General features: G+C 42.4%; 2 protein-coding genes across 3 annotated transcripts; both read left to right on the top strand.

Annotated features, from left to right (window-relative positions):
• The first annotated feature begins 32570 nt into the window (after nucleotides 1–32570).
• Nucleotides 32571–38438, top strand: LIPT2 (lipoyl(octanoyl) transferase 2). The gene is made up of 2 exons (XM_043998604.1): nucleotides 32571–33362; nucleotides 35834–38438. Exons 1-2 carry the CDS (start codon nucleotides 32912–32914, stop codon nucleotides 36064–36066), a joined length of 684 nt encoding a protein of 227 aa, XP_043854539.1. The 5' UTR covers nucleotides 32571–32911; the 3' UTR covers nucleotides 36067–38438.
• A 12944-nt stretch (nucleotides 38439–51382) lies between these two features.
• On the top strand, nucleotides 51383–61791 carry KCNE3 (potassium voltage-gated channel subfamily E regulatory subunit 3). 2 transcript variants are annotated; one of them, XM_043998606.1, is made up of 2 exons: nucleotides 51383–51777; nucleotides 59511–61791. In XM_043998606.1, exon 2 carries the CDS (start codon nucleotides 59550–59552, stop codon nucleotides 59859–59861), a length of 312 nt encoding a protein of 103 aa, XP_043854541.1. In that variant the 5' UTR covers nucleotides 51383–51777; nucleotides 59511–59549; the 3' UTR covers nucleotides 59862–61791. The 2 variants fall into 2 exon arrangements, with proteins under 2 accessions (XP_043854541.1, XP_043854540.1); XM_043998605.1 differs by having other exon boundaries at nucleotides 59507–61791.
• Nucleotides 61792–72089: the final 10298 nt, after the last annotated feature.

The raw sequence follows: 72089 nt of genomic DNA, 5'->3' as shown, positions 1-72089 counted from the left end.
AATAGACAGTAAGAGGGACAGCTAGGTGGCGCAGTAGATAGAGCACTGGCCTTGGAGTCAGGAGGATCTGAGTTCAAATCCGACCTCAGACACTTTACACTTACTAGCTGTGTGACCCTGGGCAAGTCACTTAACCCCAATTGTCTTACCAAAAAAAAAGGATAGACAGTCAGGCCTTCAGGTGCAGTCTCATGGTCACACATGCATGATGAAATCCCTTCTTGCCTTCATGGGAAGTCTGAGACAGAGACAGAGAGAGACACAGTGAGAGGAACATCAGAGTAAGAGATAAAGTTGCCACACCCTTTAAAGTCTACTGAATAGATGGCTCTGACTCACTCAGTGGCCAATCCTTTTTGGATGCAGCTCCCCTCGAAGACCATGGGATTGTTGTGGCATCCCAAAGTCCTTCAGGACTAAGTACATGGATCTATCCCCAAAAGTGGCCTAGGGAAGTTCAACTCAGCTCCATGCATGGTCTGTGAAATGTGCTGTATCCTCATTACACAAGGTATGAGTAAAGTTGGATTCAGGTTCATATCAAAATTAACTGGCCAGGGGTCAGCTAGGTGGCACAGTAGATAAAGCACTAGCCCTGGATTCAGGAGGACCTGAGTTCAAATCCAGCCTCAGACGCTTGACACTAGCTGTGTGACCCTGGGCAAGTCACTTAACCCTCATTGCCCCACAAAAACCAAAACAAAACAAAACAAAACAAAACAAAATTAACTGGTCAGTAGATTGGCCGATCCCAATAGGTATTCTACAAGCCAACATTTTGGTGAGATAGGCTGTCTTGGTTTCATTATGGTCATTCTGAGTACTTAAAAGTCTTTCCCTAAGCAGCCAAACAGGACAATGATGCAAAGAGGCCTATATTTGCTCATTTTAACTCACTCAAGGTAAAATTTGAGGTTTAAGGGGACACCAAAGGGAAGAGGAAAAAGAACACATAGGGGGGAAGGCAAGGCAACAAGAGAAGCATCTAGCTAGGGTGTGATGATCTATGAGCCAGCCAGAAGAAGAAAAAGGGTTCAAGGATGGTCATACTTCTTTTACTGTGACCAAGAAATTTGATTTCTTCCAAATCATGAACTTCTTACACAGGGTCACTTTTTTGTTGCCTGATGTAATCCGCTATTGCTGTCACTGATCTCTGACCCCTGTATTCTCTCTTCATCATCACACCATTCTGGAACAGTTTTAGGGTAGGGCATTTGCTTATCCTGCATCTTTGGGCGATTTCTGAGTGCTGATCACAATCTACTTGAGCAAACACCACTTGATTCTTATTTGGATATTCTTCCTTAATGACATTGGAGGCTTCCTCAAAGATTGGATGCAACATCTGACTGAATTGACACCAGTCAGCATAAAAATTAACTAAAGCAACATCTGCATTGTTGAAAATTTCATCTATATTTCCAGTATCAAGACTTACTCTTTCAGCTGTTATTGGAGTAGAAATCCAAGTTATCAAAAGCAGTAGAGAGCATCGGAGGTCAGGGGAGGGCAAGACGATGGAAGCTCTTATTGTAGTGAAAGGGTCTCGCAGGAAGAGGCAGAGGCGGTGGCCAAGCTGGGGGGGGGGGGATGAGGAAGAGAATGAGAAGGTGGTGGGACGGTGGAGGTGGCTGCTCCTCAGGCGACTGCACTGCCTCGTCCTCTCAACCCGGGGCTACAGCTGGATGGTCATATTTCTTAGCCTAGCTCCAGGTTTCAAGTTATACCTTCAAATCTTCAAAGATGATGGCTGGTGTCTCCTCTCCTCCGCCAAGGCAGCACATTAATCCCTATGGAAGAGATGAGAGTTTATACCTCCAGCACTGTAACAGTGTCCTGACTCCATGTGTCCCGGGCTCTCACATCCCTCCTCATCCATGTACTTGTGTTAAGGCTAAAATTCTGTTATAGTTCATCAGTTGAATCATCCCCTATTGAAAATCAGTGGCACAGACAAAGCTTATGCTAGAGAACTCCACATTTTCTACCATAGAAAGCATTATGACAGCATTAGAAAAATCAGTGACAATTCAGAAACCCCTGCCACTTTGGCATGCAGAGAATTGGGGAACCAGTTAAAACAATGTGGCACACTCCAAATTCTAGCAGCTTAAATACCTTAAAATTTAACAAGCATTTCCTTCTACAGGCAAACCACTGAAGCACATGGCCTGGTTTTCTGGCCCACCTCAATCTCCCCCACCCTTTCCCCTACCTGTACCTATCCTTTAATCCTTTTTGGTTTTTGTTTTGGCTTTAGCACAAAAGAGTGCTTAGCAAATCTTTCACTTTTTGGTTTTGGTTTTGGCTTTGGCTTTTCTTTGTTTTTTTACTTTTGTTTCTTTTGCTTTTTTTTTAACTCAATTTTGTAAACTAAGTGACTTTTCAAAGACATTTTAAGTATATGCTGTGGGTGGGACCATTGGGCCTCAGAAGCTACCAGAATTCTTTCTTTTTTCTCTTTCTTTTTGAGAGAACCATGAGTTCTAATGAGTTTTTTTTCTCTTTTATGGGATTGTTTAAAAAAAAAAAGAGGGTTATTGAACCCTATTGATTGATCTATCAATGAACATATTGAATATTGAATCTTGCTGATTGAAGCCTTATTCCTTTTTGATAAATTGATCACCACTTTAAGTATCTGCTACTGTTATACTAGAGAATTCATGTTTATACATGATGTGGTTTACTTGCTAAAAGAAGATTATGTAATAATGTCTAATATAATCAGCTATTTACATTCATTTATCATTTATATGTCATTATACTCTGGGTATGGTTTGGAATTATTGTATATATATATTGTATATATATATTGTATATATCACTAGTATATCCTCAGTTATGCAGCATAGCACGCATCTTTACCATCATACTGTCTTTGGTGAAATTAATATGAGATTTAGGAAGTATGGAAATTTATCATTTCAGAGACTAACTTACTGTGAACTTTGATGCAGGCCCTGGAGAGAATATATGTGCAGCAAAGGAGAGACAGGTATACATAAGTCCATGGTTTGCTTATGATGGCGACTATGTAGAGCACAATTGCTAGACACAGTTCAGTTTTGTCCTCTCTCCCTCCCAATATAACCTAATTTAACTGAACTTGTTTTCTTTTTGTCTCACTCAGTCTAATCACCTATGGCCTAGCACAATCACTGGCTGTCTCGAAACCATGAGATATGGTATGATAATCTTTCCATAACATTTTTCAGGTGTCATGAACACATACTAAATTTGGCTTTGATCCAGATACATGGTGGTGAGAAGTGTTATAGACTGCATAACTACCTCAACCCTCTATTATATAAAGGAGGGAATGTAATGGAATTTATTAATTTGATCATTGACAATGCTATGCTAAGGTTTAGTAAAAAATCCAGCAATTCAAACAGTTAAAGAAGACAATCCAGCTTTCCAGATCAGAGTCCAGAATCCAGTTTTCCCAATCAGAGTCCAGAGTCCAGAACCCAGTTTTCCAGACCAGAATCCAGCTTCCTCCTGATGACATCTTACCACTTCAAGAAGACAAGAGAACTCAGAGACTTTATATGAACAGTTTTGTTTTGTTAGTTTTTGTTATCTCCTTCTGTTATTATATACCATCTGTAACATGTACTCTCTGCAGAGGCCCTTCCTCTGCAAGACCAATGTCAAAGTGTCGCGTTCATAAGGGACTGCCCCTCTGGACAAAACTTTTTTCTCTCCCTTTTTCTATATTGATATTATCATATTATTAGTTAGCATAGGATATTTTTTTTTATTTTTAGGTTTTTTTTTTAATACATGGGAAGATAATACTTTGAAACATAGGATATTATTTTTGACTGTTTCATTGAGCAAACTCATTCATTTTTCAAATGAAACAAAGCGAGGAATGTGGTAAAAAATGGAAGTTTTAACTGAATCATTTGAGAGTTGAGCTCATGCTACTGAAGCAGCTTTTGAAGGACCGACCTTTCGGGGAGGAGACTGGGACAAACAGCAGTGCACCTGCTGCTGCCCGGAGAGCTGGCCAAGCACGCCATGTCCGACGGCACCAACTTCCGGGACAGCAGTTTAAAAACTGAGAAGGAATGGAAGTGGGGCTCTCTCTGGTTTTGTTAACTTAGCCATGCGGCATGTGTGTGTGCTGGTTCTCAGCCTGGCAAGCAGTTTGGGATTCGGTGAGTTTTATAAAGGAATATAGACTAAGCTTAGATCTAAGATTATTCATTTGTATTTCTACTTTCCTATTTCCCTAATTGGTATCACCTTTTTGTTGTCTAATTAATTCCCAAACAATAAAAATTAATCCCTCACTGATTAAAGCTCAGAGGCTTCTTTTTCTTAGTGGTCTGGGAGGTATATAAGGGAAAAGTTAAAGGGGGAGTTTAATACTCGTATATCCAATTTTAAATCTCACACTTGTACAGTATATGCACCAAGCCTAATATAGCCCTTTATTGGGTGAGCAAAAAAATAGGCTGTTAAGGGCTAAAATTCTAGCTAGTCTGTCTAAAATATCTAATGAGTGGTCGCCAATAAACTATAAGCTTTAGCAAGAGTTAGATTTTTAAGCATTTATTAAGGAGAATAAGAATTTGGTAAAGAGAGAGAAAGGCCTACATTCATCTATCTATTAAAGGGAGAGCGCATTTCTCCCTCTGCTCTCTGCCAGAGTCCCCAGGAAAAGAGCTCCAGTCAAAGTGCCAGGGTCCCCCTTTCTTCTTCCCACAAGCAGACACCACTTCCTAACGCCAAAGAAAAGACTCCTGGTCTTGCCCTCAAAGACCTTCACTTCATGGTGGAGCTTTTCTACAGTAAGTCTCCAGCAGGTGGCGTCATTCCAATCATTACAAGGCCAAATGCAAAATGGGGGTAAAAATCACAGCACCTATCTCAATTGTTGTACTGGCTGTGTGACCCTGGGCAAGTCACTTAACCCCAATTGCCTCACAAAAAAAAAAAAGAAACAACAAGCAGGATGATTTCAGAAAGGCCTGGAAAGACTTGTATGAACTGATGTATAGCGAAGTGAGCAGAACCAAGAGAACGTTGTGCACAGAGACAGCAATATTGTTTGATGAAGAACTGTGAATGACAACTATTCTTAACAATACAATGGTCCAAGACAATACCAAAGGGCTATTGATGAAACATACTATCCACCTCCAAGGAAAGAACTGATATTGATGGAACATAGTGAAGCATGCTATTTTTTAATTTCTTTAATTTTTTTCTTTTATTCGTTTTCTTATACAAAATGACTAATATGGTAATGTTTTACATAATTGTACATGTATAACCCATATCTTATTGCTTACTGCCTCAGGGAGTGGGGAGGAGAGGAGGGAAGGAAGGATAAAAATTGGAACTCAAAACTATAAATAAAAATGTTTATTATTTTAAAAAAAAAGAAGCAAAAAAATGTCTCAGCTACTTACTGTGTGACCCTGGGCAAGTGACTTAACTCCTCTATCATCCTTAAAATGAAGAGTTGAGATAGAAGGCCTCTAAGATCACTTCCCACTCTAAAAAGATGTCCTTATGAATTTTTATCATCTTCATTTTACAGATGAAGAAACAGAAATTGAGAAAAAGGTTAAAGGACTTGGAAAATAAGCATTTCTCTCATTTTCTAGAGGAGGAAATCAAGGCTCATGAAATTGAATTGACTTCACCAAGTGTACAAGGCTCATGGGTCACAGAGCCAGAACAAAACCTCAATTCAGATCTCAAGTCCAGCATACTTTCTAGTGGCTATCGTTTGAATGAGCTGCACATCCACTGAAATAAGAATGGGCTGTGTACAGGCTCCAACTGAGCAGGCTGGGCCACATCAAGGACCCCCCTGCTCTCCTAACAAAGCTGATTCTAAGGGAGAGACGAGGTGCCAGTCACCAAAACCATCTGCTGCTTTCCTGACCTGGATCTGGTAGAAAGATCCCCTCAGATCACAGGAGGATGGTGCTGGATCTTGGGAGATCTTTTTATTTTTTTAAACAGATGCTTAACTTGTGATTTTAACAACAAAAAAATTCAAACTGAATTAAAGTTAAATGAACATAACTTCACTCACAATGAGATGATTAAAAAAACAAATCAGAGAATGAAGGTAGTGGTAAAATTATTACTTCTAAAGTTCAGAGTTGGCACAAATCACAGGGAATATATTCACACAAAAGAACCCTCAGAAAGTTACAGACTAACTCCTTATCTTTTCCTTTGGAAACTTTATGTTTTCAAAGCTACTATTTCATAGGCTTCACATTCATCAAAAGTGACATCAAAATGTTGTTTGGATTTCTAAATTTTTATATATACTGCTAAGGTAAAAATCCAAAGGATACTGGATATATGTATGACTTAAAGCCTGAAATATAAATAGTTGGGAAATCATTAAGTCCAACCCCTTCATTTTTCAGGTGAGAAAATTGAGGCTTAGAGGGAACAAGGAATTTGCCCAACATCACACAGCTCGGAAAGAGTCAAGCTGGAACTTGAACCCAACCAAGTCTTCCAACTTAAAGATAATTTTTTTTATTTCCAACTATACCAGATCATAACCAGGAAATCGGGGATCTTGGGCCCTAGGAGAACCCCAGCCTGTGTTAAGGTAATGGGTCTTGATAACTAACTGGAAAGTGTATTCAAAGTAGTGGAGAGAAGCAAAGAAAAACAAGGAAATCCACACTTCTGGCCAACCTACACAATTCAGCCACCCCAGGGAATTTCCTTAACGACTTCCTCCAGGCAGCCCCTTGTGCATAGAGCTGGGAGAGAAGGCCAAGAAGTGGACTTCCGCTTTTCTCTTTGCTTCCGTCACTGTCACCATGATAATGGGAATATCCTTCAGACATCCCCAAGGTTCTTGGGCTCTGAGAATTCACTGGATATAGGTCATAAGATCTAGAGCTGAGAGGGACCTTAGAGATGATCTAGGGAAGGGGTCCTTAACCTCTTTTGTGTCATCGACCCCTTCGGCACTCTGGTGAAGCACATGGACCACCTCTCAGGATCATGTTGTTAAATGAATAAAATAAAATGCATAGGGTTACAAAGGAAACTAATTCTATTGAAATACAGTTATCAAAGTTTATATTTTTAAAGTTGGCAGATCCCAGGCTTAAGACCCTTCCCTCTTCAACCTTCCTACCCCTATTTAGACCAACCCTGTTTTTTTTTTAGACCAACCTTCTTATCTTATAATTAAGGAAAATGAACAGAGATGGGATTTAAATTCAGACTCTATAATTCAAAGCCACTGGTCCTTGTGAATACAATTCCCCTTACATGGAATGGTCTCTCCTACTATCATGACTCCTTCCCAGTTATCTAATTACCACCCATTCAGGAAAGCCCAGGGCATGTCTCGCCTCTTCCAAGACCTCCATGATGTCTCCAGCCCACACAGATCACCTCCTTTAGTATCTGAATTTGATCCTGGATCAAAGCTCTTGTAGCCGCTCCCTTCTTAGCACAGAATCTTAGAGCTGTCAGACTTCTTAGAAGGCTCCAATCCCATCTAGACCTGAAGCAATAATCTGCCACAAGTAGTTGTCTGTCCTCTGCTTGAATTCCTCCAGTGATAGAGAAAACTTTGTTCTAGCTTCCATTTGAACACCTCCAGTCTTTGGAGAGCTCACTACCTATTAACAAGCCAGTCTATATTTCAGAGGAAAGTATGAGTGCTGGAGTTCAAGAGACCTGAGATTGAGTCCCACCGCTGAGCTCACTATGTGTCCTTGGGCAAATCACCTAAGTTCTCCAAGTTTCAACTTTATTATCTGTGAATTACCTCTTGGAATACCTTGATCCAGTCAAGTCTTAGCTCAAGTATCACCTCTTACATGAAGCCCTCCCTGATCCCCTAGTTAGTGCTTTCTCCCCTTCCCCCCCCCAAATTATTTTGTGTTTACTTTGTCTAGATCCTGGATTTACTTTTCTTTATCCATGTTGTTTTCCCCCAATAAAATGTAAAATCCTTGAGTTAAGTAACTGTTTTGATTTTTGTCTTTATATCAGGCAGTTAGGTATGGCAGTGGATACAGCATGGAACTGGAATCAGGACAACCTGAATTCAAATCCAGCCTCAGATACTTCCTAGCCATGTGACTCTGAGCAAGTAACTTAGCTTCTGCCTGCCTCAGTTTCCTCATCTGTAAAAGGGGGATAATAATAGTATCTCTCCCAGGCCTGGGGTGAAAATTAAATAAGATTATATTTATAAAGGACTTTGAAAATCTTAAAAGTGCTATAGAAATGATGGCACAGTGGATAGAGTACTGGACCTGGAGTCAGGAAGACCTGAGTTCAAATCCAATCTAAGACACTTACTGGCTGTGCAATCCTGGGCAACTCAATTATTAACCCCGTTTGCCTCAGTTTCCTCATTTGTTAAATGAGCTAGAGAAGGAAATGGCAAACCACTCCAGTATCTTTGCCCAGAAAACCCAAATGGGGTTACTAAGAGTTGGACACAACTGAAAAACAACTAACCAATAAATTATATTACCAGGACCCTTTATATTTCCTAGCACATAGGGAACAGTTGCCCACTGAACTGATCTGAAATGTTTCCCTCACAGGGTTCTTGTAAGGATACTGAAGGTGTTAGAGAAACATGAGATACAGTATTATTATATTGGGCAGCCTTGATCCCAAAGCTCCCTCCCTACAATTTATTCTCTTGGTCCTAGTTTGGCTTTCTGGAGCCACACAACAAATATGTTCCCTCCATCCTGCGACAGCTTTTCCGTTATTGAAGGCAGGTCAAAGATTGCTGTTCTTTGGGATAAATGTCCCTGGTTCCTTCAACCAATCCTTTTATACTGGGGTTTCCCATCTCTTCTTGTTCTTGTTCTTGTTCTTGTTCTTGTTCTCGTTCTTGTTCTTGTTCTTGCTCTTCTCCTCCTCCTTCTTCTCCTTCTGCTCCTTCTTCTTTTTCTTCATCATCATCCTCCAACTTGTTATTCTCCTTCCAAAATGTGGCCTTGGAGCAAAAGCCGATAATCCATGCCTGATTAGGGCAGGTGCCAGTCTGGACACTTCTATTAATGTAGTCTTATCTATACTTAGCTTGTTTTTGTGGCTGTGTCACACCGTTGATCTCCAAACTAGATTATCAACTTCTTAATAAGAGTTCTGTCATATATACACACTATATATATATATATATATATATATATATATATATATATATACATATACATAGGTACATGTATATAGACATACATATATACCTATATATATGTATGTATGTGTGTGTGTGTGTATCTCCTGGTTCCTAGCACATACTTGCTTTTCTCCTCATACACATCATTGGTGATGTTCTTTGGGTCACTTCTTGTGCCAGAATCCCTGCTGGCCTCCCACCATATGAACCCACCCTACGCCTGTCCATTGGCCCACAGATCATCTGTGGCTGGGATTCCCATAGCCCCATAGCCACACCAACACTGAGGAGAGGGGCTTCCTGCTCTGTCATTCTTTGCTCCATATTCGACAGTCCCTTCCAACACCAACATTCTGTATTTTGTGTTCAAAAGTGCCTTCCAGCTCTGACATGGTGGGGTTTTGTGTTTTGTTTTGTTTTTTTTGGTGAGGCAATTGGGGTTAAGTGACTTTCCCAGGGTCACACAGCCAGTAAGTGTTAAGTTTCTGAGGCCGGATTTGAACTCAGGTCCTCCTGACTCCAGGGCCAGTGCTCTATCCACTGTGCCACCTAGCTGCCCCTCTGACATGTTTTAAAAATTATGTTCTAAGGTCCCTTTAGACTCAGGCATTCTATGTCTACATGTATTTTCTAGCTTTGACATTTTGTGTTCTAGGTCCCTATGTTCTAAGGTTCTTGCCAGAGTGTGTTTTATGTTCTACTTCTAGGGGCCATTCATTCTAATTATGGCATTCTGAGTTTTAAAGTCTCTTCCAGCTCTAACATTCTGGATCCTACACTCTTTTACAATGACGACATTCCATGTTCTATGTTCTAATGACCCTTTCAACTATGTTCTACGCTCAGCAGTCCCACCTGACTCTGAGGCTCTTTGCTCCATATTCTAAGATCCCTGTTCTGACCCTTGGTCTTGTAAGGTCCCTTCCAGCTCTAGCATTCTGTGTTCTATGTTCCTTCCAGCTTCCGAATTCTATGTCTAATTTGCTACTGTCCCTTCCAATCTTGTCTTCCTAGATTCTAAGTTCTAAGTTCCTTTCCAGCCCTGATACTCTGTGTTCTAAGATTCTTTCTAACTTTGATTTTCTATGTTTTATATTCTAAGGTCCCCTCCAGCACTAACATTCTGCAGTCTCAGGATTAATCTAAGATTCTGTAGGTTATATGCTAAGGTCCTTTCTAGTTTTGTGTTTTAGGACTGCAAGGGTCTCTTTCCAGCTTATCAGCATCTCCTCTAGCTACTTCTGGCCAGGGGCACCCCAGGGAGAACAAAGATCCCTTGTGACATAAGTGTTTGGGGAATATATCTCGTAGTTTCTCACGGTTCTCCAAATGGTGGCAAGGTGCCCATGGGCGGGCAAGGTATTGCTCATAATTGAAAAGGGAAAAAAAGGCAATGTCCGCTCCGGTGTGTAATCTCCCGTTGGCAGCTGGATTCTAAAATCCCTTTGTTTTTTTCTTTTTCCTCACGTCGCCCTTGGCGGATCTGAGCAACAGGGCTGGGTGACAGGCATTTCATTTTTCATTTTTATTTTAGGGAAGCAGCTCAGAAGCATTTGTTTTGGCAACATGAGAGTATATAAATGTTCTTTGTCCTCCTCAACTCTCCTCCCCGCCTCCCCTTCCCTCCACTTTACTTAATTTAGACTCCAAACCTCTCTCATGGCCAGAAGCATCACTGTCCTTCCTGACCCCTGACTTCCTTTTTCCTCCCTGGTGAAGGGGGCTGTTGGCCTCCACCTGTGCAGGCTTCCCAGAAGGTCATCCTGGCCTTGAACTCTCCCCTGCCAGATCCTCATTCAAGGTTTAATCACTTCCCCATCCTACTCTCCTTGGCCCTACTTCTGAATTTATCCTGCCTCCTTCCAGGGACTTTGGGACACATGAATGAGATCTGAGCTCTGAAAGCAGGGACAATGGGTGTTAGGAGGCAGTAGGCTGGCACCTGTGACTTCCAACACAAAACAACAGGGAGGATAGATGCTTCTACAGAAGGAATGTGACAGAGCAGAAAGACAGCTGGATTTGGAATTTAGAGGACTGAAGTTGGAATTCTATCTCTGCCTTGTAACTTTGGCCTTGTCCCTTCTTCTCTCTCTCAATCTCAGTTTCCTCACCTATGAGAATCTCAAGAGCTACTTCTCAAACCCCCCACTCCCATTAGCCAACTAGGTACCCAGAGGAGAGTTTGACAATTACTAAAGGATCCAGGGGTAACCCCAAGGGCCTGGATTTCTCCTCCTGTCACTCATGAACCCCCACTAGCATGCTTTCCATGGATAGTGGGCAAGAAATAATTAGATTTTTAAAAGGGAATTCACCAAGATAGTATAGGTGTTTTTTTAAAATAATAAACATTTTCATTTAAAATTCTGAGTTCCAAATTTTATCTGTCCTTCCCTCCCTCCCCTAACTCCCCTCCCTCTCCCTGAGGTGGTAAGCAATCAGCTATAGGTTATACATGTGCGATTATGTAAAACATTACCATATTAGTCATTTTGTATAAGAAAACGAATAAAAGAAAAAATTAAAGAAAGTGAAAACTAGCATGTTTCAGTCTGTGTTCAATCAATATCAGTTCTTTCTTTGGAGGTGGATAGTATGCTTCATCATTAGTCCTTTGGGATTGTCTTGGATCATTGTATTGCTGAGAATAGTTAAGTCATTCACAGTTCTTCATCAAACAATACTGCTATCTCTGTGCACAATGTTTTCTTGGTTCTGCTCACTTCGCCATACATCAGTTCATACAAATCTTTCCAGGCCTTTCTGAAATCATCCTGCTTGTCATTTCTTATAGCACAATAACATTGCCTCACCATCATATACCACAGCTTGTTTAGCCATTCCCCAATTGATGGGCATTCCTTTGATTTCCAATTCTTAGCCACCACAAAAAGGACTGTTATAAATATTTTTGTACAAATATGTCTTTTACCAAGATAGTATAGTAAAACAAGTTTGTATAAAACATTTCCCCAAAAATGTCTTGGGACAGTCTAACACAAGTATACACAAAATCCAGGGAAAGAATAGGTTTAAACTTGGAGTATTTGATGGTAGTGAAGCACACAAATAGAGAATACATGTGGCCAAAGGATAAACTCACCACTCTTGGTTACTGGAAGTCCTTTCTTGAGCCCACAGCTGGCATTCTTCTCTGGTGCAAGGGATGATGCTCCTTAAATCTGCATCTTCCCTTGGGTGGCTATCTTTCTCTATCTGACTACGTCTTGCTTGTTCACAGTGAGGCTCTCTTTGCTCCCAGGTATAGCATTTTCTTTCTGGGGTCTGTTTGCTCTGGTATGAGTCTCTGTCCTCATCTAGATGCCTTGCCTCCTACTGACCCCTTCTCTCCAATGACATGGTCCATGGAGGGTGAGGAAAGAAAGAAAAAGAAACTCTCTCTTTCCTACTCCCAAGAGTAATTCTCGGGGCAGCTAGGTGGCACAGTGGATAGAGCACCGGCCCTGGATTCAGGAGGACCTGAATTCAAATCCGGCCTCAGACACTTATCACTTACTAGCTGTGTGACCCTAGGCAAGTCACTTAACCCCAATTGCCTCACCAAAAAAAACCCCAAAACAAACAAAAACAAACAAACAAAAAACCAAGAGTAATTCTTTCTCAGAGGCCTGAACCTGGAGTCTTTCATCAATGGATTGCTTCTCAGCTAGACCCAACAATTGCTAAAAATGTTGACACTATTTAAAGCCCCTAGGCGGCATAATTAGCCTTTTTGATTGTCCTAAACCCACATTACCTCTCTTAACTCAAAGAGTTCACACCTGCTAAAGGGACCACAGAGTATAGATATGTTGGGGTTCAGTTATTTGGTCCTCTCAAACTCTTGGAATTTTCTTGGCAGAGATACTTGAGTGGTTTACCATTTCCTTCTCCAGCTCTTTTTACAGATGAAGAAACTGAGGCAAACAGGGTCTCACAACTAGTAAATGTCTACAGCTATATTTGAACTCATAAAGATGAGTCTTCCTGACTCCAGGCCCTGCTTGTTATCCACTGTACCACCTAGCTGCCTTGGATGGAGCTGATATAAAAAATATTTACACATTTTTTTAAACCTAATCATGAGGGGCAGCTAGGTGGCACAGTAGATAAAGCACCAGCCCTGGATTCAGGAGGACCTGAGTTCAAATTCAGCCTCAGACACTTGACACTTACTAGCTGTGTGACCCTGGGCAAGTCACTTAACCCCCATTGCCCTGCAAAAAACCAAAACAAAACAAACAAAAAACAAAAAAACCCTAATCATGTCTGTCAATTGATTGATTGAGGTGGAAGTATTAAACCTTCTCCTTTATGTTTATGATTTAGAATCATAGTACTTTAAGTTACAGTGACCAACATAGTCTAGTGAACTGATGTGGGCAAGCCCTGGCTTGGGTCCAAGGACATAAAGTCAAATTATACCTATATCAGATTACTGGGAGCGGGGGGAAGGCAGGAAAGAATAGAATTTGGAACCAAAACTTGAAAAAAATGTTTAAGAATATTAAAAGTTGTCTTACATGTAATTAGAGAAAAAGAAAATATTATTAAAAAAAATAAAGTCAGATTATACACCTGGCTTTTTAAGGGAAGCTGAGAGGACTATTCTATCCTCTCCCCTCCATTGCCTATTAGGAGATATAGGGTTATCAGAGACTAGGACAGACCAGTCTAGGTTTGTGTGTGTGTGTGTGTGTGTGTGTGTGTGTGTTTTGTTTTAGTTTGTTTTGGTTTTGCAGGGCAATGAGGGTTAAGTGACTTGCCCAGGGTCACACAGTGTGGTAAAAAGTGAAAGCTTTTAGAGTAGGTCAGCCATAACTGAAGGACGCCAGTTTTTGAAAGACCGCCCTTTCGGGGAGGAGACCCTGACAAACAGCTGTGTGTTTGCTAAGCACTTCACTTCCAGGGTGCGAGCTTAAAGGCAAGGAGAGAACGGAAGTGGTGCCTTTTTTTTCCCTTTTCTCTCCTCGCTCGCTCTGCACACACACATGCTGACTCAGCTTTGACGCGCGGTCCTTGGTGATTGGCCTGGTCCTCCGTAATAGCATGTGCTCGACACGGTTCTCAGCCTCAGAGGTGGCTTTGGGATTTGGTGAGTTCTATACGGAATATAGACTAAGCTTAGATCTAAGACTATTTATTTGTATTTCTACTTTCCTATTTCTCTAACCAGCATCACCTTGTTTGTTGGCTAATTAATTCCCAAACAATAAAAGCTAAGTAATCCCTTTCTGTTTTGTTTTGTTTTTGCAGGGCAATGAGGGTTAAGTGACTTGCCCAGGCTCACACAGCTAGTAAGTGTCAAGTGTCTGAGGCTGGATTTGAACTCAGGTCCTCCTGAATCCAGGGCCAGTGCTTTATCCACTGCTTTTTGTTTTTGTTTTTGTGGGGCAATGAGGGTTAAGTGACTTGCCCAGGGTCACACAGCTAGCAAGTGTCAAGTGTCTGAGGCCGGATTTGAACTCAGGTACTCCTGACTCCAAGGCCGGTGCTTTATCCACTGCGCCACCTAGCTGCCCCGAAGTAATCCATTTCTAACCAAAGCTCAGAGGTTTCTTTCTCTTACTGGTCTGGGAGATATATAAGGGAAAGGTTAAAGGGGAGTTTAATGCTCTTATATCCAATTTTAAATCTCACAACAGCTAGTGTCAAGTGTCTGAGGCTAGATTTTAACTCAGGTCCTCCTGAATCCAAGGCCAGTGCTTTACTCACTGCAAGACCTAGCTGCCCTGACAGACCAGTCTAGTGAGATGAGCATGGCTATGGTAAAGTTCTGGCTAAAAGAGATTTGGATAAAGGGATGATAATTAGAGGAATTATACCTGCTGCTGAGAGATCAAAGGAAATTGGACTCTAAAGGAAGGGGGAGAAGAGAGAGGAAGTGTATACTCTGCTACTCAGATCATAAGGAGGGGCCTGGGTAGGGATTTAGGAGCTGGAGCAAAAACAGGAGATTCAACAGGAAAGCCAGAGGAGAACTACAGGAAATGGAAAAGCAGGAGCAAAAGAAGCTTCAGCAGAGAGGGAGAGCCCCAGGCTCTCCTAAGTGTGAACTGAGGTGACAGATTGGAATGCTCTGGCACTCCAAGGAATGGAATACCCTGATTAAGTTAGATGCTTTGCCCAGGGAGAATACTGCTACATGAACACACAGCTTTTGGAACTGAACCTTAGCTAGTCTGATTATTTTCAAGATGGTCTAAAGTTGTGACTAATGTCAGTACCTGTTATGACTTAGAAACATAAAATCTTAGAAAAATAAAATTTCAGAGCATGGATCATGGAAGCATGGAATTTTAGAATCACAGTGAGGGTAAGGGATAACCAGTGGGTAGCCCATGTGCCCCATTAGTCTCCTCAAAATGTCAAGAGAAAACAAAGAAGTCCCCCAGAATTGTGGATACACCTCCTGCTATGAGAGTAGGGCAGATTGGGGGAGAGAGCAGTAAAAAGCAAAACACTTTCGAGGAAGGTGAAGATGTTCTGCATTACTGCACAAGTATGACATACTGAATTGCTTGATTTCAGAGAGAGGGTTGAGGAAGGAGGGAGGAAGAAAATTTAGAACACAGAATTAGCTCAAAGACCTTAATCTCATCAGAGTGGGCTCATGGAGGGAATAACATTCACACCCAACTGGGAGGAATAATCTATTTAACCCTACAGGAAAGTAGGAGGGGAAGAGGATAAGGAAGGAAGGTGAAAAAAAGGAGGGGGGGCAGAACGGGACAGAGGACAGTCAGAAGTGAAACACTTTTGAGGAGGAATGGGTTAAAAGAAGATAGAAAATATAGTAAATATTATGGGAAAGGAATAGGATGGAGGGAAATAGTTATGTTGATTGATTATAATGGCAAAACATATGGTACCTACCTTGCTGGGCTATTATGAAGAAAATTCTCTATCAAGTTTAAGGTACTATATACAGGTTATGATGATCAGGATACTATCAGAAAAACCTGAAGAGACCTACATGAACTGAAGCAGAGTGAAATGTACTGTATACAAAATAACAGCAATAGAGTAAGATGATCTGCTGGGAAGCATGTGGTTATTTTCAGCAAGGCAATGATCCAATATAACCCTGAAGGACTTATGAAAATGGCAACCCATCTACAGAGAAAGAACTGACAGTATCTGAAAACAGATAGAAACACATTTAAAATTTTTTTTTCTTTTTTCCTCTTTGACAATTCTTCAATCTGAAGTTTTGGGGGTTTTTTTTGACTGTTTTCTCTCACAACCTAGCTAATGTGGGAATGTTTTCCATGACTACTCATGTATAACTTATTTTGAAATGCTTGAGTTCTAGTGGGTAGGGGGTGGGAATGGAGGAGGAAGAGAAGTTAGAACACAAAGTTTTAAAAAATTGATGTTAAAATTTGTTTTTACATTTATTTTGGAAAATAAAATTCTATTTCAAAAAAAGGAAGTACATGGACAAGTACATATGGGAGTACATGGGCAAGAACAGCACAGGATAGGCAAGCAGGGATGAATTGTAATTGTCAGAGGTAATAACCACATGGATGGGATCCATTGGTATATTTGAATCTTCTTGATAACTAGATGCTCAGTTGCTAGAGTATAGGTGCTATCAGTATGAGCTGAATGTTAATGCTCTAGGGCAATCCCCCTTTAGCCTTCCCTAGTTACTGCTTTGCTAAAGACCTTAACCACCCTCTTTGACTCTTCCCTCTTCACTCCTCTTCCTCCCTTCAACACACAGATGCACACACACATGCATGTACACACACACACACACACACACACACTCATCCAACCAGATTCAAAGTCCTATTGATCATGCCTTCAAAAATGTCTCCTATCTGTCCCATTCTCTCCATTAACACTGCCATCACCCCAGTTCAATCCTTTGTCACCTCTCCTAATTCTCCTAATTCATCTTCTTCTCTCTAATTCAGCCATCACACATCTGTCAAAGTAATCATTCTAGGGCCTATGATTTCATTGGCCCTAGATTCAGGAGGACCTGAGTTCAAATCTGCCCTCAGACACTTCTCACTTACTAGCTGTGTGACCCTGGGCAAGTCACTTAACCATCTTTGCTCCACCAAAAAACAAACAAACAAACAAAAAACAAAGTAATCATTCTAAAGCACAGGTCTGACTGTGGCATGCGCCCTACTTAAAAAGCTTCAGTGGCTTCCCACTGAAGATATAAAACAAACACCTTAGTGTGGCTTTTAAGGCATTATGCAATCTGACTCTACCTTACCTGGTTTGCTTTATTTCTCACTAGTGCCTTTCACCCATCCTTTGTTCCAGTCAAACAGGATTTTTTGTTCTTCCTTGAACTCAGCTAGACATCTCCTACCTTGATGCGTCTCCACTAGCGGCCTCCCATGCCCAAAATATGCTTACTTCCTCCCATTCTTGCTTTTGGCCTTCCATCCTGGGCTTGTCTCCCCTTGTCTTCCCTTTTTCTCCCATCTCTCCATTCCTTCAAAGATCAAGTCAGTGCACTCCACTCAGTGAAACCTTCCTGATCCTCCCAGCTGAAGGTGCCCCTTGTGATGGTACATGTTCCAAAGACACTTGGTCTAGATCTTTCTTTAGCCCCAAGAACATTCTTTCTTTCTTTCTTTCTTTTTTTTAAAGAACATTCTTTCTTATACTGTAATTGTCTTTGTAGGGCTCTTTCTTCTCTTTAAAGGAAAATAGGGCCATAGGCAAGTGTCCAGTCAAACCTGGAGGAGGATAATAAAAATATTGTATTTGTCTAATTGTTGTTTTTTAATTTGCTGGGTTCCACCCTGTTAAAGGCTATGACTTTGTCCAGTAGTTTGCATGTTTCTTTAGGAGTTTTCTGTAAATAGTTTTGAAGTTTATAATAAAAATTTTAAGATCCTTGAGGGCAGAGATTGGGCCATAACCAGAACTCTGACATTCACAAAGCACCTCAAGGTTTATAAAACCAGGCATTATCTCATTTGATTTGTACAACAACCCTGGGAGGTAGGCGCTGGAGGAGGATAATAAAAATATTGTATTTGTCTAATTGTTGTTTTTTAATTTGCTGGGTTCCACCCTGTTAAAGGCTATGACTTTGTCCAGTAGTTTGCATGTTTCTTTAGGAGTTTTCTGTAAATAGTTTTGAAGTTTATAATAAAAATTTTAAGATCCTTGAGGGCAGAGATTGGGCCATAACCAGAACTCTGACATTCACAAAGCACCTCAAGGTTTATAAAACCAGGCATTATCTCATTTGATTTGTACAACAACCCTGGGAGGTAGGCGCTATAGGGATTATTATCCTGACTTTATATGTGAGATAATATACTTAGACATTTAATGACTGGGCCAGATTCATGCAACTCTCAGGCAGCTCGGTGGTACAGTGGATAGAATATGAACTTGGAGTCAGAAAGACCTGAGTTCAAATCCAACTTCTGGCCTTTTCTAGCTTTATGACCCCAGACAAGCCACTTAACTTCTGTCTGTCTCAAATTCCTTATCTGTAAAAATAGGAATAATACCAGCACCTACCGCCCAGGATTGTTGTACAAATCAAATGAGATAATATTTCCAAATTGTTTTGGTCACTTTAAAGTACTATATAAATGTTAGCTATCATAAGCACACATAAGTATTATAAGCCAGAGGCAGGATTTGAACCTAGGCCTTTTTCAACTCTAAGCACAGCATGATATTCCCCTCTACCATGCTGCCTCTTAATGGGTACACATGTGGAAGATACACACATAGAAAATATGTTTGTCTCAGGCCAAAGCAACTCACATCTCTGGCCCTGCTGAGTAATTGATGTCCTTTGGTGATGCCATCAAGTGAACTGCTGCTTCTGCTAAATGAGAATGCATCTATTTGCCCTGATCTGTAGGGAGCCTCCACTGCTGGACATTTCTCCTCTGCAGCCTCTTTAGGTCTGGGCAATTTTCCATCATGCCTCCCCAAAACAGAAAGGAAGCCAGTTCCAAGAACTTAACCCTCTCATGCCTGAAACTCCTACCCTGGGGCCCTGTTGTCTTGACTGGTAGTTGCTTCAATCATCCATTTCATTTAGGCCTACACTCCAGCCATGGCTTGCTTTCTAGACATTTCCATATTAACACAATTCTTGGTACACAGTGGGCACTTTATAAATGTTTTTTAATTTATTTTAAGATGATAAGTTTCAGAACAGCTGCCTACTTACATTGGTACAGGGAATTTGCACTCAACAGAAGTAGTTCCTTATACCAATGAAATCATAGGCCCTAGGACTCCCCCTCATACCTGTTAAATGAGAATAATACTCATACTGTCTAGAGTGTTATTAAGAGAAGTCAAGCATATGAAGTGGCAGTGAAAAGGACTAATGATTAGCGATGCCAACTTTAAAAAGGCATAACATCTGGGAGAAAACAAAAGGGTAGATAATATTCCTACCATGCTGTGCCCTGGCCAACACATACCAGACATATTGTGTCTGGGAACCACATTTTAGAAAGTTCATTGATAAGACAGTGAATGTCCAGCAGACCATGATGGTGAATGGCCTTGAGATTATGCCATATAAGGTCATAGACCCATAGAGTAGGAGCTTGAATTGAAGGTGTTTAGCCTGGAGAAGAGAAGATTTAAGGATGCCATGACACTGGCTTCAATGATTGGAAAGGCTGTCCTGTGGAAGAGGGATTAGGGTTATTCTGGGTGGTACAGTAGATAAGAGGCACTGGGCCAGGACTCAAGAAGACTTGAATTCAAATCCAGTCTCAGACACTTATGAGCCACATAAACCTAAGCAAGTCACTTGACCTCAGGTGTGCCTCAGTTTCTTCATATGTAAAATGGAGGTAATAATAATAATTCTTGCTTCCCCAGGTTGTCATGAGGATAAAATGAGATGTTTATAAAGTGTTTTGTAAAACATAAAGTGCTATATGAATGTTACTGTTTATTATTCTTATCATTATTACTGAAAATCAGTGTACCCACAGTATATAAAGAATTGGCTTCAGAGTCAGGAAGACCTGGGTATGAATCCAATCTTTGACACGCCAAGATCAGGTCATTTCACCACAAGGCCTGGGTGACTCCCTAAGACCATAAGCCGTAGAGAAGATGCTGGTCTTCCTTGGCGATGAAGTTTATCATGTGGAATTCCCTATACCAATGAAATAATAGTCTGGGCAAAATAAATTATTGCTATTGTTGTCCACATACACAATGAGGTGATGCAGGGACCTGCTGGAACCATCGAAGACTGGTTGGCTCCAATTGTTCAATTTTCAGTGGGGGCATTTACATTTTAGAAATTGACAAACACTACACATCAAGATTTGATTGGTTGTTTTGTTAATTGTCTAGGTTTAAGAAAGCAATGGACAGAATGTTAATAATGCAAATTAAACTTAAAAGTGTTTTGTGCATACATTTTTCCTTTCTGGAGAACCAGTGGTTAAATATTTGCCAGCACATTGGTCTCATTTGCTCCTCACAACAACACTATGAGGTGTGTCCATAACTACCGCCACCACCACCATCATCATCCTCTTTTTATAGATGAAGAAATTGAAGCTAAAAGAGGTTTAGTTACTTGCTAAGGGACACACAGCTAAGTTACTGAGGCAGGATTTGAACACCTTACTTTGAGAGCCATTCTTTACCAGCACACCCTTGGACTGTGATATAAGAAGAAGAGCATTACATGAGGGTAGGAGAGTATAGGTATGGAACATGACATATAATGCCAGACTTTTTCAATATGTTAGTTTTGCTTATCTGGTTTTTTCCTTTTAAAAAATTCTGTTATAATGGATAGCTCTCTAGAAGGGAAAGGGACAAGGGAATGTTGGGAATGAAAAATAAAATATATCAATTTATATTTTAAATGAAATGATGAAAAAAGTTTAATTAAGCACTTGCCATGTGACAATCACTGTGCTACGCACTGGGATATACCAAATTTCAAAGCATAATTAGTCCCTGCCTTCAGGGGGCTTACACTAATTGGGGAGACCTCAGATATAAAGGAATGGTGGGCAGGCAGGGAAAGTTTTTTCAGGAAAGTTACAAAGGCAGTTGGCACAGGTCTAAAGTCAAGAAGACTCATCTTCAGGTTTAAATCTAGCGTCAGACAATTATTAGCTATGTGACCCTGGGCAAGTAACTTAACACAGTTTCCCCATCAGTAAAATGACAAACCACTGCCATTATCTTTACCAAGAAAACCCCAAATGGGGTCATGAAGAGTCAGACACAACTGAAATGATTTGACAACAACAAAAAGTCATATGTGAACCTGATTGTGACAACTCAGTACTAGAATTCTCTCTTTCAGCCTCCTAGTAGTATTTTTTTTCTTTGGCCTAGAAGCTCTGGATTTTGGTTATAGTCTTCCTGGGAAATTTAATTTTGGAGATTCTTTGAGGTGTCTGGCTGGTGGATTCTTTCTATTTCTACTTTGTCCTCTAGTTCTATGAGATCTGAGCAAGCTTCTTTCTTGAAATTTAATACTTCTTGATTTCTTGAAAAATTAGGTCCAGGTTTTGTTTTGGTCATAGCTTTCAGGTAATCCAATGATTCTTCATTTTTTTTCTCTTCAATCTAATTTCCAAGTCAGTTATTTTTACTATTAGATACCTTACATTTTCTTCTATTTTTTCAGTCATTTGACTTGGTTTTTAATATTTCATGTTGTCTCCATGGAGTTATTAGCTTCTTTTTAGTCCATTCTAATTTTTAGGAAGTTTGTTGCTTGGGCAAACTTTTATACCTCTTGTGCCAAGCTATTATTTACCTTTCCACTTTTTTCTTTCATAATCCTCATTTCTTTTTCAATTTTTTTCCTCTAGTGCTCTCATTTCACTATAAAAAAATATTTAATTCTTTTTTTTTAATTCTTGCTTCATCTTCTCCAGGAATTCTAATTGAATTTTTGCCCAAGATGTAAATTTCTTTGAGGCTTTGCTTATAGATATTTTGAAGTCATACTCTTTTTCTAGATTTGTTTCTTGATCACTCCTGTCAACATAATAGCTTTTTGTGGCAGGATTATTTTTCTAATTTGCTCATTCTTCCAACTTACTTCCTGATTTTAGATTCTACATTAGGGCCAGGCTCTCCACACTTATGGGAAAATGTCTAAGATAGTCTTGATGCTGTTTTCTTTAACCCTTGAATGCTGTGTCATTTTAGGATCTTAGGAATAGCTCAGGCTGAGGACCTATAAGCTTTCAGTGGTTTCAGAGTGGCCTGATCCAGTGCAAAGTCTGATTGCTTCCCCACCTAATCTGACCTGGGTTTGGGGCTGAGCAATATACCTATGGCTTACCCTGTTCCAGTAGACTGCTGGACTCAGCCATTATCTGTCAACTAGAAAGCTCTGCTGATTCAGATGGACAGAAATGCAGGTTCACCTCTGATCTGGAATTCCTGCCCTGGTTATTCGACTATAGGTTTCAGACTGGGCTAAAGCCTGGAACTGAGACCCTGATCTATTCCTGGGATAAGAAAAACACAGCTGCTGATAACTTCTGAATTTGACCTTTGTTCAATATGCAGTCAAGGGCCTAAATCTGTTCTTTACCCCGGAATGCTACCCCTAGGCACAGGTCCCTTCCTTAGTCTTCCTGAGATCTGTGACCCCAAACTGGGTAGTGAGCAACAAACCACCAGTAGACATGTATGTCTCCACCAAGAACAAGTCTAAGCCCTTCTGTGCCACATCTGGGACCTCCTTTACCCTGGAACACAGCCTCTTCCTATGCTGAATTAATTGCTCCTCATAGAAGCTCCTGGCCATCCCCAGCCCCAAGTGTCTTCAGACCTATCTCCCTATGCTGACTTGGGCTAGAAAAATGATTCATTGTGATTTTTTTCCTTGGATTTCCTGATCATTATTTTGTCTGATTTGTTTTTTATATTTGTTTGGAGGAGTTTTGGGGGGGAAGTTCACTGTACTTCTTCCTCTACCATCTTGACTTTGCCACCACCACCACCCCCCACCTTGTAATTTCAACAAGTGGACTGGGAGACTCAATTGAAGAGGGTTACCCTAATCCTAATCAACATCCTCCTCTAACCTACTATATTGAAACTATCCTAGTGGCCTACACTCCTTTTTTTTAGTGAGGCAATTGGGGTTAAGTGACTTGCCCAGGGTCACACAGCTAGTAAGTGTTAAGTGTCTGAGGCTGCATTTGAACTCAGGTCCTCCTGACTCCAGGGCCGGTGCTCTATCCACTGCGCCACCTAGCTGCCCTCCTACACTCCTTTTTTGTTGGATTTTTTTTCACTTGTGATTTCATCTGTGTGGGAAACTTCTGCTGTGGAAACTCCCTATGTATATTAGCAACTTATTTGAAATTTAGAGTTTTAAAGAATCATCTGGGAACATTGAGAAGTTAAGTTACTGCTTATGTTTACAGAGCTAGTGTGACTTAAAGGTAGGACTCCAACCCAAAGCCCTCCTGACTCATTGGACAGCACTCTCCTCACTACACCATGATGTCATATTCTGGCTTTCTGAAACTTAGAAAATAACAACAGGAGACAAAAAGAGGAGGAAGAAATATTTTGGAAAAAGCAAAAATTTAACTAAATATGGGCTGGTCTGAAATGATTTGGTTGAATTTAATTGTTTATCAAATTGAAGTAAAATAAGTACCAATCTAGTGGTAACCATTTGACTGTCTGAAGAAAAAATTAGAAAGAAATAGGAAAGGTTAGAATTTACTATGTATTTGTAGCTGGACTCACTTTATGTAGAGATCAAAGTTGAAAAGTAGCCTATAAAGAAGGGGAAATGTATGTAGAAATCTGGGAGTTTCACATCTGGTGATCTACCAACCAAATTATGCAACAAATATGAAGAATTTTGCAGAAATCATAAATCACGGGGCAGCTAGATGGCGCAGTGGATAGAGCACCGGCCCTGGAGTCAGGAATACCTGAGTTCAAATCCGGCCTCAGACACTTAACACTTACTAGCTGTGTGACCCTGGGCAAGTCACTTAACCCCAATTGCCTCACTAAAAAAAAAAAAAGAAAAAAATCATAAATTACATGGAGCTCAGAAGGAAGTGTGTTTAGTACAGGTTTTATAGGCAGATTTAGGTATGGAAAGATTATTAGAGCCACATAAAGAGGAATATGCTGATTTGTAAGTGTGTTAAGGGTTAAAATTCTAGCTAAACTGTCTAAAATATCTAATGAGTGGTCGCCAATAAATTATAAGCTTTAGCAAGAGTTAGACTATTAAGCATTTATTAAGGAGAATAAGAATTTGGTAAAGAGAGAGAGAAAGGCCTAGATTCCTATCTATTAAAGGGAGAGCACATTTCTAGCTCCCTTCTCCACCAGAGTCCAGAGGAAAGAGCGCGAGACTCAGCGCCAGTCTCTTCCTTCCTCCTCCCACTAGCCCGCGTCAGGAAGTGACGCCAAAGAAAAGACTCCTGGTCTTGCCCTCAAAGACCTTCGCTTCATGGGTGAAACTCTTCTACAGTAAGTCTCCAGCAGGTGGCGTCATTCCAATCGTTACAAGTGGGAACAGAAAAATGAGGCACTGAAAATAGAATTAAACATAATTTGGAAACAGAAAAGTATAAGGTTAAAAAGTTATAGTTATCTATCAAAAAGAAAATGAAACATGAAAACAGAGAAAGAATGACTTGCAACAGAGTGGGCATAAGTCACACATCCATACAAACCCCGCTTGCAGACAAATGGAGATTCAAAAATTTAAAGGAGAAAACAAAAACTAGTTAGTGAAAATTGAGAATTAGAAGGGTTTGAATTAGCAATCAAGCAAGCAAGCATTTGTTAAGCTCCCACTATGTGCTTATATATGTGCTCCCACTATGTGCTATACATAGCACTGGGCTATGTATTGGATGAAAACAATCCCTTTTTCCAACAAGCTTATAGTCTCATGGGGGTTACAAGTACATATTAAAATATATGCAGCCTAAACCTAAAGTTGACAAATACAAATAGATACAAAGGTGAGAGATACAAGATAGCTTGGGAGAGGGTACTAGCAGCAGGGAGTAGGGTTGGGTTTAAGAAAGGCTTTGTGCAAAAGATGATGCTTGAACACAGCATGGACTAGAAATTGAATTAAATGCTATGTTGGGGGTGATGGGGGAAGAGGAGGATCAGATAAGTCCAAAATTAATTTGATGAGTTCCCCAATTAACCTGAGATGATGGGGGCGGGGCTTTGTTTGGAGGTAGCTGAGGGGCATGGAGTGTAGGGGATGTGTGGAGCTCCTGAGGACTGGCTGATTGGAACCTCTCAATGGCCCATAAAAGGGCAGCACCCCTATTTCCTAATATGTACTTGCTTTGGCAGGTTGGATACAGAAGGGCAAATACTACTGCTATTCTCCGGGTTTCAGGATGAACCCTAAAGGCCTGGGTTTCTAGTGTGACCCCAAAGGATCCCTCCCTCCCTCCTTCACTAGTATGTCCCCATTAACAATTCGTCAGAGTACATTAGCTTTTAGAGAAGAGATTTATTTATTGAGAACGTATAGCAAGATCAAAAAGCACAAAACATTCCCCCCAGAACTGGAGTGCAAGTTCTTCTTATACACGTGATATCTCTGGGTAGAGTGGGCTCACACCTAAAGTACAGAAGTAGTGAGGCATGGGTTTTGAGAACACCTGTGGCAAAGGGGCACCTCTTGCCTCCTGTGCCTGGAAGTCTTTTTTCCACTTTCTTAGAGTCCTCATGAACTTTTCCTAGGTGGCACAATGAACAGAGTGCATGACCTTTAATCTGGAAGACCTGGATTCAAATCCAGTCTCAGAAATTTACTAGCTGTGTGACCCTGGGCAAGTCATTTAACCCCAGTTTGGCTCAGTTTCTTCATATGTAAAATGGGTGTCATAATAATACCACCTAACTCCCAGAGTTATTGTGAGGATCAAATGAGACTGTATTTGTAAAGTGCTTTGTAAACCTCAGAGTACTATGTAAATTCTAGTTGTTAATGATCACATGCTTAAAAAGCACTTAGCACAGTGTCTGGCACATAGTAAACACGATATAAATGTTAGCTATGATGACGTAGCTCCTTACTGGACAGGTAGCCCAGCTGGCTCTAAGTTAAGAGTTGTCACTGCTCTCTGCTCTGTCCCAGTGCAGACACTATCATAGGCCACTATCACTTTGGTAGACACTTTAGCTGCCATTCAACTTCATTTGCTTAGCAGAGTGCCTGGCAGATGATGGGTACTTAATAAATGCTGATTGACTGCCTGACCACTAATGGGACCTCTGGATTCCTCAAATGCACTCCATTTCTTAGGATACTTGCTTTCCTAAGACCAGAAAGGAATACAGGTACCATTGGTTGGTTGGTAGCCCTCCCTCATCAAAGCCAAAAAGGAAAGAGTGAGGAAGGGGAAGGTCACCTCCTTTGTAAGGGTACACTGAGTTCCAGTTAAGCAGCCAAGCACAGTCCTCTCAACAATATGTCATCCATGGCCAACAGGAAACAGTCTCTACCCAAGTTTCTTCCTCATGGCTAGACCAGTCCACCTCCATTACACAAACAAGTTGATATGCTAGCTCACGCTTGTTCTTCCTCTTGCCTTCCTCAGTTCAGAAGCCCAAGATACAATCTATGGCCCTGGAACCTCAAGGTGCTGAAATCACATGAACTATATCTGCTCTGGAGGGTTATTTTTATCTCTTTGGCACATTGCCCCCACGTGGAGTTATTCCAAGAAAATCCTTAATATACCCATGATCTAACTCATGTCTAGGTTTTGCCAAAGGTATGTAAAAGGACCCCAGTTTTCAAATATTCTGTGAACCAATTAGGTGTTCTGTGTCCTTTTAGAAAATGCCTGGGGGTGGCTAGGTGGTGCAGTGGATAAAGCACAGGCCCTGGATTCAGGAGTACCTGAGTTCAAATCCAGCCTCAGACACTTGACTGGCTGTGTGACCCTGGGCAAGTCACTTAATCCCCATTGCCCCGCAAAAAAAAAAAAAAGAAAGAAAGAAAAAAGGAAGGAAGGAAGAAAGAAAGGAAGGAAGGAAGGAAGGAAGAAAGAAAGAAAGAAAATGCTCTATGGGTATTCCACAGGGAGAGGCCCCCTTAGATGCCTTCAAACAAAGATTCATATCCTGTAATTTCACCAAGTTAATGGGGGGACTAATTAAGAGACTCCCTTGATCAATCCTCCTTATGGCTTATATGGAATTCCTATAGAATAAACATAAGGCAGAAATAGAAAAAATGAAAAAGAACAACAATAATCGCTAACATGTATATAGAACTTCAAAGTATGTAAACTGCTTTACACACAGATGTATTTAAACCAGCTCAAACAGGAACTGGTAAATTTTTAGTGTGAGCATTTTCACCTTGGAAATTGTCAAATGCTACAAACCACAAAATACCATCTCTGTTTTGAGGCAGCTAGGTGGTGCAGTAGCTAGAGTGCCAGGCCTGAAGTCAGGAAGATCTAAGTTCAAATCTGGCCTCAGATACTTACTGTGTGACCCTGGGCAAGTCACTTAACCTAGTTTGTCTCAGTTTCCTTATCTGTGAAATGAGCTGGCAAACCATACTAGTATCTTTGCCAAGAAAACCCCAAATGGGGTCTTAGAGAGTCAAACGTTACTGAAATGACAAACAAATCATAACTTGAGTTGTTTTGTTGATTGTTTAGACTTAAGAAAGTGATGGAGAAAATTGTAATAGTGCAGATTAAAAGTATGTCATCTGCTCTTCTCAGCAATACAATGGTCCAAAACTGTGGCATCTAGATGCAGATTGAACCATAATAATTCTATTCTTTTTGTTTTTCTTTTTTGAGGTTTTTCTCTTTTTGCTCTAATTCTTTTTTTCACAACATGACTAATGCAGAAATATGTTTAATGTGATTGCATATATGTAACATATCAGATTGCTTTCTGTCTTGGGGAGTGAGGAGGGAGGAGAGGGAGGGGTAAAAATTTGAAACTAGAAATCTTATAAAAACAAATGTTGAAAACTATCTCTACATGTAACTAGAAAATAATAAAATATTTTTATGATTAAAAAAGTATGTCATCTGTGCATTTTCTTTCAGATAGTTGTTAAACATTTTCCAGCACACCACTGACTACAGCTCACAGCCCTCACTGTTGTGCCTTTCAATTAACAATCAGCCAGTAAATTCAATCAGCTCTTAGCAAAGGCATTTATTAAGATGATATAACAATAACAGTTGCTATAAAACATTTTCCCCATAAGCCTGGGGCACACTTTTTCATAATACCCATAGAATTCATGGAAAGAGAGGATTTAAACTTGGAGTATGATGGTAATGAACCACTTGTGTGTGATACCTATGTGGCAAAGGCATCTCACAACGTAAGATCTACAGGGTCTCCATGTCCTTATAAGTTGGTTGATGATAACAGCATCTCTGCATACCTTAGTAAGTACCTCACAGGGCATGGCATCTCTGCTGGATAGGTCCATCGGATGAAATACCTGGACTTGCTCCTCAACAGGCAACTACAGTTTCCTCTGCCTCAAGGCTTCCTGACTCAGGACTGGACTCAGGACCTCCATCAGTGAGGGATCTGCCAGATCTCATGGCAACCACCTGGGACATTCTCCAAATCTTCAGCTCTGCTGGTGAGGCCAAAATCAGGTGATGGACACTTGCTCAATAATCACTAAACACTAGTTTATATATTATATATAATATATTTTATATATTTTTATATACACTAATGTGGTAAAAAGTTTTAACAGTAGGTTAGATAATGGAGAGATGCCAGTTTTTTTTTAGGACCACCCTTTTGGGGAGGAGACCAACAGCATGAGCTACGACGCACGCCAGATTGCCTGCTGAGCACTCGACTTCCGGGGTGCGAGCTTAAAAGGCAAGGAGAGAACGGAAGTGGGGCCTTTTTTCCTGCTCCGCTGGTCTCCTGGCTGCACTGCACAGACAGACTTGGACTGGAGTTTGACTCGGCCCGGCTCTCGGTTAACAGCACGCGCTTGACTCGGTCTCTCGCCCCAAAGGTGGCCTTCGGCTTTTGGTGAGTTTTATACGGAATATAGACTAAGCCTAGACTTAAGATGATTTGTATTGTATTTCTACTTTCCTATCCTTCTAATCAACATCACCTTGTGACTACCATACAATAAAAGCTCTATCTAGAAAACCAGAAGCTTCTTTCATTTACTAGTCTGGGAGATAAATTAAGGGAAAGGTTAAGTAGGGTAGATTTATGATCTAATATCCAATTTTAATCTCACACTAGTTTATATATATGTAAATAAACACTAGCTAGTATCATAATGATCATCATTATTATTAGATCAACAGGTCTGGGGTTCAAGTTTCTGTTGTCAATCTATGTAATGATGATCATTATGATAATAGAAGGTGTTTACATGTGCTTTACACATATGATCTCATTTAGTGTTTGAGCACTGAATATTAGGCATATTTGTCTGAAGAGTTCAGTATCTGGCAAATGAGTGATTTGATTTTATGTTTGATCAATTTAGATTCAGCTTTGAATATATTAATCAGGTTAGATATAGTAATCTAATTTGACCTAATACATTATTTGAAAATGTATCCAGTTTGTGGTATTAATTGGGCACAATTCTTACCCTTGGCAAATTTGATTTTGCTAAGATTAGTCATAAAGTGCAGTGATGCCACCCAACCCACACCTTTGAAATTGTGACATTAAGGTGGATAACTATACCCATTTATTTAACTGTGAGCTCCTTGAGGGCAGGGACTGTCTTTTACCTTCCTAGGTATCCTTGATGGTTATCACAGAGCATGGCACATAGTAGGTGCTTAATAAATGTTCATTGATTAGCTCTGGGGTAGTTTCTGAATGTAACCAACGCAGCATGTTAAAACTGGGACAGTGTTATAACTAGATAATTTGGAGATGCATTCAGCTGTTTTGCTAAAAATAAATTGTTTAGGAACAAACTTTTCTTTTATAATCAAATAAAAATGCATGTAAAGCACTGGGTGAATCTTTAAATCTTAAGAAGGCTGCCTCTAGAGATGATGTCATGGAGATCATAGAGGACTACTGAGCTAGACTATGCATAGACACACTGTAGAGTCTGCAAGGTTTTCTGTTTCTCATGACTTCTTTCTTCTACCCAGGACTTACAAGAGCCCAGGAGGAAAGAAAGGTGGATGGAGCATGGTTCTGGCACTCTATACTTGGTGGGACTTGAGAGATGGGATGAAATAATATGGGTGCTGTCCCACCTGTTGGTTATTACCAGGGAGCAATGAGAACAGAAAGAAGACACTGAGGTGCTAAGCAGATAAAAAGGTCTCTTACAATGGGTTTGAGATTAGAATGAAAGAAGGCTCTTTTGGAACTTCGGACAGTTAACAAAGAGCATTCTTTACCATAACAGGAAAAGGATATTCAGCAAGGATACTGCACTGATAGAGCTGAGTACTCGTTGCTGGTGCTGAAGCTGATCATATTGGGCTGCTGGTCAGAAGCCTGAGGGAGGAGCCAGACAGCTACTCAAGCCCTGACTTTTGTATTTAGAGCACCAGGACTCTATGTCAATTGCACTGAGCCAATTAGGTCTCAAGTACACTATCAGTAGCTTTCTTAAAAAGACAGTGGTTCCCTCCAGCCATATGATGGCATGATCCGAATAGCAACAGAAAGTGTGTTCAGGATTGGATCTGAATGAGTCAAGTTATTGGTGAGAGAATGAAATCTGGTCCATATCTCCTTTGCCTGCCTTCTTTTCCAGAGACAGCGATGGGGAAGTTTCCACACAGCGTTTAAATTCTAATCCCCCTTCTTCCATACTCCCCTTAGACTGATTTGGAGGAGGGATAGGGAGCAAAGAACAATTCGATCCCAGGTGCACTCTCTATTGAAGTCTGCTATTCATTGTTTTAATGTCTATGCACATTTTCTGTATTCTTCGATACTGCTAATAAATTACACAGCCATTAATATTTATCTGTACATTCCCCTAAAAAGTTGGAGCTAAAATCAAGAGGGGAAGTGGGAGGGGAAACAGAGACAGAGACGGAGATGAGAATTGTATTTTATGGGCTAATTTCTGATATAGATTCCAGAGCATACCCGATAGATTGCCTTTGAACTCTGAGAGAAAGCTAGCAAGGAAACAAACCTATTGGGAAAATGGTGTGTTTATGAGTTTACCTTTTGCATAAAGGGATTAGCGCAACATCAGGCAATTCCCTGTACCATACATACACACTCTCAGTGCTCCCGATTATATAAACTTGTGCAATTATAAGCCATTATTATTATTATCATATTCTATTTTAATCATTTCATTTTGGTGCGTCACTTATAAATTCTTGGCATTATAATTTGGGGAAAATATTACAAAGCTAAACTATTCACTTTTGGGAAAGGATGCTAACAGTACTGGTGATACCAAAGATGTGAAGTCCATCCCATACCCTGCAGATGGGATGCTCTCCGAGGATTTGAGTGCTATGATTGCCCTTTTAATTGAAGCAATATTATAGCTTTTAGGTATTTGTCTTGAACTGATATGGACCATGAAAGAACTATAGGTTTTTACATTCTTCACTCCTTACTAATGAAGATATTGTAAGCTTATATTTGCAAAGCAAAGGGAAGCCATGCATTCTGTTTCTTTATGTATTGTGCTCCAATTCTTGGAACATGTTCAAACTAGAAGATGCTACAATGACTATTGCTTTTTCTGAGATTAACTTATCTGTGACTTGCTTGGATTTGTACCTGGTTGTATTGAATCTGAATTGTGGTGTTCTCTGGGTAAATTAAACTAAGAAACGAGGGATAGGAATTCTCTCCCACTTTGAACTTGGAGGCTGAGGAGGCCAGCCTTGTAGAACACTTAAATAAGGAGAAGAACTCAAGATGGCATCAGTACTAAAAGATTCTCAAAGATGCAGTTGATAGAAAAGAAACTGAACACCTGGATAAATTTCTAAAGGACTATTTTAAAATTGAGATTGGGGCACCTAGTTGCCCCAGTGGATAGAGTGCCAGGCCTGAAGTGAGGAAGATTCATCTTCCTGAGTTCAAATCTGGCTTACTAGCTGTGTGACCCATAGCAAGTCACTTCACCCCACGGTGTCTCAGTTTTCTCCTCTGTAAAATGGGGATAACAACACCCACCTCCTAGGGTAGTTGTGAGAATCAAATGAGATAATATTTGTAAAGTGCTTTAGAAAGCTTAAGTGTTATATGAGTTGCAATTGTTAATGACAATCGTCACACTAGTTATTAATTTCAATAGCTAATTATTCATCACCTCAAGAGTTTAGGGACTGGAAGCCTGAGATATTTCTCGTGGAGGGCACTTTCTCCGTGCAGTCTTAGGGAGGTGCATAACGCCCTGGGCCAGGGGCGGGGGCGGGGCGGTTCCCTAATCAGTCGGGTCGGAGGCGGCTCCGCGGCCGGTTCTCCATTCGCTGAGCCACGCTGCCCTTTCTCTACCACAGGAGGAGACTCCATCTGAGAGGCCAGCATTCTAAAAGTGCTAGGAAGTCCTCCTACTAGGTCAGAGAGCAGAGAAAGGCAGGCAGGCTGGGGGCGGGGCGGGGCTGTCGGGAGCCCCGCCCACTTTCCCCTGCGGGCCGGGTGCGAAAAGGGGAGCCAGAATCGGAACCAGGACCCGGAGCCGGAGCCCGGAGCCCGGAGCCCGGAGCCCGGAGCCCGGAACTGAAGGCCGGAGCGGAGCCAGAGCCAGGACCCGGAACCGGAGGCCGCAGCAGAGCCGGACGCATGGGGCCGCGCGTGCTGCTGGTGCGCATGGGCCGGCTGCCCTACGCCGAGGCGCTGGCCCTGCAGGAGCGCTGGCTGCGGCGGCTGCAGGCGGCGCGGGGGCCCGGCGCTGAGGCGGGCGCGCTGCTGCTCGGGGAGCCCGCGGGGCCCACCTACACGGCCGGCCTGAGGGGAGGCCTGGAGCCCGACGAGGAGGCGCGGCTGCGGGCTCTGGGGGCCGAGGTGCGGCGCACGGGCCGCGGCGGCCTCGCCACCTTCCACGGGCCCGGGCAGCTGCTGGCCCACCCGGTGCTGGACCTGCGGCCCTTGGGCCTCCGCCTGCGGATGCACGTGGCGGCGCTGGAGGCCTGCGCCGTGGGCCTGTGCCGCCGCCTGGGCCTCCCTGCCGCCCTCGCCCGGCCCCCGCCCTACACTGGTGTCTGGCTGGGCGATCGCAAAATCTGTGCCATAGGTGGGTGATGCGGGGGGAGGGGCGCTGCGGGGGGAGGGCAGGGCAAGGTTGTGCAGGGCCAGGAGCCCTGAAGGGGGAAGGGGTGTTGAGAGGAGAGAAAGTATTGTATACCTCGAGAGAAATTACCCTGCCTAATACCTTCATTTTTACATAGAAGGAAACTGAGGCCCAGAAAAGTGGAGTGGACTTCCCTACGGTCACTCAGGCCCCAGATATCAGAGACTGCGGATCAGAACCCAGGTTGTTAACACAGTGTTTTTATACCACACTGCATTAGGCACATTGGGGGCAGATCCTTAGGATTCTAGGAATGACAGCTGGATGTCATGGGCGAAGGGTTTGCAGGACGGGCAGGGGGCAAGGCCCAGGGACATTAGGGCTCTTTGGCCAGGGATGACAGGCAAAAGTGAGCAGAGAGGACTGGGGAACTAAAACCTCTTTCCTGATCTCCTCTGTTGTATTTAATTCTCACTTTCATTGCAGCTTGGCCTACTGGATGGAGAGCTGGCCTTTGAACCTGGAAGACCTGTTTTCAGGTCCCCAAGGTGACACATAGGTGGCCCAGTGGATAGAGTGCCAGGCCTGACATCAGGAGGGCCTGAGTTCAAATTTGGCCTCAGACCATGTAGTAGCTGTGTGACCCTGGGCAGATCACTCAACCTGTTTGATTCGGTTTCTTCATCTGTAAAATGAGCTGGAGAAGAAAATGGCAGACCACTCTACTATCTTTGCCAAGAAAACCCCAAATGGGGTCATGAAGAGTCAGGAATGACTAAGCAAAAACAACATATAAGAGGTAATAATAATAGCAATAACTAACATTTATATTCTGCTTACTAGGTGTCAGGCACAGTTCTAAGCACTTTATAGTAATTAGCTCATTTGAAACAACAACAACAACAAAGGTAACGCATACTAGCTTTGCTGTTGTTGCAGAGAAGGTGGCGGTGCCTGGATAGGAAGAGTTACCTTATCTGGGAGTTCCTCAGTCCCTATCCTTATCCTTATAACAATGTAGTTACTGAGGCTGAAAGATTAAGTGACATGTCCAGGGTCACACAGATCATAAGTGTCTTGAGGTAGGATTTGAACTCAGGATTTCAAGGTCATTACTCCATCTACTTTGCCACCAGGCAGGATTTGGCACTTTATTGGATGTGTACAGTTAAGGGAAATAGTTGTGAAATTCTTTTGTAAGCCAGGTATTCAGAATTCTGCTCACATTTCCCCCCAGAATTGATGCTATATAAAGGAGTTGCCTCCTCAAGCAAGCCCCTAAAGACTAGTTAGCCTACGGTACTCTTGAGCTAAAGCACTAATAGTATTGTCAGGAGTACATATCAAGAAGTCAAACCTGGGTTCTAGCCCCCATTCTATCATTGATGAGTTTTGTGACCTTGAACAAGTCAAATCCCTTCTCTGGGCCTTAGTTTCCTGGGTAGATCAGGTTTAATATAAGAAGGGATGGATATATTCTACCCTCCCCTGTAGGGGTAGGGGGTCAGAGGAGATACCATTAGGCACCCATACACTTGTTAATTCTTCAACTGCCCAGGAGACCCAAAGAGCCAGACAGAATTTTAGAACATAGGTATCAGATCTGGATACACGAGCCACATGGGACTCTTCTGCACAGGAATATTATGTCTATGATTAGCTTCCTGTGGCCTAGGAGAAGAAGATGGATCCCATTTCTCCTTCACCTCCTGATATACACAGATACCTGAAGCTGGGAGGGTTTGCTACTATGCAGGATAACAATCTAACCAATCCAAAGGTAACAGAATAAAACTTGATAGAAATCAATGTAAAGTCCTGTGCTTGGGTTCAAAAAATCAGTTGCAGAAATACAAGATAAACAAAGAGTGCCTTGATAGCAGTTCATATGCAGGGGACCTGGAGGTTTTCAAAGCCTTCAAACCTAATAAGAGTCAGCAAAGAGCTGTGGCAGCCAGCTCAAAGGGCCGTGTGAATAGAGAAACAGTGGCCAGGATGAGAGTGGCTATCAGTGACCATTCCACCACCCTCTACCCTGCTCAAATTCCAAATGGAGTACTTTTTGTTGTTGCTCTTGGCAATATGTTTTAGGAAGGAAAGTTGCAGACTGAAGCAAGGTGACCAGGAAGGAACTAGGGATCATGCCATACAAGGATTGGTTGAAGGAAGTTTGGGTATTTGCCCTGGAGAAGGGAAGGTGAGGTAAGGTGGGTAAGGGATTGTACTTGTTCTTTGGGTCCTTCTAGGGCAGAGCTTAAGTTGAGAAAAGACGGATTTTTGCTTAATGCAAGGAAAACCTTCCTCAAAACTGGAGCTGGCCTAAAATGGGATGGGCTACTTTGGGCATCTCCTGTCATTAGGAAAGCTGGATCGTCCTTTGTTGGGGAGGCTGGTAAGAGTCTTTCTACGCTGGCTAGGGGGTTGGACCGGCAGCCTGAGGCTCCCTGATGCAAGCTTGGGTTCTCTGATTTCAGGGGTCCGATGTGGAAGGCATATCACATCCCATGGTCTGGCTCTGAACTGCTCCACAGATCTGACGTGGTTTGAGCACATCGTACCCTGTGGCCTGGTGGGAACGGGAGTCACCTCCCTCAGTGAAGAGCTCCAGAGGCGGATCACTGTGGAGGACGCCACAGAACCCTTTCTGGAAGCCTTTGAAGAGGCCTTCCAGTGCACGCTGACATTGCACCACGATGACAGTGACTGACAGACCTTTCCCAAGGGGTCAGCCCCAGGAACCCAGCATCAATCAAACTGCTGGCCGGGCTTCAAGAGGACCCAGGAATGGGCAGACGTTGTTTGTAATGAACACTGGACTTGGGGATCAAAAGGTTGGGGTTCAGATGTGGGCACTGACATTGAACCAGCTGTGTCACCTTAGACGAGTCACTTCCTATATCAATTTCCCCATCTGTAAAATGGGAGAAAATCATATTTGCCCTACCTACCTCACAAGGCTTTTGTGAGGAAAGGGTTTCATTTTAGGAGAAGGGGTCAGGAGATAGGGGTTCATATTCCTGCTCTGACCCAATCAACATGCCTGTGGATTAGGTGCTTTATCTGTGAGCCTTCATTCCCTTGGATGGCAATAATAATGGTTGTACTACCTACCTCACCAGATTGTTGTGAAGAAAGTGCTTTGTAAGTCTTAAAGGGCTATAAAATGAGGTCATATATTTTAAAACCCTAATTAAAGCTATATAAAAGTGAAAGGTATTTTTATTCACTTAATGACCTCATGCTGGCATATGGCACGCTAATGAGGGAAGACAAAACACAAAGGAGGGCTAGAAAGTGGGGAAGGTGGGTGCCCCTCATACCTACCTGGGGTTAAAGGGAGCTGGTGAGCAGATGCAGCAGTCTGGGGAGTGAAGTGTTTGGTAAGTGGGTCTAAAATGATTAAAATAATGAGAGGAAGCCGGAAGAGATCTTGGCAATCAAGTAGTCCCGGTCTCTCGTTTTACAGATGAGGAAATCTAAGCCCAGATAGATTGAGGGACTTTTCCAAGGATATGGAATTAGTCACTAGGAGAACTGGGACTCAACAGTTCCCCCAACTTCCAATTCAGGGATTTGTCTTTCCCGTTTCTCGGCATCAGCTTGTGACACGGGGCCTTGCTCAGTAAATATTTGTTGGCTGAATGATTGTGGGTGAACAAGAGCCATATCCCCTGGGCCCTAGCTTTCTCATCTAAAAAGACCATACCATTCCCCTACCTCACAGAGCTGTTTATCATGTTACAGCATCCTGGCTACATAGCCAAGTAATTAATTTCACCAAATCCTGAAATCGTAAGGGCCTTTAGGGGTCATCTAATCCTACTCCCAGTTCTAGGACTATTCATGGTAACTCCTCATAGGTTTGGTTCCTGTCTCCAGCTCAGCCTTTGGTCTCTCCAACACAGTAGCTTTCTTCCCTAAAATGAAGGGGTTGGATTAGATCTTTAAAATTCACTCCATCTCTCTCAGCTCATCTCTGACACTCTGTGGTCTATGCTGTAAGGGCCTTATCCTGCATAAAATCCAGGGCCTGGTGACTGAGTTCCATTCATTCAGGAGCCAATGGGCATAAAGACATCAAGGCTGATTGGGATACACTGAGGGGACTGAAGCAATGAGAAGGAAAGTTATGGTGATATAAGAAGCAATTAGAAAAGAGCTGGCCTTGGGAGTCAGGAAGGCCTTAGCTCAAGTCCTGCATAGTATTTCCTGAGACAAATCCTTTGACCCTGAGGGGGTCTGAGGGTCCCCTCTAAGACTATAATTTGGAGAACAGTTTCAAATCTTAATTGGTAGAGGGGAATTTCCTTAAGGGTTCTTTATGTCAATCAATCAATTGCAGAACAGTTTCTGATCTTGTTAGAGTTTCTTCCCTATGTCAGTCAAGCAGCAAGACTGTAGTAAGCATCTATATAATGTGGCAGGCACTGTGCTACATCAGCAGAAACAAGTTTTGTCCCCCCTCCCTTTAAAAACAAACAAATTGACTTTGGATTCAAAAGACTCAGACCCAGCTATAACACCTACTAGCTATGCAAAGCCCTGGGCAAGTCATATTACCTCTTAGTTTACTCATTAGTAAACTGAGGATTGCATGCTGCACTCTCCACCTTGATCTGGTTGAGTTTCAAAAAAGGTTAGTAGCATAAAAGATGTGTTTCCTTAACTGTAAATGGGGATAATAATCCAGGCAGCTGGTGGCTCAGTGGATTGAGTGCCGGGCCTGGACTCAGAAAAAACTGGGTTCACATTGGGCTGCAGACATTTACTAGCTATGTGACCCTGGGCAAATCAACTTAACCTCTGTTTACCTTAAACTCCTGGAGAAGAAAATAGCAAACCACTGTAGTGTCATTACCAATAAAACCTTGTGGTCAGTATTGGTGTGCTATGGTCCACGGGGTCACAAAGAATCGGACACAACTGAATGACAAGATGGTTGTGGGGATCCAATGAGATAACAAGCTTTGGAAACCTGAAAGTGCTTTATAAATGCTAGATATTATTATCAATCCATCTATTCTTCCTAATACCTATATTTGTGCCAGGCTCTGTGCTAGGTCCTGGGAATACAAAGACAATGTTGAAAACTCTAGGAGCTTGGGGGGGGAGGGGAGGAGGGCAGAGAACAACAAAAAGACTGGTTTCTTATATGAAATGGGAGAGGAATTCCGCCCCCCCCACCTCCCCAGCCCCCCCTTCCCACTAATAAAGGCTGCACTGAAATACTCAACCATTTCTAATTGGGAATATAGTCACAAATTCCTTATCTAAATGGGATGTAGTCCTTGTCCTTGGGACAAAATATATGGCATCAATCAGTGGAAAGAGGGCCTGAGTTCAAATGCTGACTCTGCCACTTGCAATTGGACTAGATGACCCCCATGGTCCTTTCCAGCTCTAAGTCTGTGAACCACTTTAGGTCATGCTGAGGGGGTGGTCCCCCAAGAGGAAGTCAGTGATTGTCAGCAGTCTCCAGTTTCCAGGTTAGCCTGAGCAGTGCTGATCCAAAGCAGGACTTCTTAGCCCTCAGCACTGAGAAATCAGGGCTAATGTTCGACTGAATAATCTTTCATTCACGTCAGCCCCAGGCGCCCTGTTATCACTGGGAAGAATTATGGGAGGTTACATTCCTTTCCAAAAAGGAAATGCCCCCCAACAAAGACACCCAGATTAATGGCTCGGTTTCCAAACCTTTATTGACTTTGGCAGGCTGAGGATTTGGGCTCTGCTTTGCTAAATGGCTTTTGTTGACTCAAAAGACCATTGTGGCTAGAACTCTTTGAACACAGAATATGGTCTGTTAGAGCGAGGAGGAACCTTAGGGCAGAGAAGGTTTGACCAGGGAGCAGAGACCACATAGCCACAGATTCTAAGTAAGCTTAGATCTTGAGCTAGAAGGCACCAACCCCGTCATGCTTAAAATGATGAACACATTCCCATGTGTAAAGACCAGAAAAGAGGATTGAATGTGAAGACATGCGTCCATCAGATACAGCTTAGTGTATGTAGGTATGCATGTATGTGTGTATTTTGTATAGAGATCATGCATGAAAACATGAATCTTGGATACCGTTCCATCTGTATGTATATTGATTACATATGAATGTTTGAGTCCATTATATGCATCCTGATCTAGGTGTATGTATATGTATGTATAAATGAGAATAATCACGGGAGGGAATGAGCATTTATTAAGCATCTACCACATGCTGGGCACTGTGGTAAGCCCTTTAAAAATAATTCATTTGATCGTCACAACAACCCTGAGAGGTAGGTGCTATGATGATCCCCATTCTACAGTTCAGGAAACAGACAAAGTTGAAGTGACTTACCCAGGATCACATAGCTACTAAGTGAGTCCAAATTAGAATTCAGGTCTTCTTGACTATCCACATATATACATGTTCATATGTGTATGTATGTGTGTGCATGGTACGTTATGTATACAGTTATCCCTTCCACATCACAACTTTCCCTACCCCGGTTTCTGTATATAGCTGGTGGGCATAAGAAATTAAATGGGAGTTTTGCAGAAGCCACAGACAACACAGAACCTATGACAAAATACTTAACCCAAATTTTACAATAAGGTACTATCAACACCCCATAAAAGAAAAAAAATTAAGACTTCTCCTCTGGTATGAAGGGAGGACCAAAAAATTTTATGCAGATTTTCTAGATCTCAGGAGCCCGGCACCCCTAAGCCCCAAGATGTGGAAGGGATAACTGTATATGCACATATGTGTGTGTACGTGTGTATATATACACATAACATACACACACACATATACATATACACAGATTTAACTTGATAATACCAACAGTGCTGTGTGTGACTATGTACCTTTCTGAATTTACCTCTGCTCTCTTCTGTGTATTTCTTAAATGTTTCATTCACTTTTTCCTTTCTTATCCTTTTTTGTGTCACTGTAACTACTGCTAGATAGATCCACATAAACACTAAGTAAACACTTTCTCTTGTAATGACTATAGTTGAGCAAAACACATGTGTGTTGTGTTAGTAGACCTGAAAAATGTCTTGTTTTGCATCTATGGTCCATCACTTCTCCCCCATGAGTCTTCTGGGATCCAGACAGTTATTGCATTGATCAGATTTCTTCAATCTTTCAAAGTTGTTTTCATTTATAGTATTGTGGTCATTGTGTAAAAGGTCCTGGCTCTCAATTCCTAGAATATCTTCATATAATAATATAATATGGAGGTCATATAATCACTTCCTATAATAACAACACTTCTTACCAAGATGGCTGCTCAAGTGGGAGGCCAATTGTCTACCTCCCACATATTTATCTACTCCAGCAAAGCCCTGATGTTCATAGTCAACTGAATAATGATCAAGAAATCCAGTGAGAAACAACAGTATCTGACTTCTTCCACCCCAGAAATTCCTGCAAAAAGGCAGCCAGAATCCCACAGGCAAAAGGGAAAGGGTCTCCTCCATCCAATCCAGCACCATATAGCAGGGTAGCTTCCCAGCTCAGCCAGAGCCTACAGAGCTCTGAGGCTGAGGCAGCAAGAGTGGAGGGTTCCCTTGCAAAAGCCCCAGGATGCTCATAAAGGCCCAACAAGGGGACCTCGGAAACCCTGGGGAGTGACAGTGGGAAGGACAATGATCGGACCAGAAGAGTCAAAGCCCAGGAGCTCTGAGGACCCTAACACTGTCCCAAGACTACTGAGGGGGCCCTGAAGATCCAGAACTTTGAACCTTAAAGATTAGCGGGGGGAGGGGGGGCACATAACCTAACTGTGTAAGGTGGAAGTCAATGTAAAAAGCTCCTCCAAAGGTAAAGATTGACTCCTCCACCCAAAACTGCAGCAGGGAATAGAGCCCATCCCCAGCATGAAGGCATGATTCAGGAGCTAACAAACACTGAAGAGATGAGTAAAGCAGAGATAACAATGGTCGATATTTAAAAACCACTGAAAAATCTAGAGTTCCCCGGGTATAATAAGTTGCATTTCCGTGGCATTTTAAGGTTTTCAAATCTCTTTACACATTACCTAAATGATTCCCAACAACAAAACTCTGTAAGGTAGGTACTATTATTATCTCTACTTTATAGATTATAGTTTATACTTTATAGTTACTGAATCAAGTTAAAGTGGTCACTTAACTAGGAAGTAGCTGAGGCAGTATTTGAAGTCAGGACTATCTGGACTCCAAGTGTGGCACTTAACTTACTATGTCATTTAGCTGCCTCTAATATGACTAACACTCTCATTTTTACAGATGAAAAACCTGAGGCCCAGTTAGGAGAATAAGATATTTTAAAAATAGGAGTAAGAGAACTATGGAAACAGAGAACAGGAGGGTAGAGAGATTGAAAGGCAGAGGCCAGTGAATGAGCAAATAGAGTGAAAGGGAGAATCAAAAGGAAGGAATCCGATGGAAAAATGAGAGACTGGGCAGGAAAAGAGATATGAGGGAGAATGAGAGATAGATGCAATAGCGAGAGAGGTGAGAATGAGAGAGGTGAGAATGAGAGATGGAAAATGAAAGATGGGACTAGTGAGAAACAGATGGGTGAGGGGGAATGAGAGAGACATGGAAGGCAGAGGTGGAATGATGCAGCATAGCAAAGATAATAAGAGCCAAGACTGGGAGGGACGGAGAGAGACAGAGACAGAGAGAAGAAAGAATCAGAGAGACAGGGCTAGGGGTAGGAGAAGAAGTGAATGAGAGTCAGAGGGAAGAGAGAGGACACAGAAGCAGGCGAGTAAAAGAATCCCAGGAGGAGAGAGAGAGAGAGCTAGGGAGCTGGGGGTGGGGGAGAGAGAATTGATGCCAATAGACCAAACTCGAGATGGGGTTAGACTGGGTGAAAACAGAGAAACCAGAGGGATATAGGCTCCCACTGAGTTGCAGTTAAAAATAAACAGACTCGACCCTGCTACTTCCTCCCATGACCCATTTTTCACCTCCTGGGGAGAGCTAGGCTTCCAAGAATTATACCCCCCTACCACCAAGATCATCCTCCCCCAATGATCCCCCCTAGTCCCAAATACCCTGGGCTCAGGCATTAATATATGAACTGTCACTGAAGCCTCCAATCCCAGTGACTCCTCAAGGCAGCACTTGTCCTGACCTATCTCAAGTCCCTCCTTTTCCAGGAAGATATACCTGATAGTTTCAAACCTCACCCAACCAGCCCCTCTACAAACATACCTTGAGGCATCTGATATTATTCCGTTTTTATAAAATCTCAGTGTCACCCCCTTTTTGAATGACCCATGTTTATATAACTCTTCTATCTAGGAATGATTAAAACTGCTTTTCTTGCTGTTCCTCATATAGCACTCCCATTTCCCATCTCCATGCCTTTGACCTGGCCAACTCCCATGCCTAGAATTTAGTGTCTTCACCTCTGCCTCTTTTAGTCCCTTGTTTCCTTCCAAGCTCAGCTCAAACCTCCCTTTCTACATTGAGGTCTTTCCTGACCCCCTACCTGTCAGTGCCTACCCTAACTCAATGATCTTGTAGTTTTGTGTTCCTTTTGTATACTCTTCTACATATATACATATATAGACATATGTATATGTGTGTATACACACATGTCTTGTCTTCTCCAATGGAATGTAAGCTCCTTGAGGCCAGGGACTGCTTCTTTTTTGTCATTTTATCTCCAGTGTCTAAAACAGTGCAAGACACATCTTAGATGTTTAATAAATGCTTGTTGATTGATTTAATCCCAATTTTACAGAGGAAGAAACTGAGGGTCAGAGAAGGTGAGTAAAGTAGTAAACTGAATATCAGGGATTTGCTCCACAATCTTTTGCCAACACTTTCCCTCTATACTATCCTTCCTCTCTGCTGACAAAGTTGGTTACAAAGACTAGTTTAGTAGCAGATTCTCATTGCCTTCCAATGTTAGTCAAAGGATCCAATCTTTTGCCATTCCCTGCCTCCCACACCTCCATATGGCCCCTGCTCCTCTCTGCCAGTGGAATGGGATGCTAAGGATGGGGCATGCTGGAGCCAAGTCAAACCACCTCTCTCCAGAGCCCATGGTTAAATTTTTAATGTGAGCAGAATCAGCAAATGCTACAAACCAGGGCTCAACTTATTATTTTATTAATTGTCTAGACTTAAGAAAATGATGGAGAAAATGTTAATAATACAGGTTAAACTTAAAAGTGTCTTGAATACTTTTTTTTTTTGGAGAGCCAGGTGTTAAACATTTACCAGCATATCCCTGGAGAAAAGATGACTAATCCTACCACCCTCTTAAATACCCACCTTTCCAGGACCCCTGTATCCTCCCCACCCCATCAGTCTAATAGTACCTACTTAGCAAAGATAATAGATTAAAATAGAAAATCTCATAGATTTGAAACCTTAGAGACCTTCCAGTCCAATTCCTATATTTTATCAATGAGGAAACAGAGGCACAGAAAGGCTAAGTGACTTGCCCCACATCACACAGCTAATAAATGGCAGAGTCAGGATTTGAACTCAAGTCATATGACTATAAATCAAGTACACTTTCTGCTGTACCATGCTCCTTCTCAGCCAAACTCCCACACTTTGGCTCCACTCTGCCTTGGACTTCTCCTCTGCCTATTCACTTCTCAAACCCTTGCAACCCACTACACTAACACAGCCCACTGTTCAATATTGCCAATAGATTCTCTTTTTTTGTTTCCAATTTCTAATTCTCTTCCTTACTCCAATCCCTCCACCTGCTGAGAAGAAATATGATACCAGTTGTTCATACGAAGTCATGCAAAACATTTCCACATTAGCCATCCTTTGCCAGGGGGTGGGGAGGGTTTAAGAAAAATAATGAGAGAGAAAGAAATACTTCAATCTCTACTCAGAGTATCTCAGTTCTGTCTCTGGAAGTGGATATCATTTTTCATTATGAATCCTTTGGAATTGTGGTAGATCAGTATCTTGATCAAAATTTCTAAGTTGATTATGTTACAATATTGCTGTTACTGTGTACATTATCCCCCTAATTCTGCTCACTTCACTTTGCATCAGTTCATATAAATCTTCCCAGGTTTTTCTGAAACTATCCCCTTCACCATTTCTTACAGCATAATAGTATTCTATCACATTTATATACCTTAACTTTTTCAACCACTCCCCAGTTGCTGGGCATCCCCATGGTTTCCAATTCTTTGCCACCACAAGAACTGCTATAATTTTTTTTTTTTACATATGAGTCCTTTTCCTTTTTCTTTGATCTCTCTGTCATACAGACCTAGGAGTGGTATTGCTGGGTCAAAGGGTATGAACAGTTTTATAGCATTTGGGGGCATAGTTCCAAATTGCTTTCCAGAATGGTTGGATTAGTTCATAGTTCCACCAACAGTGCATTAGTGTACCTATTTTCTCACATCCCCTCCAGTAATTGTCATTTTCCTTTTCAATGACCTTAGTCAATTTGATGGTTGTGAGATGGTACCTCAAAGTTGTTTTAATTTTATTTTTTCTAGTTATTAGTGATTTAAGCATTTTTAAATGATTATTGGTAACTGATTTTTTCCTTCTGAAAACTGCCTGTTCATATCCTTTGACCATTTATCAATTGGGGAAAGGCTCTTATTTTTATGTTTGGCTCAATTCCCTATATATTTGAGAAATGATACCATTATCAGATAAACTTTCTGTAAATTCCCCCCACCCCAGTTTCCTGCTTCCCTTCTAATTTTGGCTGCATTGGTTTTGTTTGCATAAAACCTTTTCAATTTGATTTAATCAAAATTGTCCACTTTAATTCCCGCAATACTTTATCTCTTGTTAGGTCATGAACTTGTCCCCTATCTATATACCTGAAAGGTAATTTTTTCCATGCTCCCCTAATTTGTTTATGACATCATTCTTTATGTCTAAATCATGTATCCATTTTGAGTTTATCTTGACATATGGTATGAAATGTGGGTCTAGTCATAGTTTCTGACATATTGCTTTTGTATTTTCCTAGAAATTCTTGGCAAATGGTAAGTTCTTGAACCAATATCTGAGATCTTTGGGTTTGCAAACACCAGGATACTATGCTATATATTGTATATTGTGTACCTAGTCTATTCCATTGATCTACCATTCTCTTTCTTATCCAGCACCAAATTGTTTTGATTATTACTGCTTTGTCAATGGGCTCTTTAAAAAAACAACAAATTTTTATTTATGTTTTTTGTTTTTATGTCACCTGCATTTCTCAATGTCCCACTTTTTTCCCTCTTAAAGAACCATATAACAAAGAATAAAAAGAGGAAGAAAAAAACTCAGTTCATCAAAAATAATCAACATATGATATACTCTTAAAACATTCCATACCCATAATTACCCACTAATAGGTGGCTCAATGATTAGAGCACAAGACTTGGAATCAGGAAGGTGTGAGTTCAAATCCTTCTTCAGATATTCACCAGCTACATGACACTGGGAAAATCGCTTAACTTCTCTATCTGTCTTAATTTCCTCATCTGTAAAATGAAGATAATAATACCTATGTCCCAGGGTTATTGTGAAAAAAATAAGAAGATAGTTGTAAAGCATTTTGAAAACCTTAAAATGCTACTGTAAATGCTAGTCATTGTTTTTACCTCTGGAAGGAAGGTGCCTTCTAATGCCAGTGAACTCTTAATTACCAAATCCAATAACTTTTATAAAAATTTACCTTTTTTTTCAATCAAAATTTACTTATTCTTTTCAATCAAGAAAAATTCACTTTCTCTCCCTCCCACTCTCATTCCAGTTGAAAAAGAGAAACAAAACCCCATTACAAACATGTATAATAAAGCGAAACTAATTTCCTCTTTGGTCATGTCCAAAATAAAGTCTCATTCTAAACTGTGTTCTTCACCTCTCTCCTGGAAAGTTAGCAGCATGTTTCATAATTAGTCCTCTGGAATCGTGTTTAGTCATTGTGTTGATCAGAGTCCCCAAGTCTTTCAATCCAATAGTTTCTTGTCAGACTTCATTCTTGACCTCTCTGCAGTTTTCGTCAGTTTTAAATGCTCTCTTCACCCTCACCTTTACAAGCATCCTATTCCAAGGTTTACAACTCCTCCATCTGTGATCATCTGTCATCCACTGTGTCCTCCCCCTTGGCACCAGAGAGCTTTGGCCTCTTTGTTTGCTATATTCTTTTTAGTAGGGATCGCACCAACTCCCTGACATTCAATTTTTGCAGATCACTGCCAGCTCTAAATTCTGTCTTGAGCCCACAGTATGAAAGTCCCGACCCCATACACATCTCAAACTCAACATTTCAAAAACTGAATTCATTATCTTCATCTCATACTCACTCCTCCTCACTCCATACTTCCTTATTTCTGTTGAGGGCAACACCTATCTTCCAGTAACCCAGGATCCCAACCAAAGGTATCATCCTTAACTTTTCCCTTTTTTTTACCCATCCCTATATCCAGATATCAGAGTTTTATTGATTCTACCTCTTTAACAAAAATCCCCAAATTATCCCTTTTTCTCTATTCACACTGCTACCACCCTAAGGCAGACCCTCTTTATTTATTTTCTGGATAATTTTAAAAGCCTCATCATGGGTCTCCTAGCTTTTCTTTATCTCTTCTTTTCAACCTTCAACCTCCCATTCAAAAATATCTCCTCCCTCCAACATTACATAATACTTGGTTCTTGTTTTATTTTTCTCATTATAGTCTTTTCTGCCCTGCTACTATATAGTACTGTGTATTTGTATAATAATAATAATAGCTAGTCTGAGTTTTCAGGTTTGTAAAGCACTTTACTTAGAAATCATTTAATCCTCATAGTCTCCCTGCTGAGAGAGATTAAGCAACTTGCCCTGCAACACATAACTAATGTCTGAAGCGGCATGGAAACTCAGGGCTTTCTGACTTCAAGTTCAGTGCTCTATACATTACACTACCCTAGCTGCATGCTCTAGTGATCATTCCATGCTCCTTCCCCAACCCCTCAACACCTCCAGATCATAAGCTCTCGGAAGTCAGGGGCTGAGTTATATCTAAACTTTGGGTCCTAAACTCTGCACTATGTAGCCACTTAATTTGGTTTTTGAATGAAAGAATGACACAAGCTTTGTTAACAGTCTTGAACCATTTTGAAATTGGGGGCTGCCAGCATTGTGCCTGTTTATAAATTATGCCTCCCCAATATGATTGTAAGTTCCTTCAAAGACAGAAACTGAGTATTCCCTCAGTGAACCCACAGGAATCCTATCTTCCCTTAGCACATCTAGCACAAGGACGGCCACACAATTGATGTTCTATTAAGGCTTGATGCACTGAGTTGAACTATCCAATAGAAGATGGAGGAAGTCCAACTGGAGATGAGAAAAGGTTCATATTTAGTTCCTCAGGAAGCCAAATACTCAATCGGATTCACTATAAGAACTGAAGGAACAGGGAGTGAAAAACTTAAAGGGCCAAAGGACCAGGCTTCTCAGCTTGGAGAAGAAAAGACTGAGCGACAACTTAATGATGGTGATGATCTGTCCATATATAAGGGAGGGAAGAGGCAGAGGAAGGAGATGATACTGGTACACTGTAGTAGCATACAAAAAATACTGGTTGGCTTGAATTGACTGTGTCTTCCCCCTTAGACTGGGGGCTCCCTGAGGGTGGAGACCTGTTCCGAATTTGGCATCCTTTCTATTTCCCCCTCGGAGGTACTCAGCACGGGACTCTGCCCCAGGATTGCTCAGTCCATACCCTCTGACTGGGTTTCTTTTTCTGCTGGGTTTCTCCCTCTAGATTAGGATCTAGAGTATTAGGAGTTAGGGAAAAGAGCTTCCTCCAGATTGGTCTCATCTAAGCCTGTTCTTAATGTCTATGAGAAAGGCACATTCCTGAGTGAACCATGAAGGGATTGAAGGTTTAATCATTATCAGCAGTTGGGGATTTCTACCAGGCAAAGGACACAGCTTCCCACCCCTGCCTGCCTCTGGATTCCTGACCCAGTCTCCCCTGGGCCCTCCCTACCATGTCCCAGATGTCCTGGTCCCTGGAGCCAAGGCAAATGAGAGTGAGACTGACTTTTCAGCCTCTTGAAAGTTATTCTGAGCAAGATCCTGACCGGGCTGACCCCCACCCCCTGACAGGATCATGGAAAATTAAAGCAGAGGGCCATCTTTGGATATGGAACATAGCATGCCAGAGCTGGAAGAGATTTTAGGGATCATCTAATCCAACCACCTCATTGTTATATAGACAGAGAAATGTAACTTGCCCAAGGTCAAAGACAGAGCCAGGGTGGACACAAGTCTTCTGACTTTTGGTTCTTGGCTTTTTCCGCTATAACCACCTGAATCTGCCTGGGATTCAGGTTTGGGGCAGCAGAGGAAGCCCCTGAGTTAGATCTCAAGAAGGACTCTTGAATGAAGAAGATTGTCACATATTGGAGTGGGGGCAGGGAAGCCTTTGGGAATCTGAAAACCCTAATGGATCTTGGGCTTCATTAAGGAAAGCACAGGAGGAGTTGCTAGCCACTTGGCAGCCTATCAACTGATGCTCATTAAAATTTTTAATCTTCTCCAAAAAAAGGTTGGAGGCTGGGGGGGGGGGGGAAAGAGGTTTAGTATCTAGAACAAAGGAGTGAAAAGAGTGATTTGGAGTTAGCCTGGTTTGTTTGGTTTTGGTTTTGGTTTTTTTAGGCAATGGGGGTTAAGTGACTTGCCCACGGTCACACAGCTAGTAAGTGTCAAGTGTCTGAGGTCACATTTGAACTCAGGTCCTCCTGAATCCAGGGCCCGTGCTTTAACCACTGTGCCATCTAGCTGCCCCCAGAGTTAGCCTGGTTTTAAATGCAAACTTTGAAATTTACTAGCTGTGTGACATTAGACAAAGCACTTTATTTCTCTGAGCCCAGTTTCTTGGCAATCTGTAAAATGTTAGAGTTGGACTAGAGATTTGAGGCCCCTCCCTTCCAGCTGCAAATCTTTGATCTTATCTTGGTCCCACCTTCCACTGCCCTGATCAGAACACATCTGGAGTATTATACGCCATTCTGGGGACACATGTTAGGAAAGGCATTGACAAGCCGGGAGCATGTCCAGCAGGGGGTGAATGGGACGGTGAGGAGACATGAGGCTACTCCATAAAAGGATCGGAATGAGGATATTTATTCTAGAGATGAGAAGATTTAGGGGAAACATGATAGCTTTCTTCAAGTATTTGAAGACTGTCATGGAGAAAAGGGATTAGACTTGTTTTGCTTGGCCCCAGAGGCCAGAAATAAGAGCCATGAGTGTAGGGCACAGAGGCAGATTTCAGCTGGATATGTAAGAAAGAGTCCCCTAAAGTGTCATGGACTGCCTAGTGGGGTCCCCCACCAGTGGAGGGCTTCCAGAAAAGGCTGGAAGACTTCTTGTCAGGGATGCTGTAGAGTGGAGTCCTGACCGGCTGCTAGGGGGAGGGGATGGAGAAGGCAACAAGCTTTAAGTGCCTACGATGGGTCAGGCATTGTACTAAGCATTTTGCATATATTGTTTCATTTGATTCTCTTAACAGCCCTGAGATTAACCCCATTTTACCATTAGGGAAACTGAGGCAGGGGTTAAGAGACTTGCCCAGGGTCACAGCTAGAAAGTATCTGAGGGGACATCTAAGATTCAGTGACTGGGGGACAGCTAGGTAGCACAGTGGATAAAGCACCGGCCCTGGATTCAGGAGGACCTGAGTTCAAATCCGGCCTCAGACACTTGACACTTGACACAGCTGTGTGACTCTGGGCAAGTCACTTAACCCTCATTGCCCCACAAAAAACAAAAACAAAAACAAGAATCCGTGACTGTCTTTCTGGAAGAGTTATGAGCTCCCAGCTCTCCCAGACTTTCTGTACAGTGTCTCAGAAACCTCTTCACCTTGGAAGCTCACTCCACTCCTGTACTTCACATAAGCACCCCTCTCCCCTGTTGCCTCTCTTTCTAATTGGCTATGTCTTTCAAACCCTCCATTGTAAAGCTGCTGAGCACAATTTCTTTCATATAGTAGATGCTATATAAATGTTAGCAGCCATTGCTGCTGCTGGTGGTGGTATTTTAAAGAGGAGGTCCAGGCCAGTCAAGTCTTCATTCCTTTCCAGGATGCACTGTTAAAGATGGGTAAAGAGGATATGGATGCCAAAAACCTTACCAGGAGTAACTATCCACCTCTCACAAGGGTTAGCAACTTTTTTGTTTGTTTTGTTTTGTTTTTTTTTTTCAGGGCAGTGAGGGTTAAGTGACTTGCCCAGGGTCACACAGCTAGTGTCAAGTGTCTGAGGCTGGATTTGAACTCAGGTCCTCCTGAATCCAAGGCCAGTGCTTTATTTACTGCGCCATCTAGCTTCCCTGTTAGCAACTTTTAAGTAGGAATGACATTTACTCTTGACCCACTTGGGAGTGGGAAAAACAAGGTACCTGTATACTGAGAGAAAAAAAAAACAAAAAACAACCCAACAACCTTGGATCTGACACTTATTTCCTGAAAGAACTTCTGAAAATCACTTTCCCTCTATTGAGCTTCAGTTTCCTCATTTGCAAAATTGAAAGATTATTTCTCATATATATGTATAGATTATATAGAGATATTATTTTAGATATAATAGATAGATGATAGATGGATAGATAGACATGTGGATAGATGGATAGATAGATAATTAAGTTCCCTTCTAGCTCTTCTGGGGAGCATTCCCTACCCTTTCCCATCCTAATCCTAAACTGGTCTCCAAGTCACATGAGGCAGGAGGTGGCAAGGGAAGGAAGGAAAGGGAGGCCCAGGGATTTCTCCCTCTGCTTGTTATCCTAGAAGTGGATAGGGAAGCTGAGGCCCAGATGGGAGGGTGAGAAGGGAGTAGGTTGGGTGCTAAATTTTCTAACTCTGGCCAGAAAACAAGTCCAGCCCTGCACTTCCCCACCATCCACCCCCAACAAAACAAACCCATTACCCTCTCCGGGAAATGGGTGCCGGTTCTCTTTGAGACTGGCACTGGGGAACCAGCGGGCGACTCGGAGGGAGGAGGTGTGAGCTAGGGGCCCAGAGGGACGGGGCGGGGCGGAGCGGTCAAGAAACCCGAGGAGAAAAAAAAGTCAGGCACCGAAGAGGCTAGAGTCCAGAGCAGCTGGGTGAAGCGAGGGGACTTAGATACGGAGAAAATGCCTAGAGGTGCGCCTGGAGAGAACTCTGAGGAATCTGCAGAGTAGGGGCCCTGAGGGCGCTCTGGCTTAAAGAGATCGAAAGGGGACCCAGAGATCTGGAGGAGAGGCTCGCTGGGAGCGGGGACGGGGATCCAGCGCAGAGACAGCCCCGAGGGCAATCACGGCGGGCGAGAACCCTGGTGTGGGAAGAGCATCGATCGAAGAGGTGGCCGGATAGCTGAGCGGAGATCTACCTATCAGAGCCCAGCAAGCGGTGGATCGCACTGGACAGACCCTTGAGGGCGATTACTTGGAGCTAAGCCTGTGAGGTATGGGGGGAGACAAGCTTGAGGGACGCCCTCCTAATACTGGGCGGGGGGGGGGGCGTGGAGGGGTGGAAGAGAACCTCGTGGAGAGCACCTACAGGGGCAGCATGGGTTTGGGAAAGCGTGAGCTCCCGGAGGGCAGCCCTGGCACTTAAGAGCGCCTTGAGCTGAGCAGCAAGGGACCCCGGAGCGGCGGACTGAGGGCGAAGAGGAGGCTGCCCGACGTGCGCCGCGGGGCGCAGGTCCGGCGGCAGTCTGGATGAGCCGCGGGTCTGGATGAACCGCGACACCGGACTCCTCTCCGAGCTCCTGTCCGCTCCCGCGCAGGTGTGAGGGTCTGGCGAGGTCAGGAGCTGGGGCACAAGCGCAGGCACAGGCACACGGATGGGCGAGGAAACGTGGAGAAGCTCGTCCTGCCTTCTGCCTCCCCCTTCTCTTTCTCTGTCCTCTACTGCAAGCCCAGGCTAGAGACTCAGGATGGTTTCCCCTCTCCTTGCTGTGGTAGGAGATCTGGGCGAGAAGCCAGGAGACAGATCTAGGTTCCTCCACTAATTTTGCTCCATGATCTCGGGTTATTCGAACCCTTTCTTCCCCTTTGACGGGAAAGGGTTGGGGGCGAATAAGGGAATAAAGCATTTACATAGAGCCTCCCATGTGCCAGGCACTGTGCTAAGCTTTTTTACAAATCGGATGTCATCTCTTCCTCATCACAGCTCTGGGAGGTAAGTACTATTTTAATCTCCACTTTACAGTTGAGGAAACTGAGGCGGCAGTTAAGTGACTTGCTTAAGTCCAGCCTCAGACACTGTGTAAGAATGGGCAAGTCACAGACTCAGTTTCCTCAATTGCAAAATGGAGATAAAAAGAGTACCTACCTCCCAGAGTTGTTGTGAGGGTCAAAATGAGATCATATTTGTTAAAAGCTTAGTATAGTGTTTGGCACATAGTAGGTGCTCTATAAAGGCTTATTCCCTTCCCCCTTATTAGTTACATGACTAATAAGTGTTCGAGGCTGAATTTGATCTTGTCTTCCTGTCTCCAAGCTCAATGTTCTATCCACCTAGCTGCTTTTTGAAGACCTTTCGCTTTCTTTCCCAAAACTTCCTGGGACGAAGAGTGACAAGAAAGCAGGCATTGAGTATCTACTAGCAGGAATCACAGAATGTCAAAGCTAGAAGGGTCCTCAGAGCATCTAGTCCACTACTTCCACCCACATCCTCATGTTCCAAATGGAGAAAGGAGCCCTAAAATAGAAAATGTCTTCTCCCAAGTTACACAGCAAGCCAGTGATTGACAAGCAGGATTTAGGACCCCGGTATCCTGACAGCCAGTCCGACACTGTCCTGCATTGGGATTTTTTTTTTTGTGGGACAATGAGGATTAAGTGACTTGCCCAGGGTTACACAACTAGTTAAGTGTCAAGTGTCTGAGGCTGCATTTGAACTCAGGTCCTCCTGAATCCAGGGCTAGTACTTTATCCACTGCTGCCCCCACATAGGGATATTTAAACTGAGTAAATTACCAGCAAAATTCTTTAGCATCCTTGTCCTTTTGGCACACCCTTACCCCACCCTATAGGACTCGTCCAGTCTAAATGCCTTTGAAAGAGCAAAGAACTGAAGAACAGAAGCAGGGGAGGGGGAGGTGTTGACTGAGAAGAGCAAAACACTTCGAGATTCTCTGGGCCTCTTTCACTTGGTTTAGATATTTCTCCTCCTGCTCAGAGCTCTTTCTCAATACCTCCTCTTGTTTGATTTTCACCACAGCCCTGCATTATTTCCTCCATTCAATTAGCAAGTCATTTAATGCCCCTGAGCCTCAGATTTCTCAAGAAGGGTGAGTCAGGGAGGCTAAGGAGAACTTGGGCTCTGTAGCATGTGCATTGCCCAAGGTCACAAACTCATTAAGTGGCAGGGCTGAGGCTTAAAACCAGAGTTTTTGACTCGGTCCAGCTCAGACCTCTCCTCACTACACACCGTTGCTATTTCTCAAAACCCACTGTCCACATTTTCCAGTGAAGAAATGGTGTTAGAGGGCACCCAAGTACCTGAGAGTTGAAAGGGCCCATAGGGGGCTTCCGCTCCAACTCCCTAGTTTAGCAAGACAAGCGGCACCGGCCACTTGAAGTAGTTTGCCCAAAGTCATACACAGCAAGTCGATGGCAGGACCAAGGTTAGGGCCTCAGCCTTCTGCCTTTAAGACCCTTTCCACTGAACCAGGTTATATGGGGAATAGAACTATATGACAATGGAAGGCAATAAGCAACCTGAGCAATGTCAGGAGGAAAGCAGATGTTTCACTCAGCAAGCATGGAGCCCAAGATCCCTTATTGATTGGTAAGGAAAGGAAGAAAAGATTGGGGGGAGCTTAGGACAGAAGATAAAAATGTGGAAGTTAACCTGAGAAAGGAGAAAACATGTCATGAAAGGGAGGCCATAGGCTGTTTGTTTGTATCAATAGCTTTCTTTTTTTTTGGGGGGGGGGTGAGGCAATTGGGGTTAAGTGACTTGCCCAGGGTCACACAGCTAGTGTCAAGGGTCTGAGGCTGGATTTGAACTCAGGTTCTCCTGAATCCAGGGCCAGTGCTCTATCCACTGTGCCACCTAGCTACCCCCATAGGCTGTTTGTTAAGGAGTGGCTTGAGGTGAGTGGGTGGGAGTGCCTGCCCAACCCTTAGTCCATAGGGACACACCAGAGGGTGTTACTGCTAACTTGGACCCAGGAATATTTACCTTTTGTACTGAATAACTGTCTGAGAGGAGCAAAACACTTCGAGATTCTCTGGGCCTCTTTCACTTGGTTTAGATATTTCTCCTCCTGCTCAGAGATGGTCTCTGCTCTCAAGGTACTCACACACTCTGATAGGGAGAGACAGCACATAAAGTGGTACTCCCTACACCAACTTCTTTCTTTAATTCTCTCTCTCTCTCTCTCTCTCTCTCTCTCTCTCTCTCTCTCTCTCTCTCTCTCTCACACACACACACACACACACACACACACACACACACACACACACACACACACACGGACTGGACCTGGGATTCCACTGGTATAGGAACTCCCAGGTAAAGAAACCCCCTCTACCAATGCAGATAGGCATCTTCTTTACAACTTATAGGCCTAGGAAATTACCTAGAGAACTAAGAGGTTAAGGCTCTTTCCCAGGATCACACAACCAAATTGTCAGAGATATGACTTGAACCCAGGGCTTCTTGACTTGAAAGTCAACTTTCTCTCTCTTTTTTTTAAATTCAATTTTATTTTGTTTTCAGTTCCAGATTCTCTCCATCCCCCACCTATTGAGAAATTAAGAAATATAAAACCCATGAAATCATGCAAAACAAATTTCTGCATTATCCATGTTATTTTTTTTTTAAATGAAAGAGAAAAAAGGATGCTTCCATCTGCATTCTAAGTCCATCAGTCCTCTCTCTTGAAGTGGATAGCATTTTTCATCACAAGTCCCTTGGAATTGTGGTGGGTCATTGTAATGATCAGAGTTGCTAAGTCTTTCACAGTTGCTTATTGTTACAATATTGCTACTGTGTAAATTGTTCTCCTGGTTCTGCTTACATCACTTTGCATCAATTCATACAAGTCTTCCCCAGTTTTTCTGAAACCCTCTTATCGCAATCATATACTACAGCTTGTCCAGCCATTCCCCAGTTAATGGGCATTCCTTCAGTTTCCAATTCTTTGCCACCACAAAAAGAGTTGCTATAAATATTTGTACACATGGGTCCTTTTCCTTTTTCTGTGATCTCTTTGGGGGCATATATGCTTAATAGCAGAATTGCTATATTAAAGAGTATACACAGTTTGATAACTTTGGGGGAATAGTTCCAAATTGCTTTTCATTCAGTTCACAGCTCTACCAACAGTGTATTAGTGTACCTATTTTCCCCACATCCCCTCCAGTATTTGTCATTTTCCTTTTCTATCACCTTAGCCAATCTAATGGCTGTGAATTAGTAGAGTTGTTTTAATTTTCATTTCTCCAGTTATTGACAGAGCGTTTTTTTCATGTGACTATTGATAACTTTGATTTTTTTTCCCTCTGAAAACTGTAGGTTCATATCCTTTGACCATTTGCCAGTTGGGGAATAGATCTTATTTTTATAAATTTGGCTCTATTATTTGAGCCCTATATATTTGAGAAATAAGTCTTTTATTAGAGAAATAAACTATAAGGATTTCCCCCCAAATTTCCTACTCTTCAAATTTTAGCTGCACTGGTTTTGCTTGTGCAAAAACTTTTCAACTTTATATAATCAAAATTTTCCATTTTACTTCCCGTGAACCTCTGTATCTCTTGAGTATCTCTTAAATTTTTATTTACTATTTCACCACTACAATCTGGCACCTATCTCTAGACAGAGATACTACATAGTTCAGTTACGTCTCTGATCCATCAATAACTATGTATATTGATTAAGTACAAATTGATTAAATGGTTAGTTCCATGGAGTCTCAAAATGACCTGGAGTTTGCCCACTTTCGATGTCTTTTCTTTAAGCATGAATTACCTTTTCTCCCCTCTTTCCCTGCTGAATTCCTTCTAGTCTTTTAAACCTCAGCTTATAAACTACCTCCTCCAGAAAGCCTTCTCTGTCCTCCCTAGTTAGTGATCACCTTTCTCTTTCTCAGATCACTTTGCTCCTCCCTGATGTGCTGCTTATCCTGCATAATGTTTTATCTGTGTTTATGTTTGATTCCATAGTACAGACTGAGCTCCTTGTGGGCAGAGTTTTCATCTTATTAAAACTACACCCCGGGGGCAGCTAGATGGCGCAGTGGTTAAAGCACCGTCCCTGGATTCAGGAGTACCTGAGTTCAAATTCGGCCTCAGACACTTGACACTTACTAGCTGTGTGACTCTGGGCAAGTCACTTAACCCCCATTGCCTAAAAAAAAAAAAAAAAAAAAAAAACTACACCCCGCCCCCCTGCTCTGAGCCTATAGGCTGTTTGTTTGTCTCCCTGACTCAAATCTCTTCCCAATCCAGTCTGTCCTTCTCTCAGATTGCTTTTCCCATGATAGAGGTCTAACCATGTCACCACCTCTATTCAGTAAATTCCAGTGGCTCCCTAGTTCCTCCAGAATAAAAAAAAAATGAAATCTTCTGTTTGGCTTTTAAACCTCTTCAAAATCTGGCCCTTCCCACCTTTCTAGTCTTCTCATTCTTTTGTTCTTGAGTCATTTCAGTCATGTCTGATTCTTTGTGACGCCCCACTTGGGGTTTTCTTGGCAAAGATAACTGGAGTGGCTTCCCATTTCCTTCTCTAATTATTATTATTATTTTTGTGTGTGTGTGAGGCAATTGGGGTTAAGTGACTTGCCCAGGGTCAAACAGCTAGTAAGTGTTAAGTGTCTGAGGCCGGATTTGAACTCAGGTCCTCCTGACTCCAGGGCCAGTTCCCTATCCACTGTGCCACCTAGCTGCCCCTCAATTCATTTTACATATGAAGAAACTGAGGCAAATAAGGTTAAGTGACTTGCCCAGGATCACACAGCTAAGTAAGTGACTGTGGCTGCATTTGAACTCAGGTCTTCCCGACTCAAAGCCTGGCACTCTATCTACCACACCACCTGGCTTCCCTCTTATAGTTTTGCTTCCCTCCACACATAGCCTTCAATCTAGTGACACTGACCTCCTTGCTTTTCCTTAGGCCAGCCATTCCATACTCTCTCCCTCCTTATCTCTGCCTTTTAGCTTCCTTGTTTCCTTCAAGGCTTAGCTAAAATCCCACCTCCAGCAAGAAGCTTTTCCTAGTCCTCCTTAATCTTAGTGCATTCCCTCTAAACTTGCTCCACTTTATTCTGTATATTCCTTGTTTGCACATAGTTGTTTGCATGTTGTTTCCCCTATTAGACTGTAAGCTTCTTGAGGGCAGGGACTATGCTTGGCTTTTCTTTATATCCCTGGTGTCTGGTGCAGTTCCTGACACATAGTAGGCACTTGATAAATGCTAGCCCAGCCCCCAGCCCAGTGCTTTGCATACAGTAAGTACATGGCAAATGTCTGAATGAATTAGTTCAGTTTATTGGGAAGCAGAATGTGGTATAGTGGGAAGAAGCCAAGACTGGGAAGTCAGAAGACCTTGGTCTGGGTCTTAGCCCTGCTGTCGACTCATGTGATCCTGGGCATGTCCTTTCCCTCTCTTGTCCTCATCTTCCCCACTTGTGAAAGGAGGGATTCGGATTAGATGAGATCCTAGAGTGAGACAGAATTTGATTAGGTCTTGAAAGCCGATGAGGCAATGGATAGAGGGTCAGGAGAGGGGAAAGCCCCCTGGGGTGTCACTCCAGGCATGGGGCATTTCATGAGTAGAGACAAGAGTGATCCTGGGATGTTTGGGGGACAGTGAATCAGGGTGTAGCAATAAGGAGGAAGGGAAAGGGGGAAGTCTCTGTTCCTTTGTGTTAGATCAGAACTGGAAAGAAGCCACAGAAAAGGGAAGTAGGAATGGGGCGAAAGGCCTCGTGGAGGATCGCAGGCCGGCTTCCTTCCTGATGCTGGATGTAGTTGTTATTGGGTCCCCAGAGCTGGGGCAGAGTAGCAAAACCCTGATGCTGGATAGAGAACGGTGGGGCTGGACACACTAGTGCATATGGCCCCGACTTGAAATAAAACCGAACCCCCTGAATCACTGACCCTCTTCTGAGAAGCCTTGTCAGACTAAGCCTATGAGGTTCCATAGTTTCCCCTGCCCCCCATCCTCTTTGGGAGGCTTGGTAATGCTCTCCACCTTAATGATTATTATGTATCTCCCTCAGGCTAGGGCAGAAGCTGACTCCCCAGGAATGGGTGGGGGACTCCCTAAGGACAGGGACCACCTTGGACCCTCAGGCTCTCTGAGGGCAGAGGCTATCTCACCATCCAGACAGGGCTTTCCTTTCTATGTCTTTCTCCAAGACAGCAGGGAGAGGAAGGTCCCTATCAGCAAGAAAGTGGGAAAGAAAAGAAATCTTTAGAGAGGTAGTGTTGGCTACCCAGCTGAACTGTGCAGTGAGTAGAGTGCTTGACCTGAAGTTAGCAAGGTCTGAGTTCAACTCCTGCCTCAGACATTTCCTAGTGACCCCAGGATAGTCACTTCCCCTGTGCCACCTAGCTGCCCCTAGGATAAAGTGGGGATATTTGAAAGAGATATACTCTGCAAAGAACCTAGCCCTAGAAGGCTACTTGGAGCTAATCCAAGTCCCTTAGCATATGGCCCTGATTTTCATCTTTCACTGTTGTAGCTGTGTGGGCTAGGAAGGCTTCCTGGGAGAGGTGGGATTGGATTTGGACCGTTAAGGGAGGGGGAAGGAAACAAGCATTTATAAGTACCTACTATCTGCTAGACACTCTACTAAGCATTTTACCTATATTATCTTATGTGATCCTCACATCAACCCTGAGAGGTAGGTGCTATTATTATCCTCATTTTATAGTTGAGGAAACTAAGGGGGACAGAAGTTAAATGACTTGCCCAAGGTCACACAGCTATATGTGTCTGAGAGCAGATTTTAATTCAGTTCTTCATACCGCTAGGTCCAGTGCTCTATCCACTGAGCCATCTAGGTACCCTTAAGGTTAGGTATAGTTTCAAATAAAGAAGAGAAAGAAATCTCTCTCTCTCTCTCTCTCTCTCTCTCTCTCTCTCTCTCTCTCTCTCTCTCTCTCTCTTTCTCTCTCTCTCTCTTTCTTTCTCTCTCTCTCTCTCCCTCCCTCCCTCTCCTCTCTCATCAGGCAGTGAGAACCCCAGACCCTGCTGCTGAGGCCTCCTAGGGACATGGAGACTTCCAATGGGACAGAGCCTTGGTACGTGAGCCTACAGGCAGTTCTGAGAGACCTGAATGCCACACTACACAGGAGCCTTCCTTGTCAACCAGGACCACTGCTTCATAACCAGACCCAGACCCAGCCTTCCCAGAAGACTACACCCGGCCGAGATGACAATTCCTACATGTACATCCTCTTTGTCATGTTTCTTTTTGCCATCACAGTGGGCAGCCTCATCCTAGGCTATACCCGCTCCCGCAAGGTGGACAAGCGCAGTGACCCCTACCATGTCTACATCAAGAATCGAGTGTCAATGATCTAGTGCCGTGGGGATGGCGAGGAGGTGGACCAGGGCACCCAGAGGCAGGCAGATTCCTGACAGCCCAGCTGGGAAGTAGAATGCCCAAGAGTTCAGCATTTCAGATCTCTGATGTTGAATCTGGCTATGCTAAAGATCCTCCCAGGATTTAGAGCTAGGTCTACATCGTGTCCAACCCTCTCACTTTATAGATTGTGAAAACTGAAATCCAGAGAGTAATTTGCTCTGTGACACACAGGTGACTCAGTCCCTCAGTGCACCCATATGTAATTCAGTGCTGTGGGGGGTACACAGGAAAGAATGACAGCCCTTAAACTCTGGTAGAGAAGACATGTGTACAGATAATGATAATACAAAGTGGAATATGCTAAAGACCATAATGAAAGTACAAACACAGGGCTGGATTGGGCAGATCTGCTCAAAAGGAGAGAATATTTCTAGCTGGTGTGGGGTGATCAAGATTGGCCCCTGGGTGGAAGTGGAGTGAGGTGGGAGACCAAGGAAGATTTCCTGGAAGAGGAGGCAGCAGAGGCAGCATTTGAATTGTGTGTGTGTGTGTGTGTGTGTGTGTGTGTGTGTGTGTGTGTGCCAAAGCAATCTTAGAAAGTAAGCTCTGGGCCACAGGAAGTAGGCATGCCATGATATTGCAGCATAGGGTACACAAGAAAGCCAGTTGAAAGATCTGATAGCAATCTCCCCTGGGAGTCAGCTGCTGCCACCAAACATTTTCCTAGCAGCAATGGGCAAAAAGAAGTCAATGAGGTGGTGCAGTGGATAAAGCACCGGCCCTGGATTCAGGAGTTCCTGAGTTCAAATCCGGCCTCAGATACTTGACACTTACTAGCTGTGTGACCCTGGGCAAGTCACTTAACCCCCATTGCCCCGCAAAAAAAAAAAGTCAATGAAACACAGTGACCTTGAGAACAGCCAAATATGCCCTGGGAGGCCCAGAGCCACAGCACAACATGATTGAGGTGCATTGTGGACATAGCAGATGGAAGCAAGATTGAGGAATCTGGGGGTCTCCCCCAGCTGCACCTGTCTTGGGCTCTGGAGTCAACACTTCCTCACTTCGAGTTAACATTAACTTCCTGGGGTTTCCTTCCATGAGTTTTACAAGTCAGGGTTTGTATACCATCTGGGTGTTCCAGGAGAATGGGGGTCCCTGCTAGTGACTATTTGTCTGTCTGTATTTGGGTAGCAGGAGTGAGCCAGGGGCATGGGGCATGCTTCTGCTGACTTAGCTGATCCCAAGAAGGTCAGCCTGAAACTCTCCCTCTACTTCATGATTAAGGACGAATTTAAAGAAAGAGCCTGACGTTTGTAGAGGATTTCAAGAGAGAAATATTGAGAGAAGTGAAGGAATTCCAGGTAAAGGGAATAGTTGGTGAATAGGGCACAGAAATGGGAAAGGATGAAATTGTGGGTCTCCCAATCTGGCTAAGGCATAAAGTACCTGATGGGGAGCAGTACAAGAAAGCACTGATAAGAGAGGGCAGATTCAAGGCCTGGAATGCCATATCGTGGAGTCTGACCTTTGCTCTTTTGGCTATTTGGAGCCACAGGGGAGAGATGGGTTCTTAAAAGTTGTGCTTTGAGAAGATGACCATCAGGGTGTGAAAGAGGGGAAGAAGGACAATAGCCAATCATATACCTCACTCCAGAGTTTTAGAGATCCCAGCATGGGCCTTAAGAGCTAGTAGCGGAAAGAACTGTTGGGCACACTGAGCCAAATACCACCTCTACTATTCCATCCTTTGGAATGAAAAGAGCCATGTTCCTACCCACCAGGCTTCCAGATGTCACCTTCGACCATCCAGAAAGAAATTGGTTGGCACAGAGGACTGATGCCCAGTGGAGATTGAGTCAGTAATGGAAAAAAGAAGATCGGAGACACAGGGGGAGGCAGAGAGGAGAGAGTGGGCTGGGCTACTGCAATATCTCTTGTTGAAAATAATAACAATCCCTCAAGTTTGTGTAATGCTTCATTCTTTTCAAATCTATTTTCATATGTCTTATCATTGGATCCATAGAAACTCTCTGAAAGTAAGTAGTGCTGAGGGGTTATTCCTTCTATTTGACAGATAAACAAACTGAGTCAAAGTGAGTGCCCAAGATTGTCTCCCAGGAATATAGTAGAGCCAGGATTAGAATCTGGATCACCTGACTCCTAGGTAAAATTTAGGCTGCACAAATAAAAGTCCAGCCTAGTGTTCTAGGAGTCTCACTGACCTCTCTCCAACTCAGGACTCCATTCTGAAGTATTGTTTTCAGTTTCAGGCCAGCTTTTTTTTTTTTTTTTTTGGTGAGGCAATTAGGGTTAAGTGACTTGCCCAGGGTCACACAGCTAGTAAGTGTCAAGTGTCTGAGGCCAGATTTGAACTCAGGTCCTCCTGACTCCAGGGCCAGTGCTCTATCCACTGCGCCACCTAGCTGTCCCCCAGGCCACCTTTTTAGGACACTGGCAAACTGGAGTATATGCAGAGGAGGGCTACCATGGAAAGGGAATTAGAGACCGTACCTTTTGAATATTAGTGAAAGGAACCTGAGATGTTTCTCCAAGAAGCAATGTGCTATGAGAGCTAAAGCACAAAATTTGGAGTCAGCAAGACCTGGGTTCAAATCCTGCCTCTGATCCCCACCTAGCTGTGTGACCTCTCTCCTCTGTTTTTAAAACCTTGGTATTTCTCATCTGTAAAATGGGGGCCCTTCGCTGGGTTGTTGCAAGGCTCAAATGAGATACCTGTATAGTGTCTTATAAACTTTAAAGCACTATACATGGTGTCTAAAAAAATCTTAATTGCAATTAAGGTGTCAAATTGCACTAAGACTTTTGGGACACCCTGTATAAAATGTGAGTTCACAGGATCATAGATGGAGGGTTGGCAGGAACCTTGGACAGCATCTAGTCCAAGCCCCTCCTTTTACAGATAAAAAACTCGGGCTTGGAGACATCAAATGATTATGTTCAGCCTAGAGAAGAGTTAGGGGAACATGATTACTGTCTTCAGTGCTTAACACAGTGTCTTGCATATACTGAGGGAGACCACCACCCCCCAGATGCCTCCAGCTCCAGTCATGCCCCATGCACTGGCATGCATTTGTAGCTAGACATACACAAAGTTTCCAGTTCACATTTTTATAGCATTTTCAGGCTTACAAAGAACTTTCCTCACAATGACCCTATAAGGAAGGGAGTGAAACTGCTTACTAAGTCCATTTTACTTAAGTGACTTTGCCCAAGATCACATGCCTAGTAAATAGCAGAACTGGAATTCAAAGCCTAAACATTTCTTGAAGCTAAGTCTGGTGTTCTTATACTTTATTCAATGATAGGATTTAGAGCTAGCAGGAACCTTAAAATAGTTGAATTCAACCCTAACGTTTCACTACTGAGGAAAGTGATGCCCAGAGAATAGTAATAGCCAGCAGTTATGTAGCACTTTAAGGTACGCAAAGCGCTTTACATATATTGACTCATTTTATCCTCACAACAACCCTCAGAGGTAGGTGCTATTACTATCACCATATCACAGATGAAGACCCTGAGGCAGAGGTGAAGTGATTTGCCTCTGCTCAAACAGCTAGGAGCCTGGACCTGTTTCCAGGCCCAGCATTATGGCGCCACCTCGCTGCCAGAGAGATTGCATGACTTCTCCAAGGCTACACAGGTAAATAGCAAAATGGGAATTCCAACTTGAAATATATATATGTATATATGTATACATAGTGTATATAAATATACATATACATGCATATATGTGTGTGTATGTATACATACATACATACATACATACATACATGAATACAAACCATTTCCTGATAGATGGGGTTAAAGGATATGAAGTTTACCAAAGAAAAATTTCAAACTATTAGTAACCAGATGGAGGAATACACCAAATCACTAATAATAGAAATGTGAATCAAAAGAACCCTGAGGTTGCACCTCACAACCTTCAAAGGTAACAAAAAGATGGGAATGGGGATGTGGGTGTGGGGAGATTGGCACACAGATACATTGTCAGAGCTGTGAATCAGTACGATTATTTTGGAAAGCAATTTAGAATTATGCAAATAAAGTGACTAAAATGTCCATGCCCTTTGACCCAGAGATTAGGCTTATACCTCAAAGAAACCACTGGTAAGAAAATCCCCATATATACTGAAATATTTATAGCAGCACTTTTTGTGATTGCAAAGAATTAGAAACAAAGTCAATACCATTGACTATGGAATTAGTTAAACAAATTGTGGTATATGAATGTAATCGAATATTACTGTGCTGTAGGAAAAAGGAATACGCAGAAGTGTGGAAAGATCTTTGAACTGATACAAAGTGAAGCAAACAGAGCTAAGAAAACAATACAAAAAATGATTACAAAATGGAAAGAACCACCACAAAATAATCAAAAGTGAACGTTACACAATTACAAAGAACCAGCATGGCTCAAAAGAAGAGATAAGTAACCCCCACCTCACCCTTTTGTAGAAGTGGAAGGTCTATGAGTGTGGTACATTACGCATATTTTCAGACTTTTTTGATGTATTGATCAGTTTTATTGATTTGGTTTTTTGCTTTAAAAATATTATTTCTTATATGGGATGGCTCTCTGGGAGGAGGAGGGGAGAGATACGGAGGAAATTTTTGGTAATGTAAAACAAAGACATCAATTAAATGTTTTTAATTTTTAAATGGTATCTCAGTAAAAAAACCAAATAGATGATTTTTATTTGATCTTGGAGGTAATAGTGAGCAATTAAACTTCATTGAGGAGACAAGAGAGATGGGGGAGCAGGATAAGGGGGGACATTTTCACCTGGTCAAAAAATTCCCTTTTTTGATGGAGCAGGGAGACCAACCAGAAGGCTATTGAAATAATCCAGGTGAATGGTAGCCAGCCTTCTGGTGATGAGCCTCTCAATTTTAGCTCAGGCCCTAAATCTCTTACTGGACTTGTATGGGAAACCCTTCCAATCTGAGAGTTCTGGCCGGTCCTCAGCTGACATAACCTACAGGAGTATAAGACAGACTCCACCAGCTCCCAAGGGAGCATCTGTATTTTTGCTAGGTTCAGAATAAAATTGATCTGACACATGGGGAAGTGGCGCTCAAAGACTATCACTACACATATTCTTCCAGCCCCAGCCATGACATGACATGTATATCCATGTCCCATAATATTTTACAAATCAGTTTTATATTATTTAATAACATTAGTCATCAATATGAGCTCAGCAGCAGTACCTTCTTCCTCTGGAAGATAAACAGCAACTCTAACTTGGAGGAAGGAGTAGGAAGTCGGGGGGGGGGGGGGGGGGGGGAGGTGAGGCAGGAAAAGAGAAGAAAAGACCTAGGATGGGGCTTGTGCTAAAGCCAGATAGAACTGGCTCATTCGAGCCAAGTGTTCACTTTTCAGTGTGAGTAGTTATATCTTGGAAATTGGCAAAGGCTAAAAGCAAGGGCTTGATTTATTGTTTTGTTGATTTCTAGACTTTAAAAAGTGGTGGTGACAAAGATGATTTTAATTACACCCCTGTTTTGTTCCAATTGGTATTAATCATTTCAGTGTGCTTCCATAGGAGTAATGATTGTTAGCAATTATTAGTGATTTACTCATCTAGTAATATATGTTTGATAGCTTGTTCATTTAATATTAATATAAGAATAATATGTGTTAATGCATATTTTACATATACCATATAGGGATAATTATATAAGGTAGAGTCTTTCTTTTAGTATGCCTCAAACTTTAAAACCTATGAATTCACTGTTCATTTATTTACCGGTGATGAAATTCACTTGTCTAACCTCAAGAATGCTGATGACCAAACCTAGTGTGGGTGGGATGGATGTCTTGACATGTTATGAAAAGTCCCCCAACTTATTTTTGTATCTCTGGAGGTAGGTATGAGCAGGGGCCCATCTGATGACCACTTAGTCAGTGGAGATGACCTTTGCCTTGCTCATTTTGTGACTACAGGTGCTAATAGCATCATTTCTGGCCCTCCTGGTGGATCAAAAACAAAGTCTATCGACCAATGTGAGTCTGCATTTTACTTTGCCTCTTCTGAGTGTCTGGGTATCAAACCCTATAAAAGTTAGACCCTCGGGGCAGCTAGTTGGTGCAGTGGATAAAGCACCAGCTCTGGATTCAGGAAGACCTGAGTTCAAATTTGACCTCAGACACTTGATACTTACTAGCTGTGTGACCCTGGGCAAGTCACTTAACCCTCATTGCCCTGCCAAAAAAAAAAAAAAGTTAGACCCTGGGGAAAGGAGGCATCTCAGATCCTGAGGAAGATGTGAGGTGCCATTCATTGAAGGCATCCAATCTCTTTAACAAATGGTTAATGGCTTGGAGTTCTGCCTCATCCATATGTCCCCATTCTTCTCTCTGGATTCAGGAAATGTGGGCTCATCATTCCCCTCTTTTTTTTCTTCATTCCTAAACTCTGTTCAAGATGAGTAAGTCTTTTTAAAGGTTATATATGTACAATTACATTAAACAAATTTCCATATTAATCATGTTGTGAAAGAAGAATCAGAACAAAAGAGAAAAACAACTAGAAAGAAAAAACAGAAACAATAACAAAAAGTGAAAATAGTATACTTCAATCTGCATTAGAACTCCATAGCTCTTTTTCTGGATGTAGATAAGCATTTTCCATTATGAATCTTTTGGAATTTTCTTGGATCGTTGTATTACTGAGAAGAGCTAATTCTATCACAGTCTGATCATCACACAATATTGCTGTTACTATGTACAATGTTCTCCCTGTTCTGAGCTGAGTGGGGTTTTTTGTCTGATCTCGGAGTGCCCCCTTCTGGTCTATCCCAGGAATGTGGTTGATGGGGTTTAGGAACTAGTGAAAGTGAGGAGCCAGGCAGGCCGGAGTTGTCCTTTGTAGGCCAGGGTGTGTCCATGACCTCAAAGGATGAGTTGAAGAAACTAGGTATGGTTAGCTTGGATTAGAAAAAGTGTAGGAGGGTTAGGATTGCTATAGCCTGGAGAAGACTCTCTTCAAGTATTTGGACTATCATGCAGAGGACAATGTGTTAGATTTGCCATTGAGGTCCCATTTTAAAAATAATAAACATTTTTATTTATGGTTTGGGGTTCCAATTTTTATTCCTCTTTCCCTCTCTTCCTTCCCCCCTCCCTGAGGCAGCAAACAATCAGATATGGGCTATACATGTATGATTATGTAAAGCATTACCATATTTGTCCTTTTGTACAAGAAAACTTGATTAAAAGAGAAAAAAATGAAAGAAAGTGAAAATAGCATGCTTCAGTTTGTCACATCAATATCAGTTCTTTCTTTGGAGGTGGATAGATATGTTTCATCAATAGTCTTTTGGGATTGTCTTGGATCATTGTATTGTTGAGAATAGTCAAGTCATTCACAGTTCTTCATCAAACAATATTGTTGTCTTTGTGCACAATGTTCTCTTTGTTCTGCTCAGTTCACTATAATTAAGTTCATACAAGTCTTTCCAGGCTTTTCTGGAATCATCCTGCTTGTCGTTTCTTATAGCACAATAATATTCCATCACCATCATATACCATAGTTTGTTTAGCCATTCTCCAATTGATGGGCATTCCTTTGATTGCTAATTCTTAGCCACCACAAAAAGAACTGCTATAAATATTTTTGTACAAATAGGTCTTTTCTCTTTTTGGGATGTCTTTGGGATATAAACCTAGCAATGGTATTGCAGGATCAAAGGGTATGCACAATTCTATAGCCCTTTGGGCATAGTTCTGAGGTCCCATTAAAAAAAAAGTCCTGGCTTTTTTTTTTTCGGGGCAATTGGGGTTAAGTGACTTGCCCAGGGTCACACAGCTAGTAAGTGTCAAGTGTCTGAGGCCGGATTTGAACTCAGGTCCTCCTGAATCCAGGACTGGTGCTCTATCCACTGCGCCACCTAGCTGCCCCACAAGGTCAGATTTGAAGTAAGGAAAAACTTCCTAACAGAGCTCTCCAAATATGGAATGGACTGCCTCTGGAAAGAATGAGTCTTCTGTCATTACAGGTGTTGAAGCAACAGCCGGATGGCCGCTTGTTGGATAGATGGGAGAGAACTCTTGCTCGGATAGAGAGCATACCTTCCCACTCTCAGATTTTGTGACTCTCCGTCCTACAATGGAATGGAATGCTCCCCGTCGCTAGAGGTATCCAAGCAGAGCCTGGGTGATCTCCGGTATGGGAAGTTATAAAGGGTCCCTCTCAGCCCAAGGATTCTGGGATTCTCTGACTCTCGTGGTCAGGCAGTGAGTTAATGATGGAGCTGAGATAAAGTAGAGCCTCCTACTTCCTAGTTCAGAGTCCTTTGCACTGTTCTGAAAAGGCCTTGAAAGGAGCTGAGAATCTATCCCTATGTAAAAACTTGATATGAGGAGCAGCTAGGTGGCGCAGTGGAGAAAGCACTGGCCCTGGATGCAGAAGGACCTGAGTTCAAATCTGACCTCTGACACTTGGCACTTACTAGCTGTGTGACCTTGGACAAGTCACTTAACCCTCATTGCCCCGAAAAAAAAACAAACAAAAAACAACTTGATATGAAGATATGACTATGGGTGGGGCTAAGCTAAGGCCTCTTGAAAGTAAGGAGAGCCCTGCCCTAGGTGAAGCTTGTATATAATCCAGAAACTGGTCAAATAAGCCCAATAAAAACTGTCAAAATGAACAGTAAGAATATTTGTGAGGGGGGCAGCTAGATGGCGCAGTGGTTAAAGCACCAGCCCTGGATTCAGGAGGACCTGAGTTCAAATCCGGCCTCAGACACTTGACACTTACTAGCTGTGTGACCCTGGGCAAGTTACTTAACCCTCATTGCCTGCAAAAAACAAAAACAAAAACAAAAGAATATTTGTGAGGTAAAGTCCACACCTAGCACTTCCAAAAAGTCCTCCCTAGTTAATCTGTTACCTACCCTGGGCCCTGACCTAAACAGCTTCATGCACAAGGTCCCCATGGTTTTGAGTTCGGGTTTTTGTTTTGGTTTTTTGGTGGGTTTTTTTTTTCTACAGAAATAGACAGAAACCTCACCTCTCCAATTCTATTATCAGCCACACATGGGAAGGGTCTTATATCTTTTCCCTCTTCCCCAGCAGAGCTAGAAGAATAGTTGGCCATGAGTATAATATGATATAAAGGGCCCCACAAATCTTCCCCTACACACACACACATATACATACCCACACATACACATATACATACATACTCCTCACCCCTCTCCCACCTTTCATTGCTTCTAGTTATTTCTTGGGGTTAAGACATGAAAGGATTTAAGAGATTGTGGGCTCTGTGACTGACTATATTACCAAACTTGAGATGAAAAGAAATAAAATAAAGTTATCTAATAGATTGTTATAACTTAGTTGGGTAGTGGATAGAATGCTATATCTAGAGTCAGGAAGTTTTGAGTTCGAATCCAGCCTCAGATAATTACTAGCTATGTGACCCTAGGCAAGTCACTTAACCTCTGCTTTCTTTAGTTTCCTCATCTGTAAAACAGAGATAATACTAGCACCTACCACCCACAGTTGCTTTGAGAATAAAATGAGATACTTGTAAAGTACTTTGAAAACCTTAAAGCCCTATATAAATGCTAGCTATTATCCCTTGGTCCACACAGACCTCTCTCAAGCAGGCTTGGACACAATTTGTTCCCAATTTTCTCAGCTGTGATGATAGCTTTAAGTAGTATTTTTTTTGTGGGGGGCAATGAGGGTTAAGTGGTTTGCCCAGGGCCACACAGCTAGTGTTAAGTGTCTGAGGCTGGATTTGAACTCAGGTCCTCCTAAATCCAGGGCCAGTGCTTTATTCACTGCACCACTTAGTTGCCCCCATGATGGTAGCTTTAAAAAACACTTTTCTAAGGAATCATCTCACAAGGAAGAGAATAAAAGAAATGATCAACTTTCTTTAGTTGTGTCTGACTCTTTGGGACCCCATTTTCTTGGCAGAGATACTGGAATGGTTTGCCATTTCCTTCTCCAGCTCATTTAACAAATGAAGAAACTGAGTTAAACCGTGTTAAGTGACTTGCCCAGGGCTATACAGCTAGTAAGAGTCTGAGGTCAGATTGGGACTCACAAAGATGAGTCTTCCAGACTCCAAGTCCAGTATTCTATCCGCTGCACCTCTTAGCTAGCAAAATGATCAGCACAGAGGTCCAAATGAATTGACAAAGAGTGATAGATATAGGCTATCGTGGAGAAAGGGGATGATGGGTCAGAGACATGCTAGAGTCAGCTATACTAACTCAGGATAGCTCATTGTTCAGTTTTCAGTATGAGTATTCACACCTCTGAAATCGGCAAATATTACAAATCAGGGTTTGATTTATTATTTTGTTGATTTCTAGATTTAAGAAAATGATGGAGAAAATGTTAATAATGTAGATAAACTTAAATGTGTTGGGTAGACATTTCCACCACCACCCCCCGAAACCCAGTTGTTAAATATTTACCAGCATACCACTAACGAAAAATCATACAGAAACTCAGAATAATAGAACTGCAGATCACAGAATCATAGATCCATATGTGGAAGGGACCTCGAAGGTTGTCTAACCAATCCATTTTACAGATGAGAACCCTGAGACCCAAAGAGGTGAAGACAGAGCCAGGATCCAAATCCAGACTCTCTGACTCCAAATTCCAATTCGGATAGTACTCCTAGAGGACATCTAGCCCAATCCATATTTTTGTTTGGTTTGGTTTGGTTTGGTTTTGGTGAGGCAATTGGGGTTAAGTGACTTGCCCAAGGTCACACAGCTAGTAAGTGTTAAGTGTTGTGAGATTTAAAATTGGATATTAGATCATAAATCTCCCCTACTTAACCCTTCCCTTAATTTATCTCCCAGACTAGTAAATGGAAGAAGCTTCTGGTTTTCTAGATAGAGCCTTTATTGTATACAAGGTGTTGTTGATTAGAAGGATAGGAAAATAGAAATACAGTACAAATCGTTTTAAATCTAGGCTTAGTCTATATTCCTTATAAAAACTCACCAAACCGATTTAGGCCACCTTTGGAGTGAGTCAGACCGTCTGTGCCGCGCTACCAGGAGTCCCGCCAAGCCGGTAAAAAAAAAGCTACTCCTCCTCAAGCTGTTTTTGGAAGCTTATTTATAGATCTGGAACAGAGGCGGTCCTTACACACTGCTTCAAGGTTATTGGTTGGCATCATCCAAATCCATTGTCTTTGAAGGTGTTCTCAAGTTGAGTTCACAGTCTAGTTTCTGAGAATTACACCTTCTTAAGGGATAGCCAGGTATGATCACAATCCAATTAACTTGATACAATCCAATTAACTTGAAGTAGGCTTAATCAGCAGTCAATCACTCTCACTTGATTTAATCAGTCTTGATTAATCTCCAGGTGGGTCTTTGAGTATCTGCTAAATCCCATTATTTCATCACAGTGTCTGAGGCCGGATTTGAACTCAGGTACTCCTGACTCCAGGGCCGGTGCTCTATCCACTGTGCCACCTAGCTGCCCCTAGCCCAATCCATATTTGAGCAGGAATTCTCTCATTGTGCCCCTAACAAATGCCCATCCATCCTCCTGTTGAAGATCTCCAGTAATGGAAAACTCATCACTTTCTTTCCACCATCCCTACCCCAGTCATCCTATTCTATTTTTGTATAGCTCTAAGTGTTCAAATCGAGCCTCAGATCTGTGATCCGGGGCAAGTCACTGAACCCTGTTTGCCTCAGTTTCCTCATCTATGAAATGAGCTGGAGAAGGAAATGGCAAAACATCTCCAGTATCTTTGCCAAGAAAACCCCAAGTAGGGTCACAAAGAGCCAGACATGATTAAAAATGACTGAACATCACCACCAAAAAAAGTTAGAAAAAATTATCCTTACATTGATCCTAAATCTACCTCTCTATAGCTTGCTCGCACTGTTCTTAGTTCTGCTCTCTGGGGCCAAGAAGAACAAGCCTAAATCTTCTTCACCACCTCCCCTCACCCCAAAGTTTTCTTTAGGAGAAATATACCAAAAAACAAACAAACAAACAAACAAACAAAAAAGAAATATACTTGGGTTAGTTGACCACTCCTTACAGTCCAGTTTTTCAATGTTCTTTCCCAAGATATAGGAATCTCAGAGGCAGATGGAATCTCCAAGGACATCTAGTCCAACCAATGAACCTGAATTCCCTCATTGTATGTATCCCCAAGTGGTTGGTCATCCAGCCTTCCATTGAACATCTGCAG

This window comes from Dromiciops gliroides, chromosome 3 (genome assembly GCF_019393635.1).
Source record: "Dromiciops gliroides isolate mDroGli1 chromosome 3, mDroGli1.pri, whole genome shotgun sequence".
Lineage (NCBI taxonomy): Eukaryota > Metazoa > Chordata > Mammalia > Microbiotheria > Microbiotheriidae > Dromiciops > Dromiciops gliroides.
The sequence above is the reverse complement of the archived record's forward strand: the minus strand, read 5'-3'. Positions and strand labels throughout refer to the sequence as shown.

What these genes read in the sequence shown, in the direction of transcription:
- LIPT2 (XM_043998604.1), top strand. Translation starts at nt 32,912, where the DNA reads ATGGGGCCGCGCGTGCTGCTGGTGCGCATGGGCCGGCTGCCCTACGCC. An exon ending in TCGCAAAATCTGTGCCATAG is followed by an intron (nt 33,363 to 35,833) that starts GTGGGTGATGCG and finishes CTCTGATTTCAG; the next exon opens with GGGTCCGATGTGGAAGGCAT.
- KCNE3 (XM_043998606.1), top strand. Translation starts at nt 59,550, where the DNA reads ATGGAGACTTCCAATGGGACAGAGCCTTGGTACGTGAGCCTACAGGCA.